This window comes from Anabrus simplex, chromosome 6, assembly GCF_040414725.1.
Source record: "Anabrus simplex isolate iqAnaSimp1 chromosome 6, ASM4041472v1, whole genome shotgun sequence".
Lineage (NCBI taxonomy): Eukaryota > Metazoa > Arthropoda > Insecta > Orthoptera > Tettigoniidae > Anabrus > Anabrus simplex.
Window position 1 is genome coordinate 101,136,098 of NC_090270.1, and position 72,089 is coordinate 101,208,186.

Consider the following 72,089-nt stretch of genomic DNA (forward strand, 5'->3'; position numbering starts at 1 on the left):
AGGGTAAGTCAGCAAGTAAGTTTCTCTGTGTTACTGCTCACAAAGAAGGAATGGCCTTCGTTCGGACTCACATATCCGATAGTTCGTAGTCGCACTGATAGGTTACGCACGGACGCAGAAGTTCGCAAATTAGAACCTTGACACAGCGACAGTTCAAATGAGTAAGTTGTTGAACGAGTGATAACGGGAGGAGTTATAAATAATGATCCATTTTCTGCACGGAACATGTTAATATTCGTAGGAGAATGTATTGCGTCTGTATACGAAGAGAGAGTGATGTTGGTTCAACACGTGCTGAAGTAATCCTTTAATTTGCAGGCGGTAGAATGACTGTGGAAGACAAAGAGTGGAGTGATGTCCATCAACACTAGACGCATTTGCTAATGCCACTGATGAAGTAGTACAGGAAAACCGACGTGTAACGTTAGAGGTATTGAACAAACAGGGTGGCACTTTCTACAGCCAAGGAAATTTGACACTAATTTTACACTACTGTATGTGCTGCTCCATGGTTAAATGGTCAGTAGAACTGAGCTCGATAGCTGCAGTCGCTTCAGTGCGGCCAGTATCTAGTAATCGGGAGATAGTGGGTTAGAACCCCACTGTCGGCAGCCCTGCAGGTGGTTTTCCGGGGTTTCCCGTTTTTACGCCAGGCAAATGCCAGGGCTGTACCTTAATTAAGGCCATGGCCGCTTCCTTCCAGTTCCTAGGCCTTTCCTATCCCATCGTCGCCGTAAGACATATCTGTGTCGGTGCGACGTAAAGCAAGTAGCAAAAAAAAAAAAAAAAGAAAAAAGTCAGCATGCTGGCCTTTGGTCCAACGAGTCCCGATATTGATTCCCGACCATATCGGTCATTTTAACCTTAATTGGTTATTTCTTCCGGCTCGGAGTCTAGGTGAGTATGTGCCGTCCTAAGCATTACTATTCATCTTAGGAAGGGCCCCATCCTACCAGTCACGCACGTCGCCTATAGGCGTCACTTCGAAAGACGTACACCAGGCCTCTCCAGAGGCCATATCCCGCTATTATTATTATTATTATTATTATTATTATTATTATTATTATTATTATTATTATTATTATTACTAGTGGCTTTACGTCACACCGACACAGATAGGTCTTATAGCGACTATGGGATAGGAAAGGCCTAGGAGTTGGAAGGAAGCCGCTGTGGCCTTAATTAATTAATTAAATAACCATTTCACATTTGCCTGGTGTGAAAATGGGAAACCACAGAAAACCATCTTCAGGGCTGTCGACAGTGGGATTCGAACCCACTACCTCCCGGATGCAAGCTCACAGCCGCGCCTCTAACCGCACGGCCAACTCGCCTGGTATATTATTATTATTATTATTATTATTATTATTATTATTATTATTATTATTATTATTATTATTATTATTATTATTATTATTATTATTATTATAATCTGCGAGTCGGAGCATGGAATGTTAGAAGTCTGAATCGTCGTGGTAGCTTAGAGAATCTGAAAAGGGAGATGGATAGGCTAAAGTTAGATATAGTTGGTATAAGTGAAGTACGTTAGCAGGAAGAACAAGATTTTTGGTCAGGTGACTACCGAATTATCAACACAAAATCAAACAGGGGAAATGCAGGAGTTGGTTTAATAATGAATAAGAAAATAGGGCAGCGGGTAAGCTACTACGACCAGCATAGTGAAAGAATTATTGTCGTCAAAATAGACATCAAACCAATGCCCACCACAATAGTGCTGGCCTATATGCCTACTAGTTCAGCGGATGATGAAGAAATCGAAAGAATATATGAGGAGATTTAATACAATATGTAAAAGGTGACGAGAATCTAATTGTGATGGGAGACAGGAATGCAGTGGTAGGCCAAAGAAGAGAAGGTAGTAAAGTAGGAGAATTTGGATTGGGACAAAGGAACGAAAGAGGAAGTCGGCTGGTTGAATTCTGCACTGATCATAATTTAGTCCTTGCCAATACTTGGTTTAAACACCACAAACGACGGCTGTATACGTAGACGAGACCTGGATACACTGGAAGGTATCAAATAGACTTCATTATGATTAGGCAGAGATTCAGAAACCAGGTGTTGGATTGCAAAACTTTCCCAGGAGCAGACGTGGACTCTGACACAACTTGTTTGTCATGAAATGCCATCTGAAGTTGAAGAAATTGAAAAAAGGAAAGAATACAAAAAAGATGGTATCTAGACAAGTTGAAAGAAAAGAGTGTGAGGGATTGTTTCAAGGAACATGTTGCACAAGGACTAAATGAAAAGGCTGAAGGAAACACTATAGAGGAAGAGTGGAGAGTCATGAAAAATGAAGTCAGTAGGGCTGCTGAAGATATGTTAGGAAGGAAGAAAATATCAACTAAGAATCAGTGGATAACTCAGGAGATACTAGACCTGATTGATGAATGACGAAAATACAAGAATGCTAGAAATGAAGAGGGCAGAAAAGAAAACAGGCAATTAAAGAATCAAGTGGATAGAAAGTGCAAGGTAGCTAAGGAAGAATGGCTGAAGGAGAAGTGCAAGGATGTTGAAGGTTGTATGGTTGTAGGAAAGGTAGATGCTGCATACAGGAAAATCAAGGAAACCTTTGGAGAAAGGAAATCAAGGTGTATGAATATTAAGAGCTCAGATGGAAAGCCACTTCTAGGGAAAGAAGACAAAGCAGAAAGATGGCAGGAGCATATCCAACAGTTGTATCAAGGTAAAGATGTAGATAATTTTGTTCTGGACCATTAAGAGGCTGTTGATGCTGATGAAATGGGAGACCCAATTTTGAGGTCAGAGTTTGACAGAGCTGTGAGTGACCTCAATAGGAACAAGGCACCTGGAATTGATGACATTCCCTCTGAATTACTGACTGCCTTAGGAGAAACCAGCATGGCAAAGGTTATTTCATTTAGTGTGCAAGATGTATCAGACGGGAGAAGTCCCATCCGATTTATGTTGTTATACTTATTCCCAAGAAAGCCGGTGCTGACAGGTGTGAAAATTACCGCGCCATTAGTTTAGTATCTCATGCGTGCAAAATTTTAACACGTATTATTTACAGAAGAATGGAAAAACAAGTTGAAGCCGAGTTGGGAGAAGATCAATTTGGCTTCAGAAGAAATGTAGGAATACGTGAAGCAATCCTGACTTTACGTCTGATCTTAGAGGATCGAATCAAGAAGGACAAGCCCACGTACATGACATTCGTAGATCTAGAAAAGGCATTCGATAATGTTGATTGGACCAAGCTATTTATGATTCTGAAGATGATAAGGATCAGATACCGAGAACGGAGAATTATCTACAATCTGTATAAAAATCAGACTGCAGTGATAAGAATAGAGGGCTTTGAAACAGAAGCAGCAATCCAGAAAGGAGTGAGGCAAGGCTGCAGTTTGTCCCCTCTCCTTTTCAATGTTTACATAGAACAGGCAGTAAAAGAAATCAAAGAGAAATTTGGAAAGGGAATCACAGTCCATGGAGAGGAAATCAAAACCTTGAGATTTGCCGATGATATTATTATTTTATCTGAGACTGCAGAAGATCTCGAGAAGTTGCTGAATGGTATGGAATAAGTCTTGGGTAAGGAGTACAAGATGAAAATAAATAAGTCAAAAACAAAAGTAATGGAGTGCAGTCGAACGAAGGCAGGTGATGTAGGAAATATTAGATTAGGAAATGAAGTCTTAAAGGAAGTAGATGAATGTTGTTACTTGGGTAGTAAAATAATTAACGATGGCAGAAGTGAGGAGGACATAAAATGCAGACTAGCACAAGCAAGGACGAGCTTTCTTGAGAAAAGAAATTTGCTCACTTCAAACATCGATATCGGAATAAGAAAGATGTTTTTGAAGACTTTCGTGTGGAGCGTGGCATTGTATGGAAGTGGAACATAGACGATAACTCGCTCAGAAAGGAAGAGAATAGAAGCTTTTGAAATGTGGTGTTACAGATGAATGCTGAAGGTGAGATGGATAGATCTAATCGCGAACGAAGAGATGCTGAATCGAATTGGTGAGAGGAGATCGATTTGGCTAAATTTGACGAGAAGAAGAGATAGAATGATAGGACACTTGTTAAGACACCCAGGACTTGTTTAGTTGGTTTTTGAAGGAAGTGTAGGTGGTAAGAACGGTAGGGGTAGACCGAGGTATGAATATGACAAGCAGATTAGAGCAGATGTAGGATGCAATAGTTACGTAGAAATGAAAAGGTTAGCACAGGATAGGGTGGCATGAATAGCTGCATCAAACAAATCTATGGACTGATGACTCAACCAACAACATTATTATTATATTACGCTGTGTGAAATGCTTGAATAACTTTGATTATTATATCGAAAATTAATGAATTGATACTGAAATGAAGCAGTGTTCTTCATCGTCACCTATGCACTTACAAAATGGTGTAGTCAAGCTAACTAACTCTTTGAAGTGACCACGCACATTGCTTGTTCAATAATGAAGTACTTCAATGTGTACGAATAATTTTAATTTTATACTGATCATTGATAGATGGCGGTAAGAGTGCAGCGAAATTTCACTCTAGACAAAGTAATCATTTTACATACGATTATTTCCTTTGTAAAGATGTCAAGAAAAAAGTGTATTAATTCGGTAAACTACAACATTTCAGTTACATTTATCTTTTCAATGAAGACATACTGTTTTATGAAGAATTTTTGTCCGATGACGACACTGACGCTGACGGGAAATAGATCCCACGAACTTCTAGATGATTTGAGCGCCTCTTTGCCGCGTCAGCTAATTTGAACCATGACTAATGAAAATCGACAACATTATCATTACAAACACTATCACAATCAAGTACCGGTAACAATAAGGGAGAATCACTTATTTCTTTTTTTCTATTTGCTTTACGTCGCACCGACACAGATAGGTCTTATGGCGACGATGGGACAGGAAAGGCCTAGGAATGGAAAGGAAGCGGCCGTGGCCTTAATTAAGGTACAGCCCCAGCATTTGCGTGGTGTGAAAATGGGAAATCACGAAAAACCATCTTCAGGGCTGCCGACAGCTCACAGCTGCGCGCTCCTAACCGCAAGCCAGAATCACTTATCTGAGTACATTATTTATGAAGCTTAGTTTAGGTGAACGCTTATTCATATTTCCGGCTCCGTGGTTAACTGATTATCAACTGTATAGGTATTGAATGTGTCAGTTTTCGAACTTTTTTAATGACTAGGGATTCCTTCGGTATAACTGACGCAGATTAAAAATCAGTAACAATTAATTCTACATGAAAAACTTGAGATATTTGTTTTTTCCCAAATCACACGTGACTTGTTCGCTTGTATTAGATAAGATTCTAGCAGGACCTGCTCCTTTTTGGCTCAGACGCTAACAGGGCTTGTTCCTGCGGGATGGGGGGAGTTTGGAAGTCAGTGGCGAATACTCAGTCTGTGATTGGTGTTTCGGAGTGTTCTCATTTGCTCGGGCGCCACTAGGACATATCTGCTTTACCTCAGACCTAGAATTTTATACCTCAAGATTAGGGGGATCGGTTGGGTTTTGGACATACACTGACTGACAGAGCAAATGCAACACCAAGAAGGAGTGGTCGGAACTTTATGCCAATTGCAGGGTAGACTGACGTCACTGAGGTATGCTCATGATGTGAAATGCGCCGCTGTGCTGCGCACGTAGCGAACGATAAATGGGACACGGCGTTGGCGAATGGCCCACTTCGTACCGTGATTTCTCAGCCGACAGTCATTGTAGAACGTGTTGTCGTGTGCCACAGGACACGTGTATAGCTAAGAATGCCAGGCCGCCGTCAACGGAGGCATTTCCAGCAGACAGACGACTTTACGAGGGGTATGGTGATCGGGCTGAGAAGGGCAGGTTGGTCGCTTCGTCAAATCGCAGCCGATACCCATAGGGATGTGTCCACGGTGCAGCGCCTGTGGCGAAAATGGTTGGCGCAGGGACATGTGGCACGTGCGAGGGGTCCAGGCGCAGCCCGAGTGACGTCAGCACGCGAGAATCGGCGCATCCGCCGCCAAGCGGTGGCAGCCCCGCACGCCACGTCAACCGCCATTCTTCAGCATGTGCAAGACACCCTGGCTGTTCCAATATCGACCAGAACAATTTCCCGTCGATTGGTTGAAGGAGGCCTGCACTCCCGGCGTCCGCACAGAAGACTACCATTGACTCCACAGCATAGACGTGCACGCCTGTCATGGTGCCGGGCTAGAGCGACTTGGATGAGGGAATGGCGGAACGTCGTGTTCTCCGATAAGTCACGCTTCTGTTCTGTCAGTGATAGTCACCGCAGACGAGTGTGGCGTCGGCGTGGAGAAAGGTCAAATCCGGCAGTAACTGTGGAGCGCCCTACCGCTAGACAACGCGGCATCATGGTTTGGGGCGCTATTGCGTATGATTCCACGTCACCTCTAGTGCGTATTCAAGGCACGTTAAATGCCCACCGCTACGTGCAGCATGTGCTGCGGCCGGTGGCACTCCCGTACCTTCAGGGGCTGCCCAATGCTCTGTTTCAGCAGGATAATGCCCGCGCACACACTGCTCGCATCTCCCAACAGGCTCTACGAGGTGTACAGATGCTTCCGTGGCCAGCGTACTCTCCGGATCTCTCACCAATCGAACACGTGTGGGATCTCATTGGAAGCCGTTTGCAAACTCTGCCCCAGCCTCGTACGGACGACCAACTGTGGCAAATGGTTGACAGAGAATGGAGAACCATCCCTCAGGACACCATCCTCACTCTTATTGACTCTGTACCTCGACGTGTTACTGCGTGCATCGCCGCTCGCGGTGGTCCTACATCCTACTGAGTCGATGCCGTGCGCATTGTGTAACCTGCATATCGGTTTGAAATAAACATCAATTATTCGTCCGTGCCGTCTCTGTTTATTCCCCAACTTTCATCCCTTTCGAACCACTCCTTCTTGGTGTTGCATTTGCTCTGTCAGTCAGTGTATTTCAGCTGAGAAAAAATATCGAACGATATTACTACTAATAATAATAATGTTATTTGCTTTACGTCCCACTAACTACTTTTAAGGTCTTTGGAGACGCCGAGGTGCCGGAATTTAGTCCCGCAGGAGTTCTTTAACGTGCCAGTAAATCTACCGACACGGGGCTGTCGTATTTGAGCACCTTCAAATACCACAGGACTGAGCCAGGATCGAACCTGCCAAGTTGGGCTTAGAAGGCCAGCGCCTTAACCGTCTGAGCCACTCAGCCCGGCAAAACGAACGATATTACTGTAGACAATTTATGCTCACTAAAATCTGATTTTATGGATATATTCGGTTTTGCTTCTAATGATGATATCCGTAACTAGAGCAGTGGTATTCCTACCCCAACTAAGTTTGTGTTTAACATACCACTATACCCTAATAGTTTTTCATAACTAACGGAGAAGAAAAACCTAATCAATATATTCTGAAATACCGGGTGAGTCAGCGCTGCCTGACGTTTTTGCTTTTAGGCATCCCAACGAACGTCAGTGGGGTGATTGTCGATTTTTAATCGCCGTATACCAAACTACAGTCGCCTTTAAAGCACTTACTGCGTCATCACTGCACGACTTTTGCAAAAAACATTTATGCGACAGGTATTTACACAATACATCAAACTGTCAAACGGTTATGTAAAATGTACGTGCCAATTATAAGCTTTGGATTGGTTGTGAAATTATCGCTAAAAGCGATGGCGTACTGATAGAAAGCGTGTGTGAGTTTGTGAAGCGGGACCTAGTTTTACACCAAGTAAGCTTTCTGATAAACTGGGGGCAACATTCACCGTGGTGTGGTGGACCAACCACAGACGTGTTGACAGATGTTGCGTTGCTAGGTGGGTTTGAATCCCACGAGTGATAATATTTTTATTCACATTTTAAACTTTGACGTTCAAATAAGAGGCCATTCGTGCTACATTCGACCAATAACATGCATGTTGAATGTGTAGTGGCCTGACGCTGGATGTAGCCTAGCCGTCCTCGTCATTTCTTCGCTATGCACTCAAAATATGAGTATGTTGACATGCTCCTCATCTACAGTGAAGCAAGACAGAACGCATAGGAAGCACAGTGCCTGTACTACGATACATTTCCACACAGACAACAACAAAACGCAAATACGTTTAGGAGGGTGGAGGGACGTTTTCGAATAACTTCGTCACTTTCCCGAAAAAGTCCTCTTAGAGAGGCACCGGTTACGTCAGGTGAAACTGCTGAGATGGTTTCGGACACTTTCCGGCAGAATCCTAACACGAGTACCCGGGCAGTAGCACAACAGGCCAACATCAGTCAGTCGTCTGTTGTAAGGATATGGCACTCTATTATTTTTCGTCCGTATCACCTGCAACTGTCCGCCTCTGTGGTGTAGTGGTTAGCGTGATTAGCTGCCACCCCCGGAGGCCCGGGTTCGATTCCCGGCTCTGCCACGAAATTTGAAAAGAGGTACGAGGGCTGGAACGGGGTCCACTCAGCCTCGGGAGGTCAACTGAGTAGAGGTGGGTTCGATTCCCACCTCAGCCATCCTGGAAGTGGTTTTCCGTGGTTTCCCACTTCTCCTCCAGGCGAATGCCGGGATGGTACCTAACTTAAGGCCACGGCCGCTTCCTTCCCTCTTCCTTGCTTATCCCTTCCAATGTTCCCATCCCTCCACAAGGCCCCTGTTCAGCATAGCAGGTGAGGCCGCCTGGGCGAGGTACTGGTCATACTCCCCAGTTGTATCCCCCGACCAAGAGTCTGAAGCTCCAGGACATTGCCCTTGAGGCGATAGAGGTGGGATCCCTCGCTGAGTCCGAGGGAAAAACCGAACCTGGAGGGTAAACAGATGATGATGATGATGATGATCACCTGCAACTACATCAAGAACTCCACGGACGAGATTTCGAAACTCGTGTTGATTTATGTGCGTGGATACTGACGCAAGTAGCAAGTGTTTCAGTATTTGTATCTCATATTTTATTTTCGGACGAGGCACGATTTCATAATAATGGCTCTGTGAATCGTCATAATATGCACTCCCGGAGTGTTGAAAATCCCCACTGGGTAAGGCAGGCAGCATTTAAGGCACGTTGGGGAGTAAATGTCTGGTGTGGGATACTGGGTGGTCACGTAATTGGACCACATTTCTTTGAGAATCATTTGACAGGAGCCCGGTGCCTACATATTCTTCAAGACCAACTACCATTGCTGCTAGAGGATGTGCCCCTGGGTGAGCGTGTAACCATGTGGTATCAACACGACGGAGCTCCCCCTCACTTGTCACCATATGTTACAACTACCTGAGCCGAGCTGAGTGGCTCAGACGGTTGAGGCGCTGGCCTTCTGACCCCAACTTGGGAGGTTCGATCCTGGCTCAGTCCAATGGTATTTGAAGGTGCTCAAATACGTCAGCCTCGTGTCGGTAGATTTACTGGCACGTACAAGAACTCCTGCGGGACTAAATTCCGGCACCGAAGACCGAAAAAGTAGTTAGTGGGACGTAAAGCAAAAAACATTATTATTACAACTACCTAAATGTTACACCTCCCGGTCGATGGATAAGAAGGGGAGAACCTGTCATCTGGCCTACTAGATCGCCCGATTTGACGCCACTGGACTTCCTCCTATGGGGCTACTTGAAGGATGTAGTGTACGCTCAGCAGCCGGAAAATACTGAAAGCCTTCGAAACCTTATTACGGAAGCCTGTGAATCCGTAACACCTACAATGCTAGAAAGAGCCCGAATGCCAGTTCAACGGCGTGCTGAAACGTGCATTAATGCAAAAGGCCATTTATTCGAACACTTACTGCGCTAACAGGTTGTTGCTCAGTCAAACGGATTCAAACCCCCAACCATTCTATCCTCGTCCAGCCCTGCTTATAAAACATCCACATAAGCAGCCCTCATGGGCTAGAACAGTGCCTAAATAAATAAAAAAATAAATAAATAAATAAATAAATAAAATAACCAACGATGTAAGGGAATTTGGATACATTGACTCTGTGGACGATTCTCGAAGTACTGGGCGAATTGGCCGTGCGGTCAGAGGCACGCGGCTGTGAGCTTGTATCCGAGAGATAGTGGGTTCTAATCCCACTGTCGGCAGCCCTGAAGATGGTTTTCCGTGGTTTCCCATTTTCACACCAGGCAAATGCTGGGGCTGTACCTTTATTAAGTCCATGGCCCTTCCTTCCAACTCCTAGGTATTCCCTATCCCATCGTCGCCATAAGACCTATCTGTGTCGGTGCGACGTAAAGGGACTAGCAAATAATAGATTCACGAAGTACAAAATGCGAATAAACTTTACAGGCTCAAGTGGGATTCGAATTCACCTACAAAACGCAGCTGTATTAACAGCACCGCACTTAACCTATGACACCACGGCGACTCCAGCGAGTAGGTTTCTAGAAAGCGTACTAGATGGCCTACTACGTCCGCTTCACAAATGCACACACGTTTTCTATCAGTATGCTATCGCTTTTAGCGTTCATTTCATACCCTACTGAAAGCTCTTAATTGGCACGTACTTTGTACATAACCGTATGACTTTTTGATGCATTGTGTAAATGCCTGTCGCATACGGTAAGTTACATGCTTTTAATAATGTTATTGGATTTACATCCCACTAACTACTTTTTTACGGTTTTCGGAGACGCCGAGGTGCCGGAATTTTGTCCCGCAGGAGTTCTTTTACGTGCCAGTAAATCTACCGACACGAGGCTGACGTATTTGAGCACCTTCAAATACCACCGGACTAAGCCAGGATTGAACCTACCAAGTTGGGGCCAGAAGGCCAGCGCCTCAACCGTCTGAGCCACTTAGCCCGGTGGTACATGTTTTTATAAAGATAATGGTGCAGTAAGTGATTAAGGGCGATTGTTGCTTGGATTACGGCAAAGGAGAATAGACCATGGCACCGGTGACGTTCGGTGGGATGCCTAACAGCATAAAACGTCAGGCGCGGCTGACACCCCCGGTATACTACCAGTAATACCTTTGACGCTATGACAATATGAACGTTGGTAATGGTTAAAATCCTCAAAAGTCATGAAAAATATTGTTAACATGCCAGTTGAAAGGTAACTGCAAGATGATGTATTGGCAAGGAAGATCTCTTCTTTGCATGAACGAAATCAAAACTAAATAAACAAAACCGGGTGAGTTGGCCGTGCGGTTAGAAACGCGCAATTGTGAGCTGCAAGAGGGAGATAGAGGATTTGAATCCCATTGTCGGAAGTTTTGAAGACGGTTTTCCATGGTTTCCCATTTTCACACCAGGCTTTACCTTAATTAAGGCCTTGGTCACTTCCTTTCCACTCCTATCTCATTGTCGCCATAAAACCTACCAGTGTAGGTGCGACATAAAGCAATTTTAAAGAATAAATAAACACCATGGTGCTAGAGCCCTCATGAGTCTTGGTCTGCAAAGCATCCGCTGCTCGATAAAAAGGTCTGAAGATTATGAGGTTACGCGTGTTCACCGCCGTGAACCTTCTCGGCCATTATTCGTGGCTTTCTAAGCCGTAGCCGTTATTTCACCGTGAGGTAGCTCCTCAATTATTCTTATGTAGGCTGACTGGACCTCGAACAAGCATTCAGATTCAGGTGAAGAATCGCCGACCAGGACGGGAAATGAATCTGGCTCCTCCGGGAAAGCGTCAGGCTCACTACCCCTGGCCAACAGGGCCAGCCAATGCAACCGTGCAATATAACTATACCGTATATCACTAGGCTAACTCAGTAGTAATGGGGAAGAAGTAGTATTGTCCCTTCCTTAGAAATCAACTTTAGGTGACAGGGACTATACAAGCAGAACAAAAGTTTATGAACATCATTTTGGAATATTTGATGATAACATTTCTGTACTTTTGTTTATTGACAAACTTCTTTTAATCTTCTAGGCTCTCAGTTATTATGAGAGGCTTCCGTTCTCCAAAAAGTGTTTGTAACGTTACATTCATCGCTCCGAATATAAAAGTACGTTGTACAGATGTGCAGTTTCGAGAGCCAAGTGCCGAGAACATACAAGAGGAATGTAAACAGAGGGCGAAGGCTGGAAGACTAAATGAATTCTCCACATGAAAGCACCGCTAAAAGGAGGAATGCGCTGTGAAATATGGAACTCGATTAGTGGGGTGGCCTGAGGGTAACCAACTCATCTTGCTGCCAAGTCAGGGAGGATGGTTGCCACTCTTACTCAAGTAATGGAAGAAAGGTGAAGCGAAATGCTTCTACAAGTACAGTCATAATTAAGCTCAATGTCTGACATGATGAGGTGAACTTTACACCAAGTTAAAAATTCTCTTAAGGGTTATAAATTATACAGTACATGGGAACTTCATCTCAGGGACGTCCGAACTAAAGAGATGATTACTGAAGAAATTAATATTCCTAAATAACAATGATATTTTAAAGATGTTTTGATCACGAGCGATATTTGACTAATATGTTCCTGTTCATTATTTGGAGTGATGGTGTGCTGCTCTTATTGTATACACTAGGGTTATGACTCTTTTGTAACCCTATGTTCCTGTGCCATAGATCGAAGAACTTTTGCTCAACAGTAAAGAACAGGACATTATTTCTAATTAACTTTTGAAAAAGTCACCTCCAAACCAGAAACTTGGTTTTACCTATAAGGTAACAAAATCGAAATATTTTTAGCAGTAGTATATTTAAATTATAATTATTGTATAACACACAGTTTTGAAGCAATCGAGAATTTATTGTCATAGAATAACACACAATATTACAAAGAATCACATAACCACAAACTTACAAATCGACAAATAGCCAATAGTTGTAATGAGCTTTAATAGCTGAAAATGAGTATTTAGTATAATAGTATAATGTAATGTATAATATAATTATCTTTTGTTAGAAAAAGCGAATCTAAACTTAAGCTTTTCCTTTTTTTAGAGATGTCATAAATATCTCGAAAACTATTGACTGCTCGTTCTGCACACTGATTTGATGTGGGAATTTCCAGTCTAGATGGTTCTTGATTCCAAAACCTTTTCACACTATTTAATGCCTCTTCATGACCCTGCAAGGTATTGCATAGCTTTTGATAATCATCTGAATTGCATATTTAGTTAGTTAAACTATGATTGTAAGAGACAAACCTACAAATTTTGAGTACCAAATTTCTTCTTCCATGTAATAGAATAAGTGACAAAAGAGTTGCTCGGGAATTCCATATTGAATTACGTAAGTTAGGGAATAAAATTACTTCTTTCGTTAATTCAAGTGATTTACTTTTTTACACAATTATTCACAAAAGTATAACCTTATATACAGTAGGTATATACGTTTAAAATGAGTGATTGTTCTAGAAATTTCTGGACTATTCTATTAAACTACAGAAAGTTCAATATTGCCCTAGAAGGCCCCAGAGAGTTTTACTAACACCAAGAATACTCAATAAGGTTCCGAAACGTTTGAGGTGTTTGAAGAAAGTTTGACAAGACTCAAGAAATTAACAGGGATGTGTCTTGTGTATATGGGATGTGTCTTGTATATATGACTGAAATACGATTTTAGATTGAGGTTGGGGTGACTTTTTTAAAAAGCTAAGGAGAATCAGGCTCTTTCATTATTTTTGAGTATAAGTTCATAATTTCATAACATAGAAAGTACATTTTCTTAAAAAAGTTAAATATCATAATCCAAGTTGACACTCTGTGGGTGGGGGCAATATACTGTAATACCACCCGCGGCATCCCCTGTCTGTCGTGAGAGGCGACTTAAAGGGGCCCCAGGGGCTTTTAACTCGGGAGAATTGTTGGTGACCATGGGGCCCTTAGGGTGAGTCCTGGCATTGTTTCCACTTGTTCCAGGCTCATCTCTTTTTATCTATCCTACCTGACCTGCCTTGGTCAACTCTTGCTCTTTTCTGACTCCAGCGGTATTAGGTGTCGAGACCTAAGGAGGCTTTCATTTTCACGTCCTTCGTAGCTATTGTCTTTATTGGGCCGATACCTTTATTTTTCGAAGTGTTGTACCCCTGTCCCTATGTAACTTTTTGTTTTTAGAAAAATGATTTTTAATCCAATTAATATTTACTACCAGAATGTAAGAGGGTTAAACACTAAAATTTCGGAGTTTTATGTTAACAATAGTGAATCAGAATACGATATTCTGTTGATTACGGAAACATGGTTACAATCTCATGTTGCTAACAGTGAACTGTTTAGTAGGGATTTTAATGTGTATAGAAAAGATCGTGGAGGTACAAGAAAAGGAGGAGGCGCATTGATAGCTGTTAAAGGTTCCATAGTATCAAGACAAATAACGTTAGATTTTGGTGATACTGAAGCAGTTTGTGTAAAAATTATAGTTAATGGTCACAGTTATGTAATAATGTCAGTGTATTTTCCACCTGCAACCAAATTGGAAGCATATTTGGACTTCTATAGATTGTTTGAAGTTAATAAGGACCTTTCCAATTTAGATCTTATTATAGCTGGTGACTTTAATTTGCCATTAATTACTGGTGAGCAAAGTAATATTGTAAATTTTGGACCTGCATATAGAACCTTAGCTGAGTTTATGTCACTCTATCAGTTGCACTTGGTCAATAATATTCTTAATGCAAATGGAAATACACTTGATCTTATTATTACGAATGTTAACACATTAACAGTATATAGAGATGAGTGCCCCTTAATTAAGGAGGATAGTTATCATCCTGCAATTGCAGTCACGCTACTATTAAACAGACAGCGTAGCCATGTTTCACAACAACCTGAACAACCTAAGCAGTTATTTGACTTTAGAAGGGCTAATTTCTTTCAAATGTATAAAAGGTTCGAGCGAATGGATTGGTCTAGGATTGTAGAATTTACAGACGCTGACCAGGCTGTTGAGTATTTTTATGCTCAGGTACACTCTGTATTTTGTGAAACGGTACCTATGAAGAATTTTCACACAAAGAAAAAGTATCCTCAATGGTTTACTAAAGACATAATAAATAACTTGAAACTGAAGGAAATCCACAGAAAGCGAAGGAAATATTCAGAGTATAGTAGGGTAATATTTAACCAGTTAAGGAGAGAAACGAAACATATGATCAGTAAAGCGTATAAGAATTATATTTCTAAACTTGAAGAGAATATCAAAAGTGATGTTAATCAGTTCTGGAGCTATATGAAATGCAAAAGAAATACCAAGGAGGGTCTGCAACAGGGCATGCAATTTAACAATATCTTACTTAATAATAATAAAGGTATAGCTGATGGCTTTGCAACCTTTTTTGGATCGGTATATTCGAAACCTCCACCAACCTATGATATTCCTGATTCATCTGATGTATATGTTAATTATCCGTTATCTTTAGAATTAGTGGACGAAAAGGAATATAAGTTAGCTATTAAAAAATTAAAACCTAAAAGGTCATGTGGTGTTGATGGAATACCGCCGTACGTACTGAAAGCATGTTCGAATTTGTTGGATTTTCCCTTACGAGCCTTATATAACATTGTGGTAAAAACGCAAACCTTTCCAAAAGTATGGAAGATAGCGAAAGTGCGTCCAGTTTTTAAATGTGGGGACAGTAAAAAATATTGAAAACTATCGCCCTGTTTGTATTTTGTGTGCACCGGCTAAAGTATTTGAGCAAATAATGTACACGCGTATATTTAATCATGTGAGGGTCGGTATACATATTAATCAGCATGGTTTTATGCCAGGTAGATCAACTACGACTAATTTATTAAAATTTATACAATATGCTTATACCGTTTTGAATAATCAAGGACAGGTCGACGTAATATACACAGATTTTTCCAAAGCCTTCGACAAATTAGATCACGGCATTTTAATGAAAAAATTGTCATGCTTTGGTCTGACCCCTCCTTGGTTAAAACTGCTTGCATCTTATCTTAGTGCACGGAAACAATATGTTTACTATCATCAACATGAGTCTTTCACATACAATGTTACTTCTGGTGTACCACAAGGGTCTAACCTTGGCCCTTTATTCTTTATTTTATATATTAATGATTTGCCCACTAGAATTAGGTTTTCTCAGTGTTTATTATATGCTGATGATGTCAAACTTTATAAAGAGATAAAAAATGTTGATGATATGTTGAAATTACAATATGATTTGGATTACTTATACGCATGGAGTATTGAAAATGGTTTGCAACTTAATATAAATAAATGCTGTTTCCTTCAGATTTCAAATAAGAAAAATACATTGAATTATAAATATAAAATTAATAATGAAGAACTCAAAGTTGTCCACTCTGTTAATGACTTAGGGGTAATTGTTACAAGAAATTTATCTTTCAAGGAGCATATTAATACAATGGTTAATGATTCCTATAAGAAATTGGGTTTTATAATTAGAAATTCAAGAGATTTTTCTAACACGTACACACTCACCTTATTATTCAATAGTATTGTCCGATCAAAACTTGAGTATTCATGTATAATTTGGTCTCCATGTTATAAATCTTACCAAAATCAAATTGAAAGGGTGCAGAAACGCTTTTTAAGATATATTTATTATAAAAAATATAAGATATTCCCCTTTAGAAATTATGTTTCATATGAATTTTTGTTGAATGAATTTAAATATGTATCGCTAGCCAGTAGGCGTGTAATAGCCCAACAAATTTATCTCTATAAGATGGTTAATACATTAATTGACGATAATAGTTCGCTTCACGAGTTGTGTTTTAATGTTAGAAAAGGAAATTTAAGATTTCGGCAATTGTTTATTACTCCAGTCTCCAAAACTGTATTTTTTAAGAACTCTCCGTTTATCAATATGTGTGAAACATACAATAACTTAGTTAATAAGTATCATATAGATCTTGACTTTGCTTATGAATATGACACATATGTAAATATATTGAAAGAATTTTTCTCGTCGAAGTGATTTGTTTATATGTATAATATTTACATGATTTTGTTACAATTTTTTGTTTGATTTATTAACAGGCTTCTGTATACGATATATTGTTTCATCCATTTCATACAGAGCATTATCATCTCATTTACATAGCGTTTTCACATTTTCTTTTTGGTATTTCTATGTTATTTGTTCATATCATTTGTAAAAGCCACCTATAATTGGAGCGTGTCTCTGTTGGTGGCACATGTATTAAATAAATAAATAAATAAATAAATAAATAAATAAATAAATAAATAAATAAATAAATAAATAAATAAATGTTAATAGAGTACGGTTGCCTAATTGTACTTCCTCTTAAATCAATCACCACCACCACTCTTAATGTTATCGTTCTGGTACTGATTCATTTGGGCTCAGGAAATATAGTGGTCATCAGCTGTGTTAAAATATTTTTAAATATCTAATCAATTAGTACTCAGAATTATTTGTTTCATTTCAATAATTTTTCTTCGTAAAACTAATTCGTGTATAACTAGAGTACAAGGGAAGGTAGCAATAAGATCTACTGGGAAGGAGGGATGCTGAAAATTGGTGGGAACTTCCGTGATCGCATCCTCTTAGGAGATACCAGTAATAACTGTACGACCTCCCACTAACTTCAAAAAGTACAATCAATCAGTCAATACTGATCTGCATTTAGGGCAGTTGCCCAGGTGGCAGATTCCCTATCTGTTGTTTTCCTAGCCTTTTTCTAAATGATTTCAAAGAAATTGGAAATTTATTGAAAGTCTCCCTTGGTAAGTTATTCCAATCCCTAACTCCCCTTCCTATAAATGAATATTTGCCCCAATTTGTCGTCCTGAATTCCAACTTTATTTTCATATTGTGATCTTTCCTACTTTTATAAACGCCACTCAAACTTATTCGTCTACAATGAACTTTACGTATTAAATGTCGGCAAGGTTTCAAAATGGAAACTAAGATTTAACAAAATTACAGTGTTTAGACACTCTCAAAACCATTCTATAGAAAATCGTAACTGTACACCACAATAATAGAATTAAGAATGAAAGACTGTGACAGATGGTTGCAGGATGTACTTAGAACATATATATAAATCCAAGAAATAATGCCAACTTCATTAACATTTATTATATTTCTTTAAATGTATGGCACCTGCAGATACCATTGAGCACGAAGGGGTGAATTTTATTCAATGATCATCCTTGACACAATTTAGGCTGTTACAAAATTTACTAAACATATTTATCTTGTGGATTTGTAATTCTTTGGATATTTACGTAGACTCTGTTTCAGTAAGATACAACAAATGTTTTAACCCTTTGTCGCATTGTGTAACATATATGCAACATCGATTAACAAACTCTTTTGCACGCCTCTGGTGGGCACTTCATGAACCAATGCATATTTCACATGTGTTCCAAGATATGTATATAAGACTTTTGACCTTAGTTACTCATAGGCTGGCTGTACTGTGGCCTTAGAGTAGTGTATGTTATGAGATGGGAGAGCCTACACCCCTTTGTTGCATGATGTAGCATATATGCAACATAGATTCAAAAATTGATTTGCACGCCTCTGATGGACATTTCATGAACCAGTGCATGTTACACATGAGTTCCAAGTTGTTTATGGAATATCTTTGACCTTAGTTACCCATTTGTGTACATTTTATGTACGAACTAGTTGAATGGCAACCTTATCAAAGAGAATGTTTATTCATGATGTAGCATATATGCAGCATTATTGATATTTTTTTCAATATTTTTCCCGTTCTATTAACCTTATTGAAAGTTCAAAAATAACTTTTAAACATAAAAAAAATTGTGCATTAAAGGGTTAATAATTTACTATTTTCAGTGACTCACAGTATCGTTACACAGTGTGCCTGGAAAGAATAGAGTGCTGATGTCATCCAAACTTAAAAACTAACTTATCCACACTCGTTACGAAAAACAAGGTTAATATTTCAAAGCGTATAACAGCCAGAACAATTTTATTAGTTACGCATCATCTGATGTGGTTATCGCACTCGTCCCCTCCCTTCACGCCGAGACGGTGAGATAGGTCCCGAAAGAGCGCTCAAACAACGATGATCCTTCGTACACTGCAAATCGATAAGGATGTAACTGATTGCATGTATTCATTCAAATTATACATATTTTAGGAACACTGTAGCTTATTTGGTGAAACTTCAGCGATTTGTCTTAAAAATTGTAATGTACAAATGAAATGTCGACCGATATTCACAAAAAATTCAGGGTCCAAATAGAAGGACCGGTTATCACTGCAAAGATAAGAATGCTACAGTGATTCACGCTGACGGGCGATAAAATAGCTCATTGTATACCATCTAGGAAGACCTATTAATTTGTACGCTATAATACTCAGAATCCATCAACAAAATTATTCTCAGTATGCAACCAGATTCCGAAAGCTTTATAGTGCCGTGTAGTGATTTCAGTATGGACATAAAACGAACAGAACATTCGTTATTTTCAGATTCATCTTATTATACTGCCTAAAATTAAAGTTTTTCAGTCTGTAGAAACTAATATAAGATTACTATATACTAAAAGTTACCATAAAAATAAAGCACTTAATTAAAAACCGAATAACATGATTCGTTCTTGGAGGAACATCATCATATTGTATGAAATCATACTTTTTATTGCTATTACACTTTACTCAGTTTTTAAACACTGTTTAAACACATCTCTTAACAACGATGTCTCCTAGCACACTGTCATATCAAGGCTGAAAGTCATTATTGCTCCTAACGAAGCCCTGCTCTGCTATCTGTTGGTGAACTAGAGAGCTAGTCCGGGAAATTTTTGTACATGAACATCTTACAAACATATCTTTACAAGTAGTGGAAATAACTTTTTTAACCTTTTTGAATGCGGTAAGTAGCAGGAAAAAACGCAATATTTTTTCCGACAAAGGTGTACCTCCCGCCGTAAATGCGTTAGGTATGCCATATGTACTGCTTGTAGCACAGACATGTAATTAATACAGTCATACTTAAACATGCATAGTCTAGTTTCAATTCCCTTGACTCCTTCACACCGAATTCTGAATGCTTGTGACAGATACATCCACATAAACACTGAAGAAGTGTCTGCGATACTACTTACAACCATAATTGGATGTAGAAATACTAGTAGGAGAAGTAAGGGTAAAAGCTCTTAATTTTTTCTCAAAGGTGGCGCCAACCTTTTAGCTTAACGTTGAATATTCACCACAATTATTAGAAAATAATAGAATAGAGTACTCCCATCCCCTAGTTCCGGATCACCTGAAAGTGGGGAGAGCATTCATTTATTGAAATTCATTAAATTTGATACAAGCATCACATTCTCCTGTTATTATTTGACTACTTTAAAAAAAATGCTATTTGTTCGGGGCGTCGACCTATAGAGATCTTTTGCCCCTAAAAGGGAATTGAGCCAATGGCACGTGGTGTGCCCAAGCGGTCATCCATCCAAGTACTGACCACGCCCAATGTTGCTTAACTGCGGTGATCGGACGAGAACCGGTGCATTCAACATGGTATGGCCGTTGGCTATTTGACTATTACTACACTAAATATAATTTATTTTGTCCTAGACGTTAACGATGTTATATAGTCTAACTCTAGGACAACAAGCCACTGTGGATGGGGACGGTAGAGTAACATCCACGGTGTCCCATGACTATCGTGAGAGGCTCACAACCTGGGAGCGTGGGTTGGCGACCACGGGGCCCTTAGCTGAGTCCTGGCATTGCTTCCACGTACTTGTATCAGGCTCCTCACATTCATCTGTCCTATCCGGACTCCCTTGGTCAAGTCTTCTTTTTTCCGACCCCGACGGTATTAGAGCACTCGAGGCCTGGTGAGTATTTCATTTTCACGCCCTTCATGACCCTTCTCTTACTTTGGCCAATACCTTCATCTTTCGAAGTGTCGGATCCCTTCCATATTTTTTCTCTCTGATTAGTGTTATATAGAAGATGATTGTCTAGTTGTACTTCCTCTTAAAACAGTAAACACCACCATCATCTCTAGGACAAAATGTATCTTCCCCTTCCTTAGCTTATTTAGCGTTAACTTTTTTATTACAAGTCTTATAGAGTTATCCTACCATTACAACATACATTATGACTGAATTGAATTAACACTATCCCCCACCACAATAACACGCAGTCACCTCCACTTGGCAGGTGCCGCCCACCCTCATCGGTGGATCTGCCTTACAAGGGCTGCACCTTGCTAGAAATAGCTACACGAAATTATTATACTGAACTGAATGAGTGGATGACTGCACGAATTGGTAAATGGATGGTTTTTTGGTTGAATTGCACCACAATTATTATCAGAATTCAAAATAATATTTAAACCCTGCAACATTTAGAATGAACATCCATCATCAGATTATCAAGCCTGAGACAAAATCTTCTGTGAGAACTACATGCTAAGGATTGTTAAGTATGTTGAGTTGTCAGCCCGGAGGCTGGTCTGATCTTCTACAACTCCACCAACAGTTGTCATGGATAGCCTAGGAGTCACTGAAGAGGCATACTAGAGAAATGAAGAGTGCGGTCGTTTCCCGTTGTTTTCTTCACTGACCCAGAAGTGAACGAACTAATTTTCTTATACATTCTAATCGTCCAGCAATGTTCACTCTTTACCACACATGTTATCTGAGAGAGGTCGGTCCTTAACGACTCCTTGTAATATGCTTTAAAAAAAGTCACATTTTTATATATTCGCACTCCCTGATATGTATACATCATATGGAATGAAGACAGAATCATAATGAAAATAAATCATCTTCTTTGCAGCAATAAATAATTTAATGATAATGATATAATGCCATTTACTTTACGTCCCACTAACTACTGTTACGGGTTTCGGAGACGCCGAGGTGCCGGAATTTAGTTCCACATGAGTTCTTTTACGTGCCAGTAAATCAACCGACACGAGGCTAACGAATTTGACCACCTTCAAATACCACCGTAGTGGGCCTGGATCGAATCTGCCAAGTTGAGGGCGAGAGGCCACCGCTTTATCCGTCTGAGCCACTCAGCCCGGCAATTAATAATTTAAAAAGAAAAGCGATGAAAAGCGTTCTTTGGACACGTAGTATCCGACATCATTACACAAAGTGTCATAAATAAAAAAAGGTGGTCCCTCGTCATACACCGTGATGGCTACGTGGTAATCAAGCGTCTTACAAAAGAGGATTTCCCTCGGTGCGTGGATAACAGCTTCACAACGCCTTCTCATATATCTGGCAAGGCGCTGCATGTTCATTTGAGGCAGACGTCCTCATTATACCACAAAGAAGTTCTTGAGGACTTGTAGCTTTTGGTGTCTGGGATTTTTTTCTCGGGTGCATTGCTGCACTTGGTTCCACACTTCTTCGGTCGGGATTTCTTGATGGTCACTCCATTCACTGAATGTAGTGATCTTGCAGGAATTACCGCAAGATATTGGCATGATGCTGTCAAGCATTATCATGCAAGAATAATGCGTTTTCTCTAAATGGTCTCACGTGAGGAACCACATGCGGCACTAAGATCTTACCAGGAACCGATGACCTCGATGTTAGGCCTCTTTAAACAACAAGCATCATCATCATCATCATCATCATCATCAAGATCTTACCAATGTACAGTCGAGAAGTTAAGGATCCACTGTGAATGATCAGGAGATGAGTTTTACTGTCAAGGCTCATACCTCCCCACGCCGTAACAGATCGAACTTCATAAGCAACGGTATATTGTACGGATGCAGGATGAAAATATCACTCTCTACGTCTTCTCCGGATTCACAGACGGCTATCTGGACGATATAATGCGAAATGGGATTCATCTAAAAACAGTACAGGACGCCAGTGTCTTAGCTGTCACTGCAGGTGATCTATAGCGAACTACGATCTCCTGCTACGATGTCGTCTATCCAGTGCAGGTACTTGAGTTGATCGTCGGAAGTTAAATTGACTTTTCGAAGCCTGTTTGTACAGTACATGACTGGTCACTAACTAGTACTCAAGGTCCACCTGTATTGCTCGTGCTGTAACTTCGTGTGTGTTCTAATAATACCCGTTAGTTCTCCAGATCATTCGAAAAATGGAGTCGATCTTGTGGTAGGTGGATTTTTATTCCATGCTGGGCACTTGTCGTTTGACCGAGTTCATATTTCTTGTGCGATAAATGTCAAGGAGATAAGCTGGCATTTCAGTGCTTTCCCTTCTCTCTAATAGTATTGTAGTATAATCAATCCAAACTTCACGGACACGATCTGTGGGTTATTTACACGTGGAATTTTGCATAAAATAAAATTTTACGCAGCTTCTAATTGAGTGGCGTCAACGCAGTCACGTAACAAAAGACAATGCATTGAATATTGGGAAAACAGGAATTCAAGGTTAATGGAATTAAAAAGTCGATTATGTGAGTATTACGCCATTTCCCAAGCAGTGCACTGGATAATAACGTATATATAGCGTACAAACTGGAGGGTATCTTGAAGTTGCAATTAGAGAAGGATGGATAGATAGATAGATAGATAGATAGATAGATAGATAGATAGATAGATAGATAGATAGATAGATAGATAGATAGATGTTGATACTAGATACTAGATACTCATTAGGAAAATGTGGAAAAGGGTTTGGAACAACGCAAATTAATTGTTGGTAACTAATATGTCCGTCGCAGACTCATCATATCTGGGCAAGCTGCGAGCTGTTCCAGGAAGAAATATAAGTATGTATCACTTAAGCAACCGTAATACTTCTAAAAAATATTCAAAACAGACTTTAAGAATTCTTACATTATAGTATACGCTAATTCAGTTCAACATAATACAATAATAATACCGAGAGTAGGTTTAAATATTAATCTAGAGCATGTCAAACCAGGCTGATTGTCCAATAGTAACAACACTTATTGTTAATGATTTTTCTGGAATATTGTTAATATGCATTTGTTATAATTGCCTTGATCTGCTCTTCGAGAGAGTCCCATTACGTCTACAGTTGGCCCTATAAAGCAACAATCATCACCATCATCTCTAAAATATAGTTAATTGTTACTGATAGTTTCAAAAATGTACGGACAGACAAACATACACTTTTCTTCAGTCAATATGAAGTACAGGGAAGATTTCGGCCCATTCATTCATTCATTCATTCATTCGAAACTTTCACTCATTCATTCATTCATTACTCGTAGTTCAATCAATTGTTCGGTCATTCATTTATTGATTTCCGCGTCCATATCAAATGAGTTTTTCAAGTTCATAGCAACAAATACAGTTTTAATTGTGCAGCCAATAGATCTTATCTGCAACACGAGTTCATCAAAGGTGGACGAGAAAGTGATCTGGTGACTGTAGGTTGCCGCACCTGCCGAGCTCATCGCTGTTATCGAGCATGTTCCATTTCTTCAGGGTGATATAACATCGCGAAACTCCAGTCATCACCTTCTTTGTGCAAACGACTTATTTAACTCTTAGGAACACCTTTACAATTACGAAATTACTGTAATCCTCAGTGTAATAATTATATGGTAGCTTTAGAAATGCAATAAATCGAAAAATGTATTAGGTACTCACCACCTAAGATGAAGAGACCGCAAGCAACCAGTGTCTTGTGATCACCATTGCAGTGTCCAATCACCGCAAACATCGTGGCCATGAGCATAAGAAATACACTCATAGCCTCGAACGGCGTTGACAGCCTGGAACAGAAAAAATTGAGGGGAATTATTTTATTTTATTTTATTTTATTTTAGATGTTACATCTAAAATCTATGTTAACAGAAATGACGTCATGACTTCTTCCGTGCGATATACATCAATTAATAGAATGTAACGATTACAATTTTATTCCAAGAAGTTAATTAATAACCAATTATTATTAATTTATAATTAGTTTTGCTAACTCCTGTGATTTTCAGTTGATAACTTCTCATTTATCCTAAAGGATTATGTATGTATGTAGATTATGTAGAAATTTATCAATATAAATAAAATCATAATTTAGTAATTACGATGTAAGACAGATTGACAAAAGAGAGAAATAAGGAATTCTTGGAAAAAGAATTGAAATGAAAGGAATGGAAGCTTACAAACAATCGCGGACTGTCAGTCCGCGCGCGTGTAGTGGCGTTACAACAGAGTGCGCGTTTAACGGAGGGTTAAAAAGAAGGAATAGATTTTAAGTGCCTTTTGACATCGTGATCACAACCATGCAACTCCAATTTTACGACGGAATTCAATCTACGAGGCAATGACTACCTGTTTTGTACTGGTGGGCATCGAACCATTGCTGCGTTGATGAGAATGTCATTCAGCAATCATCCTCCCTTCGTACTCACAGAAGAGACTTCATTTTGCTTTACGTGTCTCACTGACACAGATAGGTCTTATGGCGACGATGGGACAGGAAAGGCCTACGTATGGGAAGGAAGCGCATTGGCCTTAATTGAGGTACAGCCCCAGCATTTACCTGGTGTGAAAATGGGAAACCACCGAAAACCATCTTCAGGACTGCCGACAGTGGCGTTCGAACCCACTATCTCCCGGATGCGAGCTCACAGCTGCGCGCTCCTAGCCGCACAGCTAACTCACCCTGTGAGAGAGACTCTTTTTGCGTTATCATTACGTACTATATTATGTCAACCAGTTACCTCCCATTAATCTTACAGTAGATCAGTCATAATATATAATTCCTTCTTCGTGCTGAAAACGAATAACTGATCGCAGAGTATATGCAGCCTGTCTTCATTACCTTTGGTTTACATTTTATGGATAGCTGAAGCTTTCCACTTCTTCACGAGCCTTCATAACCTGAGTAAAAATGGCTTTGCTTTGTTTGATCTAAAACTAATCCCTGATAGGTAAAGGTAAGACGTAGAAGAGACTCTTCGCATCCTGCAAAAGCAATTCTTCATAGACATCTATCATCCAACTAATGAACTCTACAGAAAGTGATAAAGAAAAGCTGTGATCAAAGCAACGACCTTCCTGATGTGATAAGTATTTAAAACTTGTAAGACTTGTGCGGTGATCACTGGATCCAAGTTAGGTCTAAGATTACTATTTCTTATGTGTGACAGACTTCTTACTGTCATCTTTCCATAGGTAGTTCGTCTGGCGACATGGCTAAATGGTTAGCGTGATGGCCTTTGGACCAGTGGGTTCCGGGTTCGATTGCCGACCGGATCGGGGATTTTCACCTTCATTGGTTAATTTAAATGGCTAGGGGGCTGGGGGTAGTGTGCCGTCTTTAGCATTAGAATTCATCCTAGGTAGGGCCCCATACTTTTAGACGCGCAGGTGGCCTATACGGCATTAACTCGAAAGACCTGCGCTACGCCTCTTCGGAGGCCGCACGCCATTATTATTATAGGAAGTTTTTGTTGTCTTCGGACCCTATTGGTATTGGTATTAGTATTACTCTGTTCTTCACGACAATGTTTTTATTTCCCACTTACACTATAAAGGATGGTCGGGAACAACGTGAACCGGGCATATGAGCATTAGAAGGTTGGTAATAATTTGAAGGAAAAAAGTACATCACTGTCTCGTCATGTGATGTTATTAGCTATTGAAATTAGCCAATCAGATAGCTTCGCGGGTGAATTCAAATGGACTTTACGAGACGGGGTTGCTAAATCTTCAAGTAACTTAAGACAGGCTTCAGAGCCATACTGGTAAATCATTGTCAAACACAAACACATCGTGGGTGCCAGCGTAGCGTACTTACTATGGCGCAATCCTGTCAACGGGTAGGTTCGTGTTGAAATCCCTCCCCTGGGGTAATTCTTTTTTTTCTTCGATTGGTGCCTTCAAGCCACTCTTAATCCACGTGCAGGTTCAGCAACACCGCATCACAAAGCCCATTTGAGTTCGCCCGGTAACGATCTGATTGGTTAAATTCAGTAGCTGATAAAATTATAACTGCGCAAGATATCGAATATTTTCAAATTTATCAGTATGACCAACCACCTAACGCTCATATACGAGGTTTGCGTAGTTTCCGACCAGCCTGTACACTCAGCGTTTATATTTCCAAATATTTTAAGTATCCTCTATAAATAGTCAAATTCTAGCATCCATAAGTAATTGACGGTATTACTGTGACATTCTAAACACTTTTGCAGGTAACTGACGGTATTACTGTGGCATTCTAAACACTTTTGCAGTTAATTGACGGTATTACTGTGGCATTCTAAACACTTTTGCAGTTAACTGACGGTATTACTGTGGCATTCTAAACACTTTTGCAGTTAATTGACGGTATTACTGTGGCATTCTAAACACTTTTGCAGTTAATTGACGGTATTACTGTGGCATTCTAAACACTTTTGCAGTTAACTGACGGTATTACTGTGGCATTCTAAACACTTCTGCAGTTAACTGACGGTATTACTGTGGCATTCTAAACACTTTTGCAGTTAACTGACGGTATTACTGTGGCATTCTAAACACTTCTGCAGTTAACTGACGGTATTACTGTGGCATTCTAAACACTTTTGCAGTTAACTGACGGTATTACTGTGGCATTCTAAACAATTTTGCAGTTAACTGACGGTATTACTGTGGCATTCTAAACACTTTTGCAGTTAACGTCACATAGTGCCAATGTTGTCACCGTTTTACCAGTATCAAAGAAATTCGAACACAGTAGAGAAATGTTCCCTATGATGTACTTAAATTTGTAGAATATAAGTTTGGGGCAAAGATGGCGATTTTTTGCTTTCGTCAGTATAAGACACATTTCTCCGCTGAATGTTTCCACTTGACCGGTTGAGCTGATGTTGTTCTTTGTTCTGATACATTTATTTAGCATATGGTCTTTTAGTGCCGGGAGTGTCCGAGGACATGTTCGGCTCGCTTGGTACAGGTCCTTCTATTTGACACCCGTAGGCAACCTGCGCGTCTGGATGATAATCAGGTAAGGAGAGGGTCGGCACGTAGCCTACTTCTGTCGAATAACACCAAGGGGTCTGCTCAAATCTTCACGTCCCCATCTGACGGACGAATCACCATCAACGGCCTCACTGCATATAAGCACTGCAGTTAAGTTAGGAATTTAATCCAGGTTTTATGCGCGCAATCTACTGATCAGAAATTGTATACCACCACCTCTCCTAACCTGCCGGCCAACATTCTGATGGTGAAAATTATTTCGATCAACGGGACTCGAACCGGCTAACCATACTGTCAGGTCATATAGACTTCAACGCTTTAACCATCATGGCCACCAGACGGGCTTGTCCAGACATGAATTGACTGCGATGTCAACTGAACCATGGCATGATCCTTACCTCGGCAGACATTTATCGACAAATGTAAACGTAGATGCTGATATATAGACGCGCTATTGCAATGTTTGTATTTATCCATAAACGGGTTTTTGACAGCTATGATCTCAGTGTTCAGATGCAGCAGTAATACCAATACTTACTTGTTGATGCGAGACTAATTAATTACAGAGGATCCTGAAAGTATCTGGAAATATAACATCAGCGCTGTTTTAAGTCCGGCTCCATGGCTAAATGGTTAGCGTGCTGGCCTTTGATCATAGGGGTCCCGGGTTCGATTCCCAGTAGGGTCGGGAATTTTAACCTTAATTGGTTAATTTCGCTAACACGGGGCTGAGTGTATGAGTCGTCTTCATCATCATTTCATCCTCATCACGACGCGCAGGTCGCCTACGGGAATCTAATCAAAAGACCTGCATCTGGCGAGCCGAACTTGTCCTCGGACACTCCCGGCACTAAAGGCCATACGCCATTTCTTATCATTTCAGCGCTGTTTTCAAATAAATGCGTAAGGAAAAAGGCAGGACCGTCGAACAAACATCAGCATATTCGAAAAGGCCAATACTACGGGCATTGATTATCAAACATATACTTTTGTGGTTTTTTCAGTACCTTTTTCTTGCTAGTGCTTTAACATCACATTGTATGTATGTTCAGTCTTCAGCCATAAGGCTGGTTGGATCCTCAACAGCTCTGCCATCAGCTGTCATAGATGGCCTAGGCATCACTGAAGAGGCGTACTAGGGAAATGAGGAGTGAGGTATTTCCCCGTTGCTTTCCTCATCGAGCCAGAAGTTGCTATTACAATCAGTCTGCCAAGCCCAGTAAAATGCATGCACCAACCGACCCTATGAGCAACATTTTCACACCATTCATAGCAGGGACAGGCTGCATAAGGAATGGCATTACTAGCATCGCTCATACCTCAGTCACTTTCACATTGTCAAAGTCAAGGATAAGACAGAGACAGATCAATGAAAGTAACAAAATTGCTCTAGCCCATACCAGAAGACATAGTGCTCTGTAAACATTAGGTCCTGTCAGCAAAGTCATAACGTCGCATTAACACATCGAATGTTTCCGGCCACGCAAGGGCGGGAAATGGCTAGGAATAGGAAGGTAGCGACCATGCCCTGTACCTGGTGTGAAAATGGGAAACCACAGAAAACCGTCTTCATAGCTGCCGACGGTGGGATTTGAAACCACGTTCTCTCGAATGCAAGCTCACAGCTACGCGACAGTAACCGCACTGCCAACTCGCTCGGTATTTTGATGTCTACCGGCTGCGTCACTTAAGTGCCTAACACACGCCTTCCAAAGCAAGTGATGTATTCTCAATTAACTGAGGAATATACCATACATGGCAATACCAAATAACAGCAAAAACTCGCGTAGTCTATGTATACGACACGACCACAATTTTCAGACGTGACAACATTTACCTGCAAAGTCTTGTGAAACATAACGCATGTATCGAATGTAACAAATTTATTCTTAAACTACGGAATAAACTGAATGATAAATAGGCCTATAATATGAAATATCTTTATTACTTTCTGTACATTCTTGTCTCGCTTTCGTTTAAGCAATGCCTTGTTCGCTCTGTACCGTCGTTTCATAGCGCCTGCACTAGACAAGCGAGGCATGTCACAAGTTGGTGCCGTGGGGGACGTGTCAGCGTCGGACATACTACGTTCATCTTGTTGGGTGGATATACCTTCAACGGATGTATATATTTCGATGATTCTCTCCATATCATGCCGGGCTGAGTGGTTCGGACGGTTGAGGCGCTGGCTTTCTGACCCCAACTTGGCAGGTTCGATCCTGGCTCAGTCCGGTGGTATTTGAAGGTACTCAAATACGTCAGCCTCGTGTCGGTAGATTTACTGGCACGTAAAACAACTCCCGCTGACTAAATTCCGGCACCTCGGCGTCTCCGAAGACCTTAAAATAGTAGTTAGTGGAACGTAAAGCAAATAACATTATTATTATTATTATTATTATTATTATTATTATTATTATTATTATTATTATTATTATTATTCTCCATATCATGTATGGCTTGATGAAATCTATTTCCTTTCGGCATTTCAGCGATAAGTGTACAGAGGCACAGACCTAGGCAGTCACATTCACCCTCAAGATTTTTCATGAGGAATTAGTGACAGAGTGCTGTCGCAAATAACGTGTTAGCATCTTTTGTGAAATGTATACCTATTCATCTTTGACATGATACCTGAAAGAAATAAAACAAACAACACGTCAGCTAGCAACAGCGAATCAATAAGTACAGACCGCATCTTCAGACGACTCATCGGAAGCTCAGTGACCCTGTGCCTGCTCTGAGAGGGAAAACAATGGGCGCGTTTCAAACGAGTGAACCATCTAGTTAAGGACAGTAGCAACGTATCAGCATGAGATGAACTGCTTTGTGGTTTATAACCACAGCGCATTAGGCTTTTATAGCGAGGTCTGCTTTCCTTCTAATGTTTCTGTACATACTCATCTTCAGGTAGAGGAAGATGTCAAGTCTATGTGGCGACGTACTTTCCCTTAGAGACCACAACTTCCTGAACAACAGCGACAATGGTACCTGTCCGATAGAAGTAAACGTAGGAAATAAGGAGATAATTAAAGAAGAAATCACAACAAGGATCTTCAACAGCAGAGAACTTGTTGTGATTTGCTACGCCAAAATGTTAGCAAACCTTGTGGTTCAATAATTTCCTTCTTCAGCCATCTAAGAACCCATAACCGGCGACCGTGATGCACTCTGAGTACATTACTGTACTCACCAGTGAATAAATATCAGTAAGACTGGGTACTGTTTAGGTGTTTTTGAGGGCTGTATAATCGCGAGCAGTCCAACGAAATATAACTGCATATCCAATCAAGTATTTTTATTTTATGGAAATTCGTGTCCTTGTTTATTGATTAACTGGAGATAAATAGACACTTTTGGAGCCTCCGTGGCTCAGACGGCAGCGCGTCGGCCTCTCACCGCTGGAACCGTGGTTCATATCCCGGTCACTCCATGTGAGATTTGTGCTGGACAAAGCGGAGGCGGGACAGGTTTTTCTCCGGGTACTCCGGTTTTCCCTGTCATCTTTCATTCCAACAAAACTCTCCATTCTCATTTATAGCATCTATCAGTCATTAATATAAATCACTTTGGGAGTGGCGACCCCATCGTAATAACAGCCTATATCTGATTCATTCATTACATCCCTGACTCGGTCAAAGACTGGAAAACACCGGGCGAGTTGGCCGTGCGCGTAGAGGCGCGCGGCTGTGAGCTTGCATCCGGGAGATAGTAGGTTCGAGTCCCACTATCGGCAGCCCTGAAAATGGTTTTCCGTGGTTTCCCATTTTCACACCAGGCAAATGCTGGGGCTGTACCTTAATTAAGGCCACGGCCGCTTCCTTCCAACTCCTAGGCCTTTCCTGTCCCATCGTCGCCATAAGACCTATCTGTGTCGGTGCGACGTAAAGCCCCTAGCATAAAAAAAGACTGGAAAACAGCTTGTAGGTTTTCAAATAGACACTTTTATAAAAACAAGGCACACGTATTAAAATCTATAGATTGTAATAATAATAATAATAATAATAATAATAATAATAATAATAATAATAATAATAATAATAATAACCTATCTCAATTGTCAGCGACACGGTATTTCCCACTCAGAGGTTGCTGCGTTCGATTCCCAGGTAGCTCGGGAATTTTAGCCGCGTCTGGTTAATTCGACTGACACGGGAAATAGGAGTTTAGGTTCTTCTCAAAACGCATCTCTTCACACACACACACACTACTACTACTACTACTACTGGCCGGGCTGAGTGGCTCAGACAGTTGAGCCGCTGGCCTTCTGACCCCAACTTGGCAGGTTCGATCTTGGCTCAGTCCGGTGGTATTTAAAGGTGCTCAAATACGTCTTCCTTGTGCCCGTAGATTTAGTGGCAAGTAAAAGAATTCCTGCGGGACAAAATTCGGGCACCTCGGTGTCTCCAAAGACCGAAAAAGTAGTTAGCGGAACGTAAAGTAATATCATTATTAACATCTTCTCCTACTTCCTGTTTATTTCAGGTTTTGAGGAGCAAGTGCCCTTGCGGTTAGGGTCACTAAACTGTAAGCTTGCATTCTGGAGATAGTTGGTTCGAACCCCACTCTCGGCAGCCCTGAAGATGGTTTTCAGTGGTTTCCCAATTTCACACCGGGTAAATTCTGAGGCTGTACCTTATACAATGCCATGGACGCTTCCTCCCCACTCCTAACCTTTTCCTGTCCCATCGTCACCATAAAGCCTAATCTGTGTCAGTGCGACGTAAAGATAAGGATATATTGGTTTTTGCATATTTCTATGAGTAGATGAAGAATGGCATTAAGGCAAGCACACAACACCCCAATCCCAGAACAGGAGGAATTCACTATACACAGTTAAAATTTCAGACCCGGACGGTAATCGAACACGGGGCCCTATGGACCGAAGTCCAGACTCAGACCATTCAGTTAAGGAGCCATACCCACATTCCACTCTACCCTAAAATGTAAATCCGTGTCCAATGGAGGTGAGCTGCATATCGTCTGGATGTACCGTTGTGACGTGTCAGTGTTGAGGGGAGAAATACTGACCCGCGACACATGTATTAGAACGAAAATTCGTTTATACAGTTCATGCAATACTGAATCTCAGATGACACACCCTTTCTGGTCAGAGTTCTAAGATGGAATATTATCATATAGCGGCTTTTATATGAGCAATGACGATATATTTTTTATCACATACCGGTATCCTGCAGCCAATCTTAAATATCTAGCAATACCGGAAACCGAAACCAGACCTCCGATGATGAGGGCTAATAATGCAAACTCTTACACTACTGAGGTATACACAAAACTAAGAACCACCTCAAAAGCACGCAATAGTAAATTCATCCATCCTTAGAGGTTTGGCGTTAGGAAGGACCTCTGGCAGTAAAATAGACTCACCAGGATTTTGGAAAGTGGTGGATTGATAATAATAATAATAATAATAATAATAATAATAATAATAATAATAATAATAATAATAATAATAATAATAATAATAATAATAATAATATATTTAATTCCAACGATTTTACTATCATCGCAGAGTAGAAATTGTGTCCAGAGAAGTCATTTTAGAAATTGCTAGCGAATTTATAACACGGGTAACTCCCTGTTAAACAGTCGCAGCCTTGATTGTACAAAATATTCGTCTGACAAATAATGTTATATTCCAACGGAAAATAATTTCTGTGGCTCAATCTATTAACATGCAGCGGAAAAGATAAAATTCTATCAAGAAGAATGCCAGGCATGATCTCTACCTAATGCGTTTTAAGTTGAAGAAGAATTACCGTCGTCGAAGTAATAAATCTCAAATGCTTCGAACCACGGGTTTAACTCAATAAATGGTCCCTCACTTCCCGACAGCGTGCACAGAGGCATTGAAACTCTAGTCACGAATTCAAGAGCTCTCTCCGAGAACTGGCTATGAGAAGGTTCACTTAGTTTGATGACTTACAGGACAATGATTTCCACGAACTCGGATAGTTAAGTGTAACAAGTAGAATACCGTGTTATTGTTTATTTTGCCGTGTAAAGAAGAATAACCATCTATATACTTTTGTTCCATCTCACTATTTGCAGTAATAGATGGGGTATTGTATTTTCAGTGAATAGGTTGAATGCACCACTAGTTTTCAAACTGTGGTACTTACACCTCTAGGGTAGTGGTTCACAAAATGGGGGGTTACTCCCCATTGGGAGGACGCGAAGAGTAATCTAGGGGATTGCGTATGAGATCGGAAATTCTTATGAAGTTACAAACTTCATTTGAACAATTTTTTTTATCCTCAGATTCTCTGCACAGTACGCCAGGAAATAATCTCTTCCACTCCTATCCAAAACTAATAGGCTATACTTTCGTGGAAACACACTACCTTACTTAGAATGTCTCTAGTGCTATCAGAAAGACTAACAATTTGATCCTGCCAGCGTGAATTCAGAGATTTTTATATTTTTTATATATTAAGCAATGACCCTCCCTGTAACTAGTGAAGTTTCAACTTTGTCGTGCAAAATTTGCCTACAAACTTAGTTTATTTGTCGCACAGTGGTCCACATATATTTTTCAAATGACATCGGTTCACACAGGTTGAATGACCACAATGATCCTGAAGCTTTACAATTTAGGCGATGATAACTGAAAATATTAAAATTATTGTACAGAAAGGAGACACTAGGTGATTTATCATTTACGAGTAGTATAAGTGATGATTTAAGATTGTTACCGAATCTTTTAAAATGTCCACTTTATTTTTTTTTCCAAAGTTTTGTGCTGGATTCTAAGCTTATTCAATATTTCCCACGTAGGCTTAGGTACAACGCCTCTGCTTCCAAATAGCAGACCCATCACGTACCAGATTTCTGGGCGAATGTTATGTCTCTCACTCAGATATTGGATGCATGGATCACAAATGCTCTTCTTTTCTTGGTCAACTTCCTTGGTCTGGAATAAGTCTCTTTCGAATCGGATAATTGGATTAAGAATAACTTAACAGGTGTTCGAATCGGCTGGAGGATGGCAATAATATCTGTTGGATCCCGTGGAAGAGATACAGTGTACTTCTTCATAAACTCGCCACTTCAGATCTCTCAGTGCAGAGGCTAAGGTTGCTCTCACTCTGTGATGACGGGTGTTACTGAGCAATTCTCCTTTGCGGCAGTATCCTAACAGATGACCAAAAATCTCGTCACAATCCACAGCGACAAAATTATTTTATGCAATATAACACACAGTGTTGTATAAGTACAAAAATACACTTTTATCAGAAACAATTGAACCTATATATAGGTATCATGTTTGTTGTGGATATCCACCGGGATTATACCTACATGGGAGATGGATTTTACATCGATAATAACTAAAACTAAATGTGATGAAATATTAAATGAAAGGAACATAAAACTACAACTAGTTACTCACTTCAGTAAATGTTTAATCTAACAAACTATTGCCTAAAAATCCAGTTTCATTAGTTTCACACAATCTGACTGCAGCAATACGAACATCAGTAGTACTTTTATGCCACTCCTCATCCTTTTAATATATACATTGGTGATCAATATCGTAAAATAAGGTAATAGAGTATATTCTACTACGATATTCCTTCACATAAACCTCAGAAGATAATTCGTGTGGAATACAGGTTGTTACAGACACTTGGACAAGGTTGAAGGGTATTCAGCTCATGCTTGTTGTCCCCAGCGGGTAGTGGACACGTTGCTAAGCGGCCTGTGAAGTTATTAGCCACATTTACGGCACCAGCCCGAGGGGAAGAACCAGATAAAAGAAGTCTCGCTAATAGCACCGCTTTATGTTCCGTAACCGGGGAGATTGTAGCCGTGTGTTGCACTCATCCAGGGCGATAATATGAAGAGTTGGGTTCCACTTAGAAATAAATGGATGCCTTAATCATCCTAAATTACATATGAAACAATATTTATGAGGCTATGTGTAATACACATGAGTGTGAAAGATTTTTCGGTTCATTAAATAATAATAATAATAATAATAATAATAATAATAATATCAATCGTTTTACGTTTTTTACTGTAATTTTTATCTCATAACATTTTCCCTAATGTGCTAGAAAATCTGCGTAAACAAGACTGGCGTATTTGGACACTTTTAAATAGCATCGACGAAGGAATGTACTCTCATAGGAATACCTTTCTTAGGAATCAACACCGGCTGCAATATTCCACACTATCCGACTGGAATCGCCCAAAAAGAAAGAACTTGGAGATCTTGAGCATATATTTCGCTGTCCAAACTCCCTTGTGGAAACCCAACTTGAAGACTTCCGTACTGACAGTCATAAAACTACTGTGGTTATATTCTACTTGAGCGTTTTCAGCATTTGAGGATACTTGGATACGATCATCATCACCACCATTTACGCATTTAAAAGTTGTTTTCTGTTTTTCACAGCATCACGGAAAATACTAGTATCGGCAGGACCCCTTTGAAGCTCCTCTCCTTGTAAATTATTTTTGAAGAGCGTTTAGCTAAGATCTTGCTTGGCCTTATCCTAAATTTAAATACCAAGTTACATAAACATTCCCCACTCTTATTTTCCGTGATAGTGTGACAGACAGACAGACAGACAGACAGACAGACAGACAGACAGACAGACAGACAGACAGACAGACAGACAGACAGACAGACAGACAGACAGACAGACAGACAGACGTTAAACTGAATCTGCCGCAATCGAACCCTGGACCCTCTGAACCAAAGGCGTAATCGCTGACCATTCAGACAACGAGCCAGATAATAATAATAATAATAATAATAATAATAATAATAATAATAATAATAATAATAATAATAATAATAATAATAATAGTAATATGTCAAAATTTAGTCCCACAGGAGTTAATTTTCGAACCACAAAATCTACCAACGATAGACTGGTGTATTTCAGCACCTTCAAATAACACCGGACTGAGCCGAACCAAACCCGTATATTAGGGATCACAAGGCCAGCACACTCCCGCCTAAACAACTGGGCCCGACAATAAGAAATGTTTGTTATTATTAACATAAAAGATTCGAACGTAAGTTAAGCCATCTCAACACCGGTGAACGACTAATCAATCAGAATGAAAGATATTCCTTTCAATTTTTAGAAATATAATTTTGCCTGTACACTTCAAATTTTTGCCTCATACCTCATAACCGAGCTGGATAGCTGCAGTCGCTTAAGTGCGGCCAGTATCCAGTAATCGGGAGATAGTGGGTTCGAGCCCCATTGTCGGCAGCCCTGAAGATGGTTTTCCGTGGTTTCCCATTTTCACACCATGCAAATGCCGGGGCCGTATCTTAATTAAGGCCACGGCCTCTTCCTTCCAATTCCTATGCCTTTCCTATACCATCGTCACCATACGACCTATCTGTGTCGGTGCGACGGAAAGCAAATAGCAAAAAAATAAGCATACTTCATAATTTATTTCGGATTAGGTGTGCTAAAGTGGAAAGTAGGTCGGCTCCGTTCAATTTTTGACAGCTTGGTTGTTCCTGGTGGCAAATAGGGATTCTGTAGTAAATACATCAAAGGAATGCCTAGGAACAACTGTGTGTAAAGATGGGAAGAAGGGAACATCTTGGTGGAACGATGAAGTGAGAGCAGCTTGTAAACGTAAAAAGAAGACTTATCAGAAATGGCTCCAAGCAAGAGCAGATGCAGACAGGGAATTGTACGTAGATGAAGGAAACAGAGCGAAACAAATAGTTATTGAAACCAAAAAGAAGTCGTGGAAAGATTTTGGTAATAACCTGGAAAGGCTAGGTCAAGCAGCAGAAAAACCTTTCTGGGCAGTAATAAAGAATCTTAGGAAGGGAGGGAAAAAGGAAATGAACAGTGTTTTGAGTAATTCAGGTGAACTCATAATAGATCCGAGGGAATCACTGGAGAGGTGGAGGGAATATTTTGAATATCTTAACGTAAAAGGAAATCTTCATGGTGGAGTCGCGAATAACCGAGCTCATGGGGAGGAGGAAAATTGTCTGTCTGTTAGGTCATCAGCCCAGAGGCTGGTTGGATCCTCAAATAGCACCACTAAAGGTTATGCGGTTATAAGAAAACCCCAAAAACCAATGACAGCACCAAAATGAGGCTTACTAGGCAAGATGAGGAGTGAGGTAGTTTGCCATTGCTTTCCTCACTGGGTCAGAAAGTACTATTGCAGCACGACTGACCCTATGAGCAGCACCTTTCGTAACACTCAGACGCACCAGTCGTGCTCTGAATGTCATTACTCAGCACTACTCACACCCCAGCAGCTTCCATATTGTCACAGCCATGGATGTTGACTGGGACTTCGGTGGAAGCTACACTTTACTCTGGTATGTTAGTGAAATTACGCTTGAGGAAGTGGAAAGGATGATAAATAAACACCATTTCACAAAGCAGCAGGAATAGATGGAATTAGACCTGAAGTAGCGAAGTGTAGTGGGAACGCAGGGATGAAATGGCTTCATAGAGTAGTAAGATTAGCATGGAGTGTTGGTAAGGTACCTTCAGATTGTACAAAAACAGTAACTGCACGTTTCTATAAGCAAGGGAACAGGAAGGATTGCAACAACTATCGAGGTAGCTCATTGAATAGTATACCAGGCAAAATATTCACAGGCATCTTGGAGGGGAGGGTGCGATCAGTGGTTGAGAGGAAGTTGGATGACAACCAGTGTGGTTTCAGACCAAAGAAGTGCTGTCAGGATCAGATTTTCAGTACGCGCCAGGTAATTGAAAAATGCTACAACAGGAATAGACTGTTATGATATGTTTCGTAGATCTAGATTTTTTTAAATTTCGTGTGGCTATTTGTAGCCGAGTGCAGCCCTTGTAAGGCAGACCCTCCGATGAGGGTGGGCGGCATCTGCCATGTGTAGGTACCTGTGTGTTATTGTGGTGGAGGATAGTGTTGTGTGTGGTGTGTGAGTTGCAGGGATGTTGGGGACAGCACAAACGCCCAGCCCCCGGCCCATTGGAATTACCCAATGAAGGTTAAAATCCCCGTCCCGGCCGGGAATCGAACCCGGGACCCTCTGAACCGAAGGCCAGTACGCTGAACATTCAGCCAACGAGTCGGACGTAGATCTAGAGAAAGCATATGAGAGGGTACCGAGGGAAAAGATATTCATCATACCGGGGTAATATGGGATTAAGGGTAGATTATTGAAATCAATCACAGGCATTAAGTTGAAAATTGGGCTACAGTGAGAATTGACGGTAGAATGAGTTCTTGGTTCAAGGTACTTACTGTTGGGAGATCACAAGAACGCACATGCCCGGTGAGGCACGGGGCGGAGGGCTTTTCACCAGGAGAGCCAGTGACGCAATGGTTACCATAGCAACTCCGCTACTACCCCGGCGACTTTATTTTATCTTCTACTGGCAGCTCTTGTCAGTTGTAATCCAGCAAAGTGCAAAGTGTGAGTCAATGTTTTCGTGTAGCAGATACGAGCAGATAAGAGCCGATCTGTCTGGGCAGAACAGGAAGTTCTTGCTTGCAGGCCACATTCCTCATTCTTGCATTCTTCTCATCTCTACACAGTACAGGGGTTAGAAAAGGCTGTAAACTTTCACCTTTTAAGTTACATTGATCATCTGCTGAAAGGTGTAAAGTGGCAGAGAGGGATTCAGTTAGGTGGAAATGTAGTAAGCAGTCAAGACTATGCTGACGATTTGGTCTTAATGGCAGATTGTGCCGAAAGCCTTAGTCTAATACCTTGGAACTCTAAAAGAGGAGCAGTGAGTATGGCATGTAAATTAGCCTTTCAAAAAATAAATTGATGTCAGTAGGTAAGAAATCCACGATAACTGAATGTCAAATGGTGATATAAAAGTGGATCATGTAGATAATTTGAAGTATTTAGGATGTGTGTTCTCCCAGGATGGTAATATAGTGAGATTGAATCAAGGTGAAGTAAAGCTAATGCAGTGAGCTCGCAGTTGCGATCAACAGTATTCTGTAAGAAGGTGGTTAGCTCCTAGACGAAACTCTGGTAGAGATGGTAAGAGATGTAGTGGGAGACCAAGACGACGATGGTTAGACTCAGTTTCTAACTATTTAAAGATATGATGTATAGAACTAAACATCGGTCTGTTTTCAGACCAGCTTTGCTTTACGGGATCTAAAGCTGGATGAACTCAGGATATCTTATTCATAAATTAAAAGTAATAGACATAAAAGTAGCGACAATGATTGTCGGTACAAACAGGTGGGAACAATGAAAGGAGGGTGTTCGGAATGAGGAGGTAAAATCTAAGTTAAGAATGAATTCGATGGATGAAGCTGTACGCATAAACCGGCTTCAGTGGTGGGGTCATGTGAGGCGAATGGAGGAGGGTAGGTTACCTAGGAGAATAATGGACTTTGGTAGGGAGGGTAAGAGAAGTACAGGAAGAACATGGCGACGATGTTTAGACTTAGTTTCTAACGATTTAAAAGATAAGAGGTATAGAACTACATGATGCCACAGCACTAGTTGCAAACAGAGAATTGTGGCGACGTTTAGTAAATTCACAGGGACTTACCGGATGAACGCTAAAAGGCATCTATAATGATTATATATGTTGGTTGTTAGTGTAACTATCACGGGAAAATAGCTCGAGAGAATTTCTTGAAACTGGGTATTGAATTTAAAGTACTGTACATCCAGAGTGAACTAGACTGTGTATTATTTTATTGGTATACAATAGAGTAGCATTATTAAGAAGGGACAAAACAGAATATGTCAAATTTCTCCCTTAATATTGCTACGTCGAAAATATATTTTTAAAAGATGTGTAATATTTAATTTTTAACTTTTTATGTTTCGTGCAATTATTACACTATTCATGAACTTGCAAACATCCCCGGGATGAACAGCTTTATCTAATATCTAAAAACAAAGAAATTACATTTTATCCGCTACAGCGAAAAGCACAGAAACATGGATTTATTTTTGGGCTTAAGGGACGAGCGAGCGAGCGGGCACAGATAATTAGGTTGTTCCTCTCTTAGGGCATGCAGGGGTTACAGATAATTAGCATGCACTACCATAGCAATATTAAGGCGAGAAGGAGAATTATGATTACTCGCAAGAAAAACGTGTGTATTCACAAAAGGATGGTAAAGGTTATGAACTGTGAGAAAATGTAAGACATTTTAGATCTGGTAAATATAATACAAATCTAATTATTTTCAGCCATCCCTCTCCTGTAGAGGTAGCATGCCTGTCTCTTATTCCAAGGCCTTGGGTTCGTTTAGGCTACGGCCGCTTCCTTCCTAATCTTAGTCCCTTCCCATTACTAAAAGCAAAGTCATCTCCGTACAGGCCATGAAGGCCCTTGGAGGGGTGGAAGGTAAACGCTTTCACTATCCCCAACCTCGGCACTTGAAGGAATAGAGTGGTTAGTTGTACGCATGATCATCTTTGCCCCTAGGAATTAACCTGAGTGAACCGCAGGGCCATTAGCACCTCCAGAAATGGAAATCTCGTTTCTGAAATTTTACGACTTCCTGACTGGGATTCGAACCCACGTCCTTCCGGGCGAGCCGAACACGCCTTTACCGCCTCGGTCAAGCAGCTCCTTTCCCATTATTACGTCGCCGAAAATCTTCAACGTGTTTGTGTGACATTAAACCACTAGCAAAAAAATATAACAAATAAATAAATAAAAATATGTGCTATCCATCTCGTTTAACTAGATCTCAATCTTACAGTCGATATTGGAGGGATATTCCTGATACGAGGAGAGCCTCTGAGGTTCAGGTGGCAGCGGGCCGGTCTCTCACCGCTGGATTCTATGGTTCAAATCCTGGTCACTCCATGTGAGATTTGTGCTGGACAAAGCGGAGGCGGGACAGGTTTTTCTCCGGGTAGCCATCTTTCCCTGTCATCATTCATTCCAGCAACACTCCCCAATATAATTTCATCTGCCAGTCATTAATCATTGTCCCAAAGGAGTGTGACAAGCTTCGACAGCCGGAAAAGTTCCTATCCTCGCCGTAGTTGGGGGCTTCACTCATCCTATTCGTGGCCCGGTTGAACGACTGGAAACAGGCTGTGGATATTCATTACTGATATGAAATGTAAAGTGGTGGAGTAAGTACAACAAGGCAAGGATCCTCTCTTAACCCTAATCAGCGGAAGAAATGGAAGAGGTTTGACCCTTTGAAGAATGCTTGTATCGGCAAAATAGAGGAAGGGCCATGAAAGACGCGAATATAAGGCTCCTTGCTACTTGAAAACCGAAAACTGTCGGGGTCGAAATAGTACAAGAGGTCACAAAGGGAATACGGAGAGACAAGTTGAAAGTATAGAGGTTGGTGCGAGTAAGTGTAAGCAATGCCATACTCAGCTAGGGGCCCTATGGTCACTAACCCACTCTCCCAGGTCGAAAGCCATGTGAATTTCCGTTCTATTGGCCTCTTATGACTGGCACGTGATCATTGTGATTTGTTCGTGAAGCGAAACATACAGGCCCTGCGTAGAATATATAGGCCTAAACGATACACTGAATAGATTTACAGAAATTAAAGATCCTGGTGCTTTAAAATATATACTTTACATCATCTGTTCTTCCCATCTAAAATTTATCTTCCCTTATTTGGTCCCCATGTGCCATAACTAACGTTTCTGAATTGAACAGTGTTTTTGCTTTCTTCAGTTCGATTGCTAAAGCTTGTATAAGGCACTCGACCAAGTTACTCATCTTAAACCGACTCTATGCACTGACATAGAAAACCATTTATAGTCTCCTACCTCTGCTATCTACATAAGATAATGAACGGCTGTACTAATTGCAACATGTTACTGACCCATTTCCAAATTCTTGTTCCCTTCCGCTCAACATGTAATCACTATTTGCATCAGGTATCTCGCCCACGAACCCCTGTGGGTGGGGGCAGTAGAATAACACCCACGGTATTCCCTGCCTGCCGTAAGAGGCTACAAAGGGGGCCCCACAGAATCTTAATTTGGGAGAGCGGGGTGGCGACCAAGGGGCTCTTAGTTAAGTCCTGGTATTGCTTCCACTTACTTGTTTCAGGCTTCTCACTTTCATGCATCCTATCCTGCCTCACTTGGTCACTCTTCACTCTTCTTCTTTTTCGACCCCGACAGTATTACGTATGAAGGCCTAGGGAATCTTTCATTTTCACACCATTAGTAGCCCTTGTCTTTCTTTCGCTGATATATTCATTTACTGAATTGTCAGACCACTTCCATTTTTTTCTCGCTGATTAGTGTTAATAGAGAATGGTTGCCCAGTTGTACTTCCTCTTAAAACAATAATTATCACCACCAACTCAACCGCACCTCAAATTGTAGAAGCGCTCCACCATTCATCGACGACATACCCCTCGGTAACTCCCTTCCAAATATTGATATATTTTCTCCATATAACACATTCAAGCGAAAGGTTAGATGATGCTTTTAGATTGGCCCTGTTTTCCTTTCCCTACTTAAACTTGCTATAGATTTCTCCTTCATACTTCCATACCTACTTTTACTGAAGTGTAATTCTTGCCTTCCGTTGATATTACTGATGTTGTTTGATATTGTTCTTTAATGATTTAATTTTAGTTTATTTATTTTCACTGATATATTGTTAGAAGTTAAATGTTTCATGCTATTAGTGTAATATGACCTCAGTCGTTGCTACGAACGAACGAACGAACTAAATACATAAATAAATAAATAAATAAATAAAATTTACACGCACATCGGGATATATTACAGTCGTATATAGAGATACCCTAGCGACTTTTAAACTACTACTTGTGCTGAAAGGGGGTTGTATTTGAAGGGGGTAGTGGAACTCTACAAAAATCCCTACCAAACGCTAATCAGAGGAGAAAATAAAAGATCTGATGATGATGATGATGATGATGATGATGATGATGATGATGATGCTTGTTGTTTCAATGTGCCTAACATCTAGATCATCGGCTCCTAATGGTACGACATGAGAAGAAATGCAATGACAATTTAAACGTACAAAATTCATTCACTGACCAGAATTCAAAACGTAATGATGAAGAAAGAATGGATGAATACGAATTTAAAACAATAAGTTGATGCGACCCGCAATGCCTCACATTCCCAAAAACTATATTACTGGACAAGGGACTGCTTCCAAAGCACAATCCTGAATCGGTGATGCTTTTTGTCTAAAGGGGTTCAAAATCCAGGTCAACGGTCCCTCATAATGGTACTTATCGCTAGTAAAGTAGAACCATGGCATTTTTCAAATTGCGGTACTAATCAAAAGTAGCGTACACTCACGGTGTTCCAAACATTATGGTACTACTCACAAGTATTGTACGTACAGGTATCACAGACCTATGATGTTTCTTACATAATGGTGCCATTCGTAGGCAACGCAAATCCATGGTGCACCTCACATAGGTGTACTAATCACAGGGCGTCGTACTATCCCGTGGTGTTCCTCACATAGTGGGTACTAATCACAGGCAACGCCCAGACCCGTGGTGTTCCGCATATAGTGGTACTAATCACAGGTACTGGAAAACCACAGTGAACCACTCTCTGCTGCTACTAATCACAAACCTATTTTGTACCTAACGTAGTGGTACCACTCGCAAGCGCTAAGCTGAGTGGCTCGGACGGTTGAGGCGCTGGCCTTCTGACCTCAGCTTGGCAGGTTCGATCCTGGCTCAGTCCGGTGGTATTTGAAAGTGTTCAAATACGTCAGCCTCGTGTCGGTAGAATTACTGGCACGTAAAAGAACTCCTGCGGGACTAAATTCCGGCACGTCGGTGTTTCCGAAAACCGTAAAAGTAGTTAGTGGGAGGTAAAGCCAATAACATTATTATCTACTCGGAAGTAAAGGCGACCCATGGTGTTCCCCGCATGATGGTAATAATCACAAGTAGTTTCACGGTTCTAATTCAATCATCCCTTGGTCGCCCCTTTTAGTCGGCTCTTACGACAGGCAGGGGGTACCGTGGGTGTATTCTTCGTCTGCGCCCCCACCAACTAGGGGTAAATAGAAGATCTTCCAGACTTCGAGGAATGAAAGTAGTGGAAAAGGAAAGAGAAGGGCCTCAAAGTGCGTGAAATTGAAAGAATCCTTACGTCTCGCAATCATAATATGTTCGGGATAGGAAAAGAACAAGAGTTGACCAACAGAGGTTAGATTAAATGTGTGGAGTCTAGCACAAGTAAGTGGAAGGAATGCTGGACTCAGCTAGGAGCCCTATCGTCGCCAATTCAGGACCCCAATTTGAAAGTCGCAGAGGTCACCATTTAGTCACCTCTTACGACCGGCAGCGATAATGAGTATGTATTCTGCGGCTCCCATCCACTGAACGATAACGTCATTTATGACAATCATAGAAATAAATTTTCTATCTTTGTCACATGAAATTTCTTCGGAAATGTTACGTCCAGTGAGTAATTTGGCACGTGTCTGCTTTATGTTATCCTCACTCTAATGTGGGAATGGAAGGTAAAGGCTCAATACTCTGTCCCTTTACATTCAATGGTATGCAGGACTGGAATGTCTGTAACGGATGGTTCGTTTTCACACCGAAAGCGGATATCTCGCAAAGCTTTTGTGGGTGGTCTTCTGAGCCTAATTCCGGGCTGTGGATTGCTAGTTTCAGCACCACAAACGAAATTCCCGGGAAGTATCTCGTTTAATAATACGTGTAAAAATAGGACGGTCACTGCTCATCCCATTGCAGGTCATCCACGTACTACTGCAGTTAACACCCCCAAAGGGAAAGCTAGAAGCTCCACTGATCGTTACTGAAGTTTGCGGGAAGCTAAGGCCTAGTAAAGTGGTTTGTGTTATATTGTGCAGCACACAACGGACACGCGAGTTGAGTTACTGGAATGCGGTACTATATTCAACAGTGGAAGGGCGTTTGTTCTAATATAAAAGAACAACCAGGGAATCTAGATTCACTTAAAGTAGTCACAAAACAAGTTTTAATTCTTTAATGTATTATTTTGCTGGCGGTTTAGTGTTGCAATATCTCAATTAGGTTTTCGGGTGACGATGGGATAGGACTATTTTTTTTTCTTTCTTTCTTTCTTTCTTTTTAATTACAAGTTGCTTTACGTCGCACCGACACAGGTAAGTCTTACGGTGACGATGGGGCAGGAAAGGGCTAGGAGTGGAAAGGAAGCGTCCGTGGCTTTAATCAAGCTGCATCCCCAGCATTTACCTAGTGTGAAAATAGGAAATCACAGAAAAACATCTTCAGGGCTCCCGACAATGGGGGTCGAACCCACTATCTCCCGAACACTGGCCACACTAAGCAACTTCAGCTATCGAGCAGGGTGGGATTGGAAAATACTAGGATTGTAAAAGAAGTGACAGTAATATTAATTAAGATTTGCCCACTGTGAAGACGGAAAACAAGGGGAAACCGCCTTCGGGGTTACCAGTGATGGGGCTGAAACCCACCAAATCCATAATACAAGTTTACAGGTACACCACTTGCATTACGGAGCCAACTCTCTCAGTCAATAATAATAATAATAATAATAATAATAATAATAATAATAATAATAATAATAATAATAACGTACATTTTACATTTTGAACTACAATCTGAATTAAGGAACGGAAGAATAAGGGAATTTAGCAATACATTAGTTTACTTAAACTGCCAATAAATCTGACATAAGTCTGTCATACTTAAGCACGTGGTCTTAGATCTTGTAGTATATCAGACGAGCCCCAAAACCAGCAATTCAGCTGGTTATTATCGGATTTACGTACAAGAAAGAACCGAGCTTGAAAATATCCATCAATGGTTTCTAAGGATTAAATTTGAAATCCGTTCAAGAAATGTGGGAAAAGTGTTCTGAACATGTGGATGGTCAAACTTTCAAACGGCTGTGAAAGGTGAATAAATGAGGTCATCTAACGACAGATATATTTTTGGTAGAGATATTCAACAACGCAATCAGTCCATGAGTATGTACATGTTCTCTTATTTTTGTTCATAGAAATGTCATGAAAACACGTGTCTTCTGCATCTTCGTCAGTTTTCAACTGTTTCCATGACGAGGTTTCATTGATGTTGCCATAAAATACCTACCCTGCTCAGCAGACAGTCGTGACTTTAGGAGAGATATGCGTCTTTCTTTCGAAGGCTTGTTCGTGACTAACACATGATGGTGTAAACTAGTCACTGCTCTCTCACAAAAACTTGCAACCGAGCGAGTTGGCCGTGCGGTTAGGGGTGCGAGCTGTGAGCTTGTATTCAGGGGATAGTGGGTTGGAACTCCACAAGATATGGCTTCCCATTTTCACACCAGGCAAATTCTGGCTGGGGCTGTACCTTAGTTAAGATCATGGCTATTTCCAATTCCTACCCTTTCCTATCCGATCGTCGCCGTAAGATCTGTCTGTGTCGGTGCTACGTAAAGCATGAAAAACATGGTCGTGGTTCGAATAGCAGTCAAAAATGGTGCATTTAAAAAAATTAAAATTCACGTCCTTGATGTTCGGAATCCGTGACATATCTTGACGTCCCGTGGCTATCTCGCGCTAGTCAGTGATGAACCGCTAAGGACCATCAGTTTGTGAAAGGAACAAGGCAATCACGAGATCCTGCATTACTTTTGACTCGACTCCTGACTGTCGACATTGCAGAACATCTAACCTAGGTACACAGCTATCTTCCCTTCTTTTACAAGTTCGATAAAATTAGGTTTCAAGACCTTAAAAGCTTCGCGCAATATTTTCCATGGCTCTTCTCTAACTCCTCGTGGTGCATTTCTGTTTCGATAATTTTAAGATGACCGAGCTCGATAGCTGCAGTCGCTTAAGGGCGACCAGTATCCAGTAATCGGGAGATAGTGGGTTCGAGTCCCACAGCCCTGAAGATGGTTTTCCGTGGTTTCCCATTTTCACACCAGGCAAATGCCGGGACTGTACCTTAATTAAGGCCACGGCCAATTCCTTCCACTTCCTAGGCTTTTCCGATCCCATCGTCGCCATAAGACCTATCTGTGTCGGTGCGACGTAAAGCAAATAGCAAAAAAAAACAGTTAAGATGAACGGATTATCCAGTTGTTTTGTGCTTTAAATCAACCATCACTGACGCATTCAATGAATTACGTAGATGTAAACCTGAAGATGGATTTCCATGGTTCATTTCCCACTGCTACACCAGACAAATGATGGGCGCTATACATTAATTAGATACAGAGCTTCTTCCTCCTCAGTACAGCCATTCCCTACACTTGTAGTGTTTGAGCTATGATGAACAACTAGTAATGAGAATGATAATATTATCACTGCCATATTCCATCCGGTCTGCCTTGATCTACACTTACATCTTCCGATCTGACGAAATTTGATTTATGAAGGGGACTCTTTCATTTTTACACCCTTCATCCCCTTTCAATGGAGCCTCCGTGGCTCAGGCGGCAGCGCACCGGCCTCTCACTACTGGGTTCCGTGGTTCAAATCCCGGTCACTCCAAGTGAGACTTGTGCTGGACAAAGCGGAGGCGGGACAGGTTTTTCTCCGAGTACTTCGGTTTTCCCTGTCATATTTCATTCCAGCAACACTCTCCAATATCATTTAATTTCATTAATCATTGCCCCAGAGGGGTGCGACTGGCCTCGGCAGCCGGCACAATTCCCATCCTCGCCGCTAGAAGGGGGCTTCATTCATTCCATTCCTGACCCTATCGAATGACTGGAAACAGGCTGAGGAAGTTCATTTTAATTGTCTTTCCATTCTTCTGCTACCTTCATTCTTAGAAGGAACCTTTCCTCCGACTAGTGTTAAGAAAGCATGATAGCCCAGTTGGGCTTCTCCATAAAACAATGATCAACAGAAAACTAACAATGTGCAGATCAGAAAGCCAAGATATTTGATTTCGAATTTTCTACTCTAATCCTAGATATGAATAATAATAATTGCACAGAACATTGCAGCAATGGAGATGTGTGTACTTCAAGAGAGGATGACAATTTTTCTACTCGACAGTGTGCCAAAAATCACTGTGAGAAACTGGATTCATAGGAAATGTCTGGAGAGGGAAATTCTGGCTAATGCCAAGATGATACCAAATATGTAGACACAATCTCTTCTTTCCAACTCGTAGTGCCAATGAAATGGAAAAAACCACCAACACAAAAACAAGAGCTACACAGACTTAGCACACATTAAGTGCTTGGAGCTGCTGATCACAATTTCATAGTCACTAAAATGAGACAGCAAAAAACGACATTAAAAAGGAAAACATTTTCCATTCGACAGGTGTCATTCTTCTTACAAAATTTGAATCTTACCATAAATACTGTAAAGGGTATCCTATGATTTATTACTCCATATCTAGAAATAAATTTTGGGATGATATTTAGGATACTGGAAAAAACAGGACACATTTGACATAATCACATTAATAGACTCATAACACCCCCCCCCCGAACATACCTGTTATTTTTCTTCTTCTCCTTCCTGGTATTTCCCTAGTTATCTGGTGTCGGCACTTTGCAAGTACTATGACCGGATGCCTTTCTTGACCCTGACCCTATACTGAGGGATGGAAATACTGAAATATTATTTTTACTAATTTCATTACGAAATCATACTGACCGATAAGATTCTGGGGTATTTTTTTCTTTATCTGCTACTTTCCCCACACCTTGGTGGAGTTCATGGTGCGAGATGTGTCTAACATTTGGACTTGGTCTACTTTTACGGGTGACTTCTCTCTGGGAGTATGAGCGGTAGAATAACACACACGGTATCCACTGCCTGTCGTAAGAGGCGACTAAAAGGGGCCCCAGGGACTCTTAACTTAGGAGGGTGGTTTGGCGACCACTGAGATGAGTCGTGACATTGCTTCCACTTACTTGTGCCAGGCTCCTCACTTTCATAGTTCCTATCTGGCTTCCCTTGGTCAAATTCTTTTCCGATCCCCACGGTATTAGACCACTTGAGGCCTACGGAGTATTTCATTTTCACGCCCTTCGTGGCCCTTGTATTTCTTTGGCCGATGACTTAATTTTTCGAAGTGTCTGATACCTTCCATTATTTCTCTCTGATTAGGTTTATATAGAGGATGATTACCTAGTTGTACTTCCTCTTGAAGCAATAATCACCACCACCAGCGTAACTCCATCCATATATAGAGATATGTATTTGTTCCTGTAGTGATCGTCAGTTTGGTGCGTTATATTCAACTATGTATTAAGACGAGCACAATTTTGATGCAGCACAATTAATCAGACTAGGCTAATATTCCCAGCCTAGTCAAAATTCGAACCCTTTACCCTATGAATCAAAGTCTATGGTTTTTTATTGTAATATAAATGTCCGAATAGTCAAGTTGTTGAGTGGAAGCAAAATTACCAAAGGGCGTTCTTTTGCGGAGAGAACTGGAAGGGTGTAGAAAGAATGTGGAAGACAAATACGCAGCTGTGAGCTGATAGAGGGAAAGCAAGTGAACCAGAAAAAGGCAGTTGAATCAAGAGAGTCGTACATCAGAGACATCAGCAGCAGTAGCAACAACAGAACAACCAGCAGAGGTTCTCCGGGTTGTCAGGAGGAAGGTCCAGAAGAAGAGGGAGGAATTTTGTGAAGAGGCAGTGCGTCCATTTTAGCGAGGGAGGGAGGAAAGAAGACAGTTGAGTGAGACAAGAAATGTTTTTCGAAAAGTGAAGTCACCCGTACGACGAAGAACGTTATTCTATAACTCATCTTTGTCATGCTTCCTCTGTCCACTTGAGGGGACGCCTCATATCACATCCCAGCTTCTGGTTTATTTATTGCTCCCTCTCCATCATGGGGCGACGTAAAGAACAAGGTCAACGTTTTAGATTTTCCAACAGTCTCTTCATCACTCTTAATGTGAAGGAAATTCACATTAATTTATCATGGCGTAGCATAAGTATTTAAACTAGGGGCACATATATTACACGAGACATGATATAAATTAAATATTTTGGCGGACTCTATTGCAAGTAAATATGCAATATATCATCATACAAGAACTATCGTGTTCTTGTAACAACGATTACCTTGTCCCAAAATATCCCGTGCGCTGTGCAGTTTTAATAGTGGTACATCGTATAACAATATTCCAAATAGTAAAACGTTAAGGGTGCCAATAATCAATTATTACAAATTTTTTAATACAAAAATAATTCAAATGACAAAAGTTGGTGTTATAGACAAATTGATTCATTATAATATAATGCAGTGCAATATAACACATTACACAAGTTTGTAATTCCAATGATTTTACATTTATTCCAAACAAAATTAAATACCGTGATGGTACAGCCCTGAGGAGCCGTGGCCGACCAAGAGACCTACAGATTGCAAGATGCGTGGTCAGAGCGACGAATCCTCAATGTAATTATTTTTGCTCTCTACACACAGGCCGCTAGCTCACCGTCAGGTAGTTCCTCAATTGCTCTCACTTAGGTAGAGTGGACCTCGCACTAGCCTTCAGATGTAGGCAAATATCCCAGGGCTGTCCCGGAATCGAAGCTGGGCCCTTCAGGCAGGAGGCTTGCTCAACCGCTAGACCGTGTGACCGGCAATTATACTCAATGCTACGAACAACCCAGGGTTGTGTTTTCAGCAATCAACAGAGAACTACAAAATGATGATGATGATTATTATTATTATTATTATTATTATTATTATTATTATTATTATTATTATTATTATTATTATTATGGCTGACAGCTGTGAGTCAGTACAGAGTGCGGGACACCTTCTGTTCATATGGGGTGATGGAACTGTGCACAAAGGGTCTTGGCTCTTCAGTGAACCAGCTGAAGCAGCGAGGTGTAAACTTGGGCTGTGTACGAACGTGTGTGGTAGTTGCTGAAGAAAGGCCACGAACCACGCTCTGCTACCAGCACTGTGCCGTAATTCCACCGGCAGGACGACCCAAAGGAGAGCGGGCCAGGGATCTGGATATAAATGTAAGGTCCTACCCAGAGGTTTAATGTCAAGACCCAATTCCAAACAGCTTGACAACAACATTTATTCACAGGCAATGGAAAACAAACAAACAAATTCGGAAGCGCTTGGAAATCAACATAACTAAAGGAGGGTTTTGACCCGTTTCCATTTCTCATCCTCGTAAAACATAGGGGAATTCCTCTCCTCCAATAAATGGTTTAACATAACGTAACCTGCGCGCCTTGGTACAAAATAAATGTCTGACTAATCACTACAGCGCTACAACGTATATACAGCTCACCAGATACAAGGTAAGGAACAATCTTCTATCAGTGAAGGCACAATGACACGCGTACTTCCTAAACTACACGTCCAGAACATTCTGGAACCTTTCTCTCATTTTCGTGAGCCTTTTTCCTCATGATACAAGAAACATACAACACTTTCAGTTACTCTCACAAAATATCTCGGCACCAAGCCGTCCTTTATCAAATTACAACCAGATGCATGGCGTTACATATCCGTACAAGTTCCTAGTTTCAAGTTCCTCCCATCATCCTACCAACACATAGCAAGCCAGTAGATCTTACCTCCCATGCCCCCCTCACGGTCCTTGGTTCAACGAAAGAGTAGTGCTCTACACCAAGAGCAGCAGGTAAGTGAGAAAGTCCATCACCCGGCGAGCCACACCGGTTCGCCGGTAGGGGAAGGACCCACGACCAACGTCAGCACGCCCCCTCTCTCGGAGAAGCCGGAGGGGGTAAGTACACGCGAGGGAGCATGGCAGACGATCGACATACGAAAAGAAATGCAAATACGGAGGGACGCCCCAGGACGGAATGAATTCCTTGTCCATGGAGCCATAAGTGAGGAACAGAGAGAGAATACATTTATTACAAAATATCAATGCCTAGGACATTCAGAAATACGCACAATTAATAGTAGTACATTTCAATGAGCTCACTAGGAGCACTGCACAGGTATCAAGTCCTTTAAGGCGGGAGGAGACCAAACACACGGCTCAATTATTATTATTATTGTTATTAATGTTATTTGTTTTACGTCCCACTAACTACTCTTTTAAGGTCTTCGGAGACGACGAGGTGCCGGAATTTAGTCCCGCAGGAGTTCTTTTACGTGCCAGTAAATCTACCGACACGAGGCTGTCGTATTTGAGCACCTTCAAACACCACCGGACTGAGCCAGGATCGAACCTGCCACGTTGGGGTTAGAAGGCCAGCGCCTTAACCGTCTGAGCCACTCATCCCGGCATTATTATTATTATTATTATTATTATCATTATTATTATTAGACTATTATTACCGGGCAGTTAACCATGCGGTTAGGGGCGCACAGCGGTGAGCTCGCATCTGGGAAATAGTGGGTTCGAGACCCACTGTTGGCAACCCAGATGATGGTTTTCCGTGGTTTCCCATGTTCACGCCAGGCTAATGCTGGGGCTGTACCTTAATTTAGGCCACGTCCACTTTCTTCCCATTCCTGTCCCATCGTCACCGCAAGACCTATCTGTGTCGGTGCGGCGTAAAACAAATTGTAAATTGTTATTGTTATTATTTGCCGTTTAGGCCTACTGAGGATCACGGGATATTATTATTATTATTATTATTATTATTATTATTATTATTATTATTATTATTATTACTATTAGCGTATTCTCCCAATAATGGAAGACGTTAAGCAAACAACTGAATCAAGCTTTCTTTGGGTTCTTCTTGTTCTTCCAATAGGCTTTCATTCTCTCTGAGAAGGCTTGTTTACGTTCTTCCGACCATTTCGGTCTGCACTGTTTTTGCTTTGGTTGCTCTGATGTAACTTCCCACTTGTTGACTTTGTGTCTAAAGGTGTCTCTTTCTAAAATGTCTGTTGCACATATGTTTGCGTTTTTGAGGTCCTTTCGAAGTTCGTCCAGCCAAGGTGTTGAATTCTTAAGTGAGCTAACATAATTTAATATTCCTTTTGACAGTCGATTTTCTGGTAATCTTGTGAGGTGTCCAAAGAATTTCATTCGACTTTTCTTAATGTCAATGTCAATGTTTGAAACTTTTTCTGTTGTTTTGATTGATTGTAGCCTGTAACCATCTTGGGTATATCTTGCTCCTAGGATTTTCCTGATGATCTTCCTCTCTTGCTTTTTATTTCTTCTAATTCTTGTTTACTGTTAAGTGACAATGTTTCACTTGCGTAAAGGACTGTTGGTTTTATGACTGTGTTGTAATGCCGAATTTTTGTCTGTCTTGACATGCATTTTTTGTTGTAGATGTCTTGAACTAACCCTAATGCCTTCTTGACTTTTTGGAGACGGTTTTGCTGTGAGATCTTCTCAAGGCCTGTCGGTTCAATGAATTCTCCGAGGTATTATTATTATTATTATTATTATTATTATTATTATTATTATTATTATTATTGCAAGTCCCTTAGCGTAGTGAAACGAGCCCGGCTATTACGCGGAAGCACCGGGTACGTCTTCCGTTCAGTTCAATGACCTTGATTCTGTACTTAGGGCTGAACTGCTACTCGAGAGACCAACAGAGAAGCTGTGAAATACGAGAGGCAGCAAACCTGTCAAGGAAAGCAATCGACTGTGGATGTCATCACGTTGATGAAGTGGCACTCGAGTATCTGCAGGCCATGATGGGCAGCAGTAATACGAGAAGACCGACGGCCGTAATGTGCTTTTGTGACACGCATTTGGTTTTAGTTTTATTATTATTATTATTAATATTAATATTTCATATCTCACCGACAGAGTCAGGTTTTGTGGGGACGGCGGAATAGGACATGGCTAGGAATGTAAAGGAAGCGATCGTGAACCTAAGTAACCCCTTAACTGCCAATTATTTCCGTGTAATCTAAACCATCTCCCGTGTTTCTTAAGGCATCTATTAACAGAGAAAAGTAACACCAAGAATTTATTTTGAATAACTGCCTTCTACCAGCAGGGCCAAATTGCGATCGATCTCCCCTCACACCAACAGGGAAACAGTGGTGGAAACACACTATTCTTCTTCTTATTCTTTCATTTCGGCCTCTGTATGACCGCGGGCAGCATTGTCACGGCTTAAGATTTCTTCTTCTTCTCCCAGAAACTCTTCATCCTCTCTCTCCTTCTCTCCCATTCTTCAGCTGATATTTTCAGTATCCTCTTCTCTTGTCTTCTCTGGTGTTTCTCTATTCTATGACTGTACCTTTCTGTGTCATTGAACTCTGCCATATTGGTAGGTGTATATTTCTTTCTCCAGTTCCCAGTCCCTTTCTTCCGAAGTTCGACAACACAGTTAGTTCCCGTCTTTCCTCTCGCACACACTTCTAGTCACTCTCTCCATATCCATCCTGAATTACATCATTATCATCATTATCATCATCATTTCCCCTTATCCAGCTCCTGCCAGGTCGGGGTATTTATGGCACTTCTCCGTCTTCCTCTTTCCTTCCACCATTCCTCTTCCACGATCTTGTCCCAGTCTAAATTTCGTCTTATGCCGCTCTTCAGATTCAATCCACTTTGTTCTAGGTCTTCCTCTTGCTCTCCTGCCCTCGCAGTTTGCCTCCAGCATCTGTCTTGGAATTCTATTCTCCTCCATTCTCTTTACATGTCCAAACCACCTTAGTTTATTCTTTTCAACTCTCTCATTTAGCTTTCCTATCCCAACTTCCTTAGATCTTCATTTCTCGCTCTGTCTTTCCTTGTCTTTCCTATCATAATAATTCTTAGTAATTTCATCTCACTGGCTTGAATTCTTCTCTCTTTCCTGGTAGTCAAAGTCCAAGTCTCAGCTGCATAAGTAAGTATGGGTATATAGTACATTTTGTACATTACCTCTTTACTCTTCCTTGGTACTTATTTGCTCCAAACAAGTTTTCTTGCATATTGCTAGAATGCGTTACCCTGCTGTACTCTCCTGCTAATCTCCATGTCCACCCTAGCATTTTTGCATTAATTCACTTCCTATGTATTTAAAGCTGTCCAGTTTTCACAGTGCACTGAATTTTGTGCAAGAAGGGTAAAAATGAGGACTTTCAGGAAACTAAACCAAAAAAATTTGCACATGGTCATTATTATCCCTTAAACGGGTAGCTGTGCGAAAAATTCGCCAAAATAGTCAATGCAGAGGCACACAGTCGTTACGATTTTATTTATATAGTCTAGATAGATAAGGAATCTGCTCCACGTACAACACTTTTGGGCTATGTCCGCTGGACTTAACCTGCAAAACTGACCATTCATGATATCTCCCTTATTAATCCTCGTATCGAAATGATGCACATGAGAAAAACGGTTTAAAAATTAATTTCCATTAAGGAAAGAAGATTTCCATTAAGTTTGGTTGTGTATATTTTGTGGGAGTGCAAAGTCACAGGTTTTTTTTTTGCTAGGGGCTTTACGTCGCTCCGACACAGATAGTTTTTTGGCGACGATGGGATAGGAAAGGCCTAGGAGTTGGAAGGCAGCGGCCGTGACCTTAATTAAGGTACAGCCCCAGCATTTGCCTGGTGTGGAAATGGGAAACCACGGAAAACCATTTTCAGGGCTGCCGATAGTGGGATTCGAACCTACTATCTCCCGGATGCAGGCTCACAGCCGCGCGCCTCTACGCGCACGGCCAACTCGCCCGGTAAGTCACGGTTTAGGTTTCGTATAAACCTCCAGTCAGCTCAGGAATTTAGAAACAATATTTGCCCTAAAACCTACCCAAGGAGAGGTGGATTCTAAATATGAAGTTTGGTAGAAATATATCCAGTATATTCTAGCACTCGCGTGTATACGGACTAATTAAGGAAGAAGATAATACAGTTAAGAAAGTTGAAATAAATAGAAAATGGATTATAACTGAGGACAGCTGAATAACGACAAATATATAAATGCCAAGTGAATGTATTGGAAAATCAAATGTCCCTCAATAAATTATGCTGGTGTAAGTTATGGATATAATAAAGCGGTAACAGAGGAGAAATTTAGGTCCAGTGATTCTTAGGTAAACAGATAAGAAGATGATTGTGTTATTACTTAATCTATTTGAGGGCGGTTATAACCTCCAACGATATTCCGCCAATATCCCGTAGATAGGTCGATTGACGCCTCTCTTGCCTTCTACCCAAGGAACAACCACGAATTTCAAAGCATGATGAGGAAAATGGCAATACGTTACTTCCCTGCTGGCATGCAGTCAGAGACGTTGCCATAGTAACTTGTAGGTTCGTTGTCGGTCTGTCGGTCACTCAATGCAGAGCATGATACCCGCAGAAAATAGTAAATTTCTCCGTCATGTGAAGAGTAAGATAAATTATGAACATAACGAAAGTTGTTTATAATGAAGAGACGTTTCACATACGGTCCACGGAGTTTACAAAAATCAATAGTATAAGAGAAAACCGGTTTTCCTATAAACTCCCCGTCTGTTCAAAGATTTTGAAATGATATGCATATCGAAACCTTTCCCGGGATGAGTATACTCTAAATATGAAGTTTGGTTGAGATCTATCCAGCCGTTTGGACGTGATGGTGGAACAGACAGACACGAAAAGTAAAAAACCACCGATTCGGTTTTGAGTTGACCTAAAACGGATAAATATCTGAAAAAATTGGCAAAACAACAGAAATTACAGACAGCGGACCCCCTACAACTTTATATATATAGATGTCTTGCCACTACCACCTTGAGCGTCTAAAATGTATACACCACCAGCGTTAGCAGCATTCACACTGTCAATGAGTCGGTAAAATTTATTTTGTTCGTTGTTTAATCTTGGTTCATTTTGATTGATCGTATGATGAATTTCAACTGGATCAAAATTTGTGTATTCAATATATGCTCTGTTCAAATGATCAACAGTCCCATCGGTCACATGTGGATATGCTAAGCCATAATGAAGGAGTGAGCCGATTATGGAAAGAAAGCAAACAGAGCACGATTAGTAAAGATTTGTAAATTAACATTTATGCCTGCATCTGGGTAATATCGTTGGACGTCTCTTACATAATCTTCCATGACATTATCCTTAAACTAGTTGCATAATTCTGAGTGATTAGGAACATTGCAGAATACCAATATAATGGCAAATATCTCTCGTAATTGAGATGTGCTGCTGCTTACACTGGCATCCCTTAATGTGTCGCACCAGTGATTATCGCTTTCTAGTAAACAAAGTGCAAGGCACGCTACTTGATATGTAGGATGTAAAATACCATTCACACTTTTGAGACTTTCGAAAGAAGTTGGTGCCTTGACAACATTTAATAACATCTTTAGACGATAAGATTCCCGACTATTAGGATTAATTGTACAAATTATACCAAATGTATACTCGTGAAATAAGCCGGGATGACCGTCCATAGGAGTACCTCGGAGTCGCCGTTGGAATGTGCTATTTCTTTTATTGAATTTACATTAAGCTGGTATTTCTTCATACAATAAACTGGCTGCGAATTCTTCGTTATGGCACAGATCGAAAAACGCCATCAATGTGGTATTCCTAGGATTCTCTACCACTCCACGGACATTGTTTGGATCAATGTAAACTCTCTGACCATTTTCTAAATGCATATTTAGAGGTATTACTGCGAGGAAACGTTCGTGAATAGAAAATGACAATATGCGCCAGATTGCTTCGGAAGTACCAATATATATTGCATTTCGATATGATGTCACTTCATCGTTAGCATCTTGTACTCCAAATACTGCCAAGTCGGAACCTTTCTTGACATACTTGCAAATATAACTTATTGACTTTTCTGCTCCCCCGCAGTTTACTCATAGGCTTGTACACATATGAATTTCTATCTGGAAAAATTATACTATAAACGCTTGTCGGCCTCTTGGCTAAGATCAAAGTATAGACTCATTGGAAGAGATCATGTGTAGTGGAGCTCCGCGATCTTAACATCTTTTCTCGTGTTCTGTGTAAGTGTTAGTGGGTACCAGGGGGTATTTGTGCATTTATTTTATTTTCACTGGCAGATATACAGCTAAATTACAGGAAAAGGAAAAATCACAACGAAATAGAAAAACATTTTGGACAATATCCTGAGTATTTACAAATTCAGTTTTTCAGGCACTTTGATTCGCTTGCCACTCCTGATGGTCCTTGGTACTCCTTCTCTCGAGGAAGGACCAGATGGTTCAGCAACCTTATCAGGTTAACCAAGAAGTACAAAGAAAAAGAAAAAGAGGCAAAGAATATCGTGTTTCGATAGCCTCACATCCTCCCACCTTAATTTGGTGGTAGACAAATCCAAAATAACACAAAAATACAATAATTACAGCTAAATTGCAGACTACTTTAAATTTTCAAAACAATTAGTGGGGGGGGGGGATTGGGGGTTATATAAAAATAATAGGCGAAATATCGAATTTGTTGTACAGGGACGAGATACAAACTACCAACACTTAGGAAGCCAAGTCTCCTCCTTTCTTACCTCTTAACCGAGGAGCATACAGAAAAGGAAAAAGGCAAAGAATATCGTGTATCGATAACCTCACATCCTCCCACCTTAATTTGGAGGTAGAAAAATCTAAAATAACACAACAAAAATACATTAAATACAGCTAAATTACAAATATCACCCCTCCCACTCTTTCAGCGTAGACTTCCAAAGCATAAACCATTTGCTTCTTTCTGAGTAAAGTAGCTGTTGCAGTCTGCAATCGTACTAGGTGGTTTACATTATCTTGCATGACAATGCAAGGCCACGCACACCTGCTGTAACACGGGGAAAACTGGAGGAAATACATTGGACACCTCTGGAACATCCTCCTTACAGTCTAGACTTGTCACCTTGTGACTACCACTTGTTTGGACCACTGAAAGAAGAACTGAGAAGAAAGCGATTTTACTCTGATGCAGCGTTAGAGGAGTATGTGAGAGAATGGCTGCACACGCGTTCTTCTTCTTTTTTCGAGGACGGCATAAAAAAGTTGCCTATTCGCAGCCAAAAATGTGTCTCAAATTTGGGAGACTACGTAGAAAAATGAAGTGATTTTTGTGTATTTGTTGATGGAGTCAATAAAATTTTAAAAATAATTCCGGTTTATATTTGAATCACTTAGTACATATATATATGCAAGTTTTTAACAATCTGCTTTACGCTGCACCGATACAGACAGGTCTTCTGGTGACAATGAGTGAGGGAAGGAAGCGGCCGTGGCCTTAGTTAAGGTACAGCCTGGCGTGAAAATGGAAAACCACGGAAAATCCTCTTCAGTCTTGGCGACAGTGGGGTTCGAACTCACTATTTCCCGAATGCAAGCTCAGAGCTGCGCGACCCTAACACCACAGCCAGTTACTTGCTCGGTGGAATATATATCAGGGATCAGTCAAGGATTCATCAAAAAAGAAACACATACACGCCTATTACCTGAATAAAGAAGTCCTAAATAGAAAATTTGACAATGAGGGACACAATCGAAAAACAAGGAAATAAATGTTTTTCGAAATCGTCCATAACGCAGATTCAAACAAATACAAACAGTATTCTGAATGTTAAGAGCTGAGCTATAGAGTAACCTCATTAATCCAGCAACTACATTCAACAAAGGGGCCGTAGATACGGGCTTGCTAGTTCTATACTGCGACTGTCTTACGTTATGTCCTTTGTTCACTGCCGGAGTTGGCTACTGTAAGTAATGTTGTGGTGTTATCTCGTGCTTTACGAAGAGGGCGCGAGTAATGCAGAACACGAGAGTCACGTGGTTGCAAGCGATACGGCCCCCAGATATGACTTATCTGCGATCGTGTTGGGAGGCTTGTAGAGCAGCATATCCTGGCAGGGATTCAAAACGCCCTCACCTCTATACATAGGCTAATGGCTTCCTTCTTCTGGCGTCCCTCCACAGTCACACACTCTAGGGTTAGATAACTCACTGCAGTGTGCTCAAAACCACAAGCAAATAAACTTTTCTGCTCCCCCGCAGTTTACTCATAGGCTTGTAGAATATATTACCATGCAGATCAGATAAACAAATGTCCTGTTCTAATAGAATAGAATACTCCCATCCCGTAGCTCTCCCTAAGAATGAGGAGAGAGTATTCGTTTATTAAATCATAGAAAGGTCGGACTGGACCTCTGAGATCCAACAGTTTAAAATATTGCAATTATCCCAAGGCCTCAGCATTCAGAGTGCTGGTCGTCTCTGTACCTTCCTATAATGGTCATATGGACACACTGCAATTCTTATCTAGGAACTTCATAAGTTGGTCTTTTTCTGTCACTAGCGCAACGTAGCAGTGGGTCTCTCACGCCCGGCCCGACTGCTGACACGTTTATTTTCTCTGGTTTAAGTTTTAGAGCTGTTACCGTGTTCATAACTTCAATAAACAATAGCATTAGTGTTTCCATGATGTTCTGAATACGGCAGCATCAAATGGAAGGACTTGAACATGTGAAATAGAGGAAACGTTATACGATGATGAATTTGACGATACAGACTCTCAACCGGATTTTGTGACAGTCATTGATCATGAATCCAACAGTGAATTTAGTGAAGAACAACAAGAAGTAGGCAGAGTTGCAACTATAGCCAGTTATGGTAATTAGAGACGGATCAAATGCAGTTAGTTCTCCTCATTAGGAATATGACCCGGCTGGAACATCCGTAAATATTATTTACATTTTGCTCGGCATATTGAAAATCATTGTATTCATTTTTGGAAAATGGTGTGAATTAACAGGTATTTTAAGTACTGTTGATGTGATCTTGCAGGCTGTGATGTTTTAATTGATGACCATTTTTATTTATTTATTTATTTATTTATTTATTTATTTATTTATTTATTTATTTATTTATTTATTGACTTAAGAAGTGGCGAAGTTAGGGTTCGTGGCCGTCTCTTACACTTAACCACATAATTAATTTACAGATGAAATGTACTATTCTATCATAAAATCAAAGATAAGCTAAAAATTACAGATTTGGACAACACATAATGAAGGAAGAGAGAAGAGTTCAACAAATAAAATAGAATAAAATTCGGAGAGTAAAGATAATGAGAAAGAGACAAAGTCATAATGAAAAGTAAGATACAAACTGGAGAAATAAGCAATGCATAAAGAGAACACAATAAGTAATAAAGTTAATGGAAATATAAGTATGGCCATGAAAGTGATCTATGTACATGAGTAAGAAGCTATATATTATGTAAATTACACAATAATAATAATAATAATAATAATAATAATAATAATAATAATAGCCACAATCACAAAACCTATCATACGTCATCATACACATGAAACAATCAGCGGTATTCTACAGGTAATCTCTACATGCAGTCTTAAATTTCGATATTGAGTTTGAGTTCCTGACAGCAGCTGGGAATGAATTCCAAAGTCGTGACCCAGCCACAACGAAGGATCTGTTATATATTGAAGAGTGGTTGGCGGAAATAGCGAGGGAAGTACCAGATCTAGTGTTACAATTATGGAATGAGGATAATAAATAGACTTTTGAAGAGATGTATTTGGGTAGATTTTCCTTCTGAGTTCGATATATCAACCTAAGTACGTGGAATTTCCGTCACCTCTCGGGTTTCAGCCAGGAAAGAAATGTGTAGCTAGGGGTTATGTGGGCATCATAACTCAAGTTAAAAACAAATCGAAGACCAGAGTTCAATGCTCGTTGAAATTTCATAGTTTGTTCACGTGTCGCATCAATGAGGACAATGTCACAGTAGTCAAGTATTGGTAGTATCAAAGTTTGGAGTAGTTTTATCTTTACGTCTTGTGGCAAGATGTCCTTATGTCGTTTCAGAGGGCGTAGCGTCGCGTACATCTTTCTACATGTATTTCTTATGTGTGCAGACCAGTCAAGAGTTTCCGTCAGGGTCATACCTAGGTTCTTCCCTTACTTACTGAACGGGATTACGGTGGCATTTAATGTCAACGGAGGAATAGCATAATTTTTATACATGATGTTTAATAGTTTCTGAGAACCGATAATGAGTGTTCGAGTTTTCTGGGGGTCAAGGAGGAGAGAATTTTCACTGGCGTACACACTGAGTTGTTGAAGGTCGGAGTTAATATCTCTTATTGCATTCTATATATCATTAATATTAACGTGGCAATAAATTTGGAGGTCGTCGGCAAAGAGGTGATATCTATTATAATTTATTTTAAAGGAGATGTCATTTATATAGAGGACCAACAAAACGGGACCAAGAACGGAACCTAGGGGGGTTCCTGACTTCCGGAGTCACCACTGAGAAGCAGTATCTTGTACTGTAACTCGTTGCATACGATCTGTAAGATATGCGGTAAAAATGTTAAAGTAACATTACCGAAAAACGATTTGAGCTTCATCAGAAATGTCTGGATGTTTATCGTGTCAAAAGCACTGCTGAAGTCGAAGAGTATGAGTATTGTCACTTGTCTTTCGTCCATTGCATGTCTGATGTCCTCAGTCACTTTGAGTAAGGCAGTGGCTGTGCTATGACCCTTCTTGATGCCAGATTGCAGCGGGTCAAGAAGAGAGTGAGCCTGAAGGTATTCCAGTATTTACGCATGTACCAACCGTTCTAACGCTTTGGAGAGAGCAGGGAGAATCGAAATGGGACGGTAATCGGATAGGAGTTTCGAACCTTGGTTTTTGGGAAGTGGAATTACATTGGCGTACTTCCAAATTGTCGGTAATGTGCCGTTTATGACACAATAATTAAAATATGGGTGAGAATGTGTAGAATAGCGCCAATAATATTATGTATGAAAGTAATAGGAATTTCATCGACACCGCTTGCTTTGGATTTAATAGAATACAAGACTTTCTTACCTTCATTAGTGCTGACGATACGAAAGGAAAAGCAGGAGCGATTTTGTGGGACAGGTGATGGGACGTTATTTACGTGTGGTCTGTTAGGCGGATTAGACTGAGCTTTCTCTTCCTTGAAATACTCGTTTAAATCGTCGAGTGGAATGGCAGGTACCTGAAGCTGTTCATGTGTTTTTCCTATGCCCATGGCTCGGAGATGCCTCCAGGCACTAGCCGTATTTAGGTTACTTACTGATTCGCGAACATATTTAAATTTAATATTACGGATGATTTGTTTAGATTTATTCCTAATTATTCTATACTGTTTATAGTCATTTGGGTCTTGAGTACGTTTGTAATGTCAGTAAAGAGCATCACGTTGAGACATCATATTTTTAACTGCAGAGGTTAGCCATGGATTAGGTTTGCGGGATATTCTGATCTATCTTTTCGGTGCATGTTTGTTGTATATATTGTGTATTAACGATTTAAATGCATTTATTTTTTCATCAATGTTTGTCAGATTTAAAATGCTATTCCACGGAAGATTGTAGGCATCGTGTTTTAATTAATAGATGTCATTATCTTTCATATTCCTGCACGTTATATACTTAGGTTTATATTTAGGAACGCGAAGTGAATACGCAAGAAACATAAGATCGTGGGTGGACACGGCCGGTACAGAAATTTGTACGTGAGTTACCACTTTCTGAGGGTTGTTAGTCACTTTGAGATCTATTAAGGTGTGGAAAATGTTGTTGGTAGTACGTACATGGTTAGTAGGGTCAGAGGGAAGGATAGTCAAGTCACATGAGGAAAACAAGTCTTCTAGTTTCTTAGTATCGTATTTCTTCGTAAGTAGATTTGTATTGAAGACCCCTAATATAATGATATGTTGATAGGCTGGTAGCAAGTTAAGTAGGTGCGCTTCAAACTCGGTCAAGTGAGATACTTTACGTGGTCGGTAAACCACTCCAATAAGTATTTTCTGTCCACTAGCAACTACTTCAACGAACATAAACTCCAACCTCGGCAATTAACCGGTCGATGAGGTACAAATGACACGGCTCTTCAGGTCATCTCTACAGTAGAGAACAGTACCTCCACCTCTCTTATTTGTACGATCATGGCGGTAGAGGTTATAGCCGTCAAGGCGAACCATGTTGTTTGGAATTGATGGCGATAACCAGCTTTCACTAATACCTATGAAATGGACGCTTTTTTTCTGTTAAATATGGCCTGAATTTCGTCAATGTGTGCGGGCAAACTTAGGCTGTTCAAGTGACAACACTGGAGAGTATGAGGATATAGTGAACTTGTTTCAAAAGGTTACCGGCACTATGTTCTGTGAAGGAGTGAGGGGTGTGCTATTCTTAGGGAGGTCATTGTCATGAGGAAATACCGTAGCTACCTGACTAAAAAAGGCATACATTAAGTGAGACAAAAAAAATCTTACCTGGATTTCCTGAAGAAATGGACTGCTGACTCGTTAAGGCACCACACACACACACACACACACACACACACAAGTATAATAATAATAATAATAATAATAATAATAATAATAATAATAACAATAACAATAATAACAGCATTTAGTGGGCACACTCCGATAATTAGCTCCCCCCGCTATCAGAAGGGCTGTTGTTGCTGATGCAGAGAGGACAAAGCAGACTAATGATTCTCGCCACCCACTGCATGATCACCAGGCTGTAGTCTGTCGACTGAAGTCGAGAAAGAGCTTCATCACCAGGACTCAACCACAGGTAGGAACACCTGAGTATAACCGCATCACCAGGTGGAAGAGCATGCTGCCGTCTGATACTCCTGCAAAGGAAGAGCTAGCTCCAGGAAATGACCTGCCCTACCCTATTTGGAGATCACTTAATCGTCTTAGGGTGGGCGTACCTCTTTGCAAGACCAACATGCAAAAATGGGCCATACTTCCAGCTGATGGAGACGCATCCTGCGAGTGTGGTGTAACACAAGATCCGAACCACCTGCTCATTTGTCCCCTACTAGAACATCCCTGCACTACACAGGACCTAATCGAGGCGAACAACAAGGCCATCGGAGTTGCTACATTTTGGAAATGCTGACCGGACACGGAATGATGATGATGACTCCGATAATCCACCTAACCGCCTCATATGTAAGTTCAGTTTATTAGGTGAACTAATGTAGAGCTTTTTTCCGTCTTCCAAATGAACGATAATGTGGCCGTCCTGCGTCGAAACTCGCCGCATACCCTAGAAGTCCCGAGCTTTACGCAGTAGGCCTACATGTTTCCTTGTGGACGTCAGAGATTCGGTTATTAATAATTTGGTACCTTTTAGAGCTCGTTTGGCGCGCCAGATGCGGTCTCTTTCATGGTACCTGAGGAATTTAATGATGATCGGCCTATTACCTGCAGACACCATCTCAGCTGCTGTCCTCTTCATACGGCCCAGACTATGACATCGATCTATACTGTCTATAGACAATTCGATGTTCAGACTGTTTTATAACGTACCCAGCGCCATAGGGTACGTGTCCTCGTTGGGGGTCTCACAGACACCATGAAGGAGTAGGCAGTTCCTTCTGCTATATTGCTCTGCCTCGTCAATCAGGATGTCCTGCTGGTCGAAACGTTCCTGCAGATGGCTTACCTCCTTCTCCATTTCACTTAATTCCTCTGATATTATTCCCCGAAAGTCCTGGAACTCTGAAGCGAGGCCGGTTAGTGTGTCGCCTGGGTTGGCAGCACTGGTCGCACCAGCAGCCATGGCTTCCTCCAAGCGTGCTTGGAATTCTGCCATTCGCTTCTCGAACTTCGAAGGACGTTCATTTACGACCTTCAGCGTCATAGTACTTCACGGCTATTGAAGTTCACACTTAAATAAAGCACTAGCGCACCCACGAATATTAAAATAATTATCTGACTGATATGGCAGGTGAATTGCGGAGCATGTTTACTCGCGTCGTACAGCGCGCGCCATCTTGAATATGTTTAAGAAGCGTATAGAAGACTCTTTTGTCAATGAGGCCACTCTACAGAACGAATCATTTCATTTGAGATAGATTCATAGGCCCTGAGTGAGTTTTTCCCCTTTCGATGCACTGAATTCGACACTAATTCTCGACTCGAAATTCCGTACAGATGTGTCTCGAAAATGATTCGTTAGATGCAAATAAATTAATAGTTATCGATTTGAGTTTCAATTATTGGAAGACATATTTATGAACATTATTTTGATTTTTATCAAAAAGAAATTTGGCATAATTTTTCCCCTATATTTAATATATATATATATATATATATATATAAAATTATGTAGAGTTTAAGGTTTTAGAGAGAGAGTCTCTCCCTCTCTTTCTCTCTCTCTCTCTGTGTGTATGCAATATATTGTTAAAACTGTATGAGCACATTATAAGACATGGTTTGGAAGAATAGCAAGCTCATAGCCTGGGTCTGGCTAATAATAATAATAATAATAATAATAATAATAATAATAATAATAATAACAATAATAAGTCGTAAAAATTTGTGAGCCTAGGTGAGCAATTTACGATTTATTACGAGAATAAACTAGACACTGAAAAATCAGGATGAAGCGTCATACTTAAGAATATAACAGCGAACCCTACAGTCGGTGACTGTTTAGATACTTCAATAAGGCTAAAATATGGATATTAGTTAGAGATGAATAGGGGTGGTGATTTTTCGCAATACCGATACAGTATTACGTTAAATGCTTGTAAAGTCGTGTAGTTTTGCACTTTTCACGATCTGTAAACGATTTAATGTGTTTCATAAACGCGATAAAATGCGAAATTTACTCGAAATGAGAAAGGTATACTAAAATCTATATAAACAAAGTATTTGAGGGTCTTCTGCCTGTAATTTCGTTTATCTTGCCAATTTTTCGGATATTTATCCGTTTTAGCTCAACTCAAGACCGTATCGGTGGCTTTTAGCTTTCATGTCTGTTAGTTTGTCAGTCTGTTCCACCATAACGGCGAAACGGCTGAATAGATCTCGACCAAACTTCATATTTAGAGTATTCTCATCCAAGAGAGGGTTTATATATGCATGTGATTTAAAATCACTAAATACACTGGGTGTTTATAGCAAAATCAGGGCAGATTTTCTCTTATTCTGTTGATTTGTTGTAAAATCCGTGGACTGTATGTGAAACGCCCCTTCATTTTAAACAACTTTTGTTATGTACATCATTTTACTCACCCTTCGAATGACGGAGAAAATTATTATTTTCTGGGGCTTTTATGATCTGCACCGAGTGACCGACTGACTGACAACAAACCTACCGGTTACAGTGACAACGTCCCCGGCTGCTTGCCAGCAGAGAATTTACGTTATGTCATTTTCGTCATCATTCCTGTAAACTCGTGGTTGTTCCGTGGGTAGAAGGTGAGGAGACGTCAAGCTGTCATTCTGCGGGATATTTGCCGAATACCGTCGGAGGTTACAATAGTCTTCAAATAGCACTAGGGGGGAGGGTGCTGTAAATATTTGAACAGTACCGCGGAGTGTAGCCCATTATAATTATTGCTGTATTTCTCTTCTACGTCTGTTTTCTGCTTTATTTCCTTGCCTCTGTCTGGCCTCTTTAAGGTTTAAGTAATATCACCATAAGTCCTTCTTATCTGCTTACCTAAGAATCCTTGCCCCTATATTTCTCCTCTGTTACCACTATCTTAAATCCGTAGCTTATGTCAGTACCATTTAGTGAGGGACTTTTCATTTTCCAATACATCCACGTGGTATTTACATATTTGTCCTAACCGGCTGTCCTCATGTATTATCCTACTGTATTTTCAATTAATGAAAACTTCCTTAACTATATTATTTCCCTCTTCAATTTCTCCGTGTGTACGTGGGTGCTAATCTCGAAACCTGGGCACACTTTCCTTTGAGGAAAAATTGCAAGCTGCTCAAATGTATGACTTACTGACCTCTTGTCGTATCTCGATTCTTCATACGTTAGGCAGAGCTGCATTGCTCGATTATGATCATATTTCTAACTCGATAACGACTCATATTAAGGAAGGTGTCCTGTCGTTGTGATGAAAACTCCCCATCTCTATTACGAATGGCAGTTGGCAAGTGAGCCTGCCGTTATAGTACAAACTCCCGAGCCCGGTTGTGAATGGCAGTAAGAAATGTGGTCTCCGATTATCATCAAAGCTACCCAGCATGCACCTTACATAGGAAACAACGCATGGGGTACTCCCCGGTTTGTTTCTCGGATTGCACTAAGATACATACAATTTAGTATAATCTTAATCACTGCGTGTACTGTAATTTACGTAGAAATCCGTATACAAGGTAGAATGCCGTAGCGAAGCATGAGTGCATTCCCTAGTAACGATGATTCTTTTGAAATAAAACGTGAATATTAATTTTTTTCATTCTTCTTCTGCAAATTTGAATCGAGAATTTGGTGCCGCCCAGTACTATTCGCAAGTACCCATAGTATTGACTATTAAATCAAACTCCCAAACTATGGTTTTCCGTGGTTTCCCATTTTCACACCAGGCAAATGCTGGGGCTGTACCTTAATTAAGGCCACGGCCGCTTCCTTCCAACTCCTAGGCCTTTCCTATCCCATCGTCGCCATAAGACCTATCTGTGTCGGTGCGACGTAAAGCCCATAGCAAAAACAAACTCCCAAACTCCCTTCCTATGGGTAAATACGCTACTGTTTTCCAGACCGAAGTACACGCAATACTAGCCTGAGCTGTATGTATATGGAGCATGTCTGGACACAGAAGATGCATCACTATCTGCAGCGATAGCCAGGCAGCGTTAAAAGCACTATGTGCAGTTAAAACAACATCAAAAATGGTATGGGAATGCCAAAGGATGTTAGATAAGCTGTGTGAACTTAGCTCAGTTACCCTATTATGGGTCCCTGGACACACAGGCATCAGTGAAAATGAAGAAGCTGATAAACTAGCGAAACAAGGCTCAAAAGGTTCTTTCATAGGACCAGAGCCCTTCCTGGGAGTGTCACTCCGAAGCGTGAAACTGGTAATATCCCAGTGGACAAACCAGTCTCACTTCGACATTTGGAAGAGGTTAACCATAGCAAGGCAGGCACGTGAACTTATCAAAGGGCCTAGCCAAAGTTATCAAAAGGTCCTAATAAATTTGAATACGAATGGTAGTTGGACTGTTGACAGGCCACAATACCTTACAGAGACACCTACACATCATGAAAATCAGTCAGGATCCGATGTGTAGAAGATGCGGTAGGGAGGAGGAGACCTCCGCGCATGTGTTATGTCAGTGCGAGGCTCGTGCAAGCACTAGACACCGATACCTTGGCTCACATTTCCTGAGCCTGGAAGACATCAGGAATGCCAACTTCCGAACACTGGTATCCTTTATAGGAGCACTAGGGCTGGACTAGGCAAACCCGTTTAAGGGACACAAAGGGTCTTCATAGACCTACGTGTGGAGCTCTGCGAAGGCAGGGCTCACCCATTCCTTATCTATCTATCTAAACTCCCAAAGTTGGCGCAAGTAGCTACTGAATGTAGCCTAACTGAATCCCTACCAATACTGCAGATGCTGAAAATGTTTCACTAAATAGAATGTAATCATGACAGAACACGATTTACAAGACAAAGTATTCAGCTAAATTCTATGTATTTCTTTATTCGTGTCACTGATACACGAATATGACTTTCGTTAATTTTGTATATTTTCTTTATTTTTCTAACTTTGCATCAAAATATTTTTTTTCCTACGTCAAGTTCTAGCCAATATCAATTTGAAAACAACTCAAAATTATGCCAGTTTTAAATTTTAAAATTGCATTTTAATTTTACTATTAGCTCGATGGTAATGCAGTTTTAATTTCTCATTACTACTATCTACCGGTTTAACGTCGCACTAACACATCGAAGGTTTTCGGCGACGCAATGATGGAAAAGAGCTAGTACTGGGAAGGTATCGTCCGTGGCCTTAATTAAGGTACAGTCCCAGTATTCGAGTGAGGTGAAAATGGGAAACTCTGGAAAACTACCTTCAGGGCTGTCGACAGTGAGGTACGTACTCACCGCCTCCTTAATACAAGCTGATGGGCACCTGCCCCAAACCACACAGCCAATTGCTCCGTGGCCGGGATCATGTTTGATCGACGTACGGTTCTGATTCCTGTCTAACACGGTCGGTCAGGTATACAGAGACAACATCCTCCAACCTATAATTACAGGATTTGCTACACTTGAGGGGGAGGGATTTACACTAGCGGATGATAATGCTCGTGTCCATCGAGCCAGATTGGTCAATCAGTTCTTGAGACACATGGCATATAGCGATTGCTGCGGCCGGTGTATTCTGGGATAATAATAATAATAATAATAATAATAATAATAATAATAATAATAATAATAATAATAATAATAATAATAATAATAATAATGAGCCCTTGCTGGGAAGATGTAGTGTTTACAGTGCGCTATGTTTCCTGGTATGGGCTAGAGGAATTTGTTACTTACATGACCGGTATCAGTCTCATCCTCGGCTTTGACAATAAGAAAGTGACCGAAGTATGAGCGATGACAGTAATACCATTCCTTATGCAGTCAGTCGCTGCTATGAATGGTATGAAAATATCGCTCATAGGGTCGGTTGGTGCATGTATTGCATTGGGTTTGGCAGACTGATATACAATAGCAACTTCTGGCTCGGTGAGGAAAGCAACGGGAAACTACCTCACTCCTCATTTCCCTAGTATGCATCTTCACTGTCACCTAGGCTGTCTATGATAGCTTTTGCTGGAGCTGTGGAGGATCAAATCAGCCTTCGGGCTGAGTACTTATCATACACATATAATAATAATAATAATAATAATAATAATAATAATAATAATAATAATAATAATAATAATAACAATGCATTGAGTAAACTGAAGAGATTAATTGTCCACCATGGCTATGTGCCACAGTGGTTAGTTTAGTTCACACATTCATCACAAGATGGAAGCTTTGCTATGTTGCTCACTTGTTTAGCCAGAAGTCAGCTAAGTACCAATGGCTGATTTCAAAAGTGGAGGGAAACAGTTCAGGAGATTTGCATGCAAATAATGTTAAAATCAGGGAGAAATGAAGAAAGAAAGGTACTGGATATAAGTTAGATGTGCAGAATAAGCTGAGAATTAGTGGGAAACAATACAAAACATATAAGAATGAGCAGAAACCAGAAAAAAACCACCAGTTCCACAGGCAAGATACATAACCTAGAATATGAACTCGTTTATTTTTCTTGCATAATATTGCCTTTAATTTCATCCTGTGAAACAGTTATTATGTTCATATTATTTTATACATTTAAATGTTTGTATAACCTCTGTTGTTCTCTCCTTATAGGTGGCATAAAAATGTCGATTCAAATGCCGTACTTTGTCACCTCAACATAAAGAAAATTTATATACTGTATTTTATACATGTGATTATACCATCCAGGGGTTAATGGAAATTTTACCAGTGCAGCGGCGAAGACATGGTGCGTATACGACGCCAAAAAACAGTCGACGACAGTCTACAGTTACGTCCTGTGTACCAGACGGAGAAGAAAATAGTGTCCAGGTATGCCGGAAGAAGTTTCTTGATATTTTTGCAGTATCTAGGATCACT

The 72,089-nt window shown here is 40.6% G+C and overlaps 1 non-coding gene across 1 annotated transcript; it reads right to left on the bottom strand.

Moving 5' to 3' along the window:
- Nucleotides 1-20,310: 20,310 nt before the first annotated feature.
- On the bottom strand, nt 20,311-20,429 carry LOC136876557 (5S ribosomal RNA). The gene has a single exon (XR_011018503.1). It is a non-coding gene; the product is annotated as a 5S ribosomal RNA (ribosomal RNA).
- Nucleotides 20,430-72,089: the final 51,660 nt, after the last annotated feature.